Here is a 72,089-nt window from a genome sequence, read left to right as displayed (position 1 = left end):
TTGTTTACATATCTTCATTCATTGTATAGTCAATAATAATGTGTGACTTTATTTCATTTAGTTGCACAATACATCTAGTTGTGAAATCTAATAGAGATAAAAGTGATGCTCCTTGCTTTCTAGATGCTAAGGATTCACTTTATTATTATTCAAAAATAAGAATGCATTTAATATGCTATAAAAAACATTAGTCGAAATCCAAGGTAAATTACTCTTCCAATGACAATCCACATCGATTCAAGCATGCATACTAGTATAGCTGGTTGATGGCTATATCATGCTTCTATGTCATCTCAAACCAGCATTTATAATGAATTGTTCAACTAGGTTGGCAATCACATAGTCCTTTTTAGACATTCTCTCTTTATATTTCCTCCATATTTATTATGTTTTATCTTCTGGCACATATAGAGGTAGTCTATTGCATGAGAGCCAACTCCCCTCAAATTTTCCTTCTCTATCCTCCACGTACCATAAGTGACACACAAAAGGGATATTGATTTCTAATATACGCTTCTATTCTTGTAGGCCTTGTTGGGCCTCTAAGCGTAGAGGATTCTAAGAGAACAACAAATTCCCCCTAGTGGATGCCCTAAGGTTCATCAATTTGTAAGAGATGTAGCACTAGTGTAGAATGAGGCTAAGGAGACACATCTATCACAAACCCTTGAAACAAACTGTGTGTGATGCAGGCATCGCAGATAGTAGAAAAAAAACCGTGCGCCTGCAAACAAAATGTGTGCGATGGCACATCCACTAGGAATGATTTTGAATGCAAATTAGTGTGATAAGGGGCACATAGTACGGTATAACATTGTGATCAACTGTCATAATGCAAACAATTGAGAATTTCTAATCGTGTGCGTTTATTGGCCAACCAATTGAATATATCAGTAGTATGCGATGATTGAAAGCATCACACAAATTGTGTAATATCTGATGGTAACTAATGTGCGGTAACTTGTGCTAGCGCATACGATTGTGCGGTAAGAATTGTGTGCTCTATAGGGCACATAATTGATTTAAAGGAATTGTGTACGATATTGATAATTGTGGCTCACGATTTTGTCATCTAGGTGAGGTGCGATGTGACTTGCTATGTCTAAAGAACAACATCCTCTACTGTTCAGAACAACAACTTATACTTAGAATATCATTGCATAATCAAACTAAACATCCATTACATAAGTAACTAAACATCATAGTGCATATCTTCTTGCATAATTACCTAAACTATAGACATTAAATTATGGATAGTGATGAGCTACCCATCCTCGCCGGAGGAGGAGCAGTAGTTGAGATACACTTAGTCGGAGCTCTCCATCGTCGGTGCTTCCTTGAGCCCGATGGTCTTGATGTTGAAATATTCCCTAGCACCTTGCAAAATCATTTCTTGGAAGGAGGGATCGACATCCTTGTCAGCATAGATCAACTCCTTGATAATCTCATAAGATCGCAATGCCTCCTTGGTGGCATCCACGACAACTTTGACGTGTGCGACAGTGGCCATGTGAAAGTGAAACTAATCCCCGGGTGGTTTTGGTAATTCATAACAACATATATCTCATTGAACTAATGCCCGTTTGAGATAAGTATTTTAGGATGTTCAATGATTGGCATGGCATGAACTAGAGATGTGGACCCCTCAAAATGTTAAGGACAAGGATTTGCAAAATCTCAAGACTCGAAATTTTTGTTTGAGTGATCCAAGATCACATTGAGTCCATGGGAAAGCCAATACTATTAATTAGAAGGGGATGAGGTGTTGCTTAATGATCTTGTTGCTCAAGTGCTTAGTGATATTGCTTCAAACCCTCAACCACTTTCTCTATCCAAATATGTCCAAAACCTAAATTCCAACTCGGCCCACCGATATTTCCTACCCGGAGACACCGAGTTCATCTGGACTTAGCCACTGCCAAAACCCTAACAATTTGCATCCACCGATATGGATCTCGGTCCCACCGAGATGACTTTGCCAGCTCTCTGTTGCTTGTTGCAATTATTTTGGTCTCACCGAAAATTGCAATCGGTCCCACCGAGATGGCTTGACCGATTCTCTGTTGCTTATTGGTTCACTTCGGTCCCACCGAGATGATGCAATCGGCGCCACCGAGTTGAGGTTTGCCCTAAGCCCTTGCACATTGGTCCATCTGAGTTGTTCCAGTCGGTCCCACTGAGATTCCTAACGTTCATATTTTTACATAGATCGGTGCCACCGAGTTTTCTGATCGGTGCCACCGAGATGGGTCAAAAGTGTGTAACGGTTGGATTTTGTGTGGAGGCTATATATACCCCTCCACCCCTTCTTCCTTAAAGGGGAGAGCCATCAGAACGTGCCTACACTTCCACCATTCATTTTTAGAGAGAGAACCACCTACTCATGTGTTGAGATCAAGAGATTCCAATCCTACCATTTGAACCTTGATTTCTAGCCTTTCCCAAGTTGCTTTCCACTCAAATCCTTCTTCCACCATAGCCAAATCTGTGAGAGAGAGTTGAGTGTTGGGAGACTATCACTTGTAGCGCAAGAGCAAGGAGTTCATCATGAACAAACCATCTATTACCTTTTGGAGAGTGGTGTCTCCTAGATTGCTTAGGTGTCGCTTGGGAGCCTCCGACGTGATGTGGAGTTGAACCAAGAAGTTTGTAAGGGAAAGGAGATCTCCTACATCATGAAGATCTACCCAAGTGAGGCAAGTCCTTCGTGGGCGACGGCCATGATGGGATAGACAAGGTTGCTTCTTCATGGACCCTTCGTGGGTGGAGCCCTCCATGGACTTGCGCAGCCGTTACCCTTCGTGGGTTGAAGTCTCCATCAACATGGGTGTACGATAGCACCACCTATCGGAACAACATAGAAAATCTTCGTGTTCCCCATTGTGCTTGCTGTAGGCGTTCTGGGAAGGGGGGTACCCAGACTTGCCTGCCTGCGGCCCACAGAGTGGCTCCATCAACAGCCTGATACAACCCAGCTTTAACGACAACAACTCAAGACCCTTGCGAGGGGCCAAGCCTCGCAAGGCGGACGACACCAAGACCTCCACGAGGAGCGGCCTCCTCAGGCTGGCTCTTGAGGAGCGGAGATTTCTATGCAAGCCTCACCTCGCGAGGTACGGATGACGTGAGCCATGACGACCAAGGCCAGGCGGGCGCCAGCGGGTGCAGTGTACTAGTTTCCTCTTTTGTGCTAAAAAGGCAAGCGCAGGCGAGGAGTCCCGAGGAATCAGCCAAAGGTTTCCATTCCCATGCAACAAGACCAAGACCGCCTGGATGGCATGACAGACATCATCACTGAGCCCACCACAACGTCACGACCAGAGGCTTTTGCAGGCGAAGACTACTTTTGTCAGGATAGCATGTACTAGTTGTCTCCCTTCGAATTTGGCCGTTGTGGGATTCCTTCCCGCCTCCATTTGGGAAGAGGACCAAGGCCACTATAAATAGGACTTAGCCACCACCATAGAGGGGGGATTGTCCATTCCACCCTCACACTCACCAGCTCAGCCGAGCCCAAGAACACCTCTCCTCCTGAGGCTGTTCGCCACTATACTAGTTCATCCTCAGTTTGCCCCTCAAGGCCAATCCACCACAAAGTAGGAGTAGGGTTTTACATCGCAAGGTGGCCCGAACCTGGGTAAACTGATGTGTCCCATTTCCTTACAGTTTGTCGAGCTAGGCCGACAGATTAGCGAGTAGGCAGACCGGGGAGGACGAGTTCTTTGAACGCACCCCAGAGTTCGAACCTCTCAAGGGTTTGTGGAACCTAAAATCCAACATTTGGCGTGCCAGGTAGGGGTGCATCGGAGCCTCTCTTCCGCCGGTCGACCCGCCACCGCTCCACCGCTTACATGGCTGACGCCCATCGAGCTTGTGCTGAGCGCCGGGCCGCTCTCACTGCCCGCGTCGCTCAGACGGCGCTAGCGGGTGACGGCTGTCCTCGCCGTCCCCCGTCTCCAGCGGTGAACGCCGCCACCGGCCCCGCGGGGCATGAGCAGCAAGCTTCATCGCTGCACCCTTCTGTGCGGCGGGACGGGCGCACCGCCACCCCGTCGCTGACTCCGGTTGGTTCATCGTCTCATGCTCGTCGCGGGCCGGCGAACGTGCAGGCTGTGTTGCTCATGGCGCGCGAGCTCCTGCGCTACCGCCCCGTCGACGACCTCTACGAACACTGGCTGGACCGCATCACCGAGCTCGTCAGCGCCGCCGGGGACTCTCCTGCACTGCCCCGCTCGCTGCCTCACCCGCCGTCTGCCGCGGGTGATGTAGCCCACGGAGCACCTCCTCCACCTCCCCGTCAAGACGTCACCCTCGGGCCAAGGCGCGAGGCCCGACGGCATGACCCGCCGCGCAGGGCGCCAGCGCATGAAGAAGAAAGCTGCCAAGTGGTGCAGCGGCCACAAGAAGATGCTCGTGCACTCCCAGCACCGCCACGTCAAGACCGCGCGCCGCCTGCGGCGGTGGCGCGGAGCGCCAAGATCAGGCTCCACCTCCATGACGGGCTCCCGTGACCACAACGGGTTGGCGTGCCTTCACTCCAGAGCTACGCAGCATCGTCTGGCCGGGGAAGTTCAAGCCCGACCTGCCTCCATGCTACGATGGCACCCCTGACCTGCTGAGTTCCTACAGCTCTCCGAGCTGAGCATCGAGGCAGCCAACGGTGATGAAAAGGTCATGGCGAACTGGTTCCCATGGCCCTCAAGGATGGCACGCACTCGTGGCTCCTGAACCTGCCCGCGGGATCAATCTCTTCCTGGGACGAAATGCGAGAGCGTTTCGTCGCCAACTTCTAGGGAACTCGCGACCGCCCACCGGCTGCGGGTGACCTACGGCGCATCATGCAACAGTCGGGAGAGACCTTGTAGAAGTACATCCAGTGCTTCAACAACGTTCGCCTCAAGATCCCCAAGGTGTCGGATGAAGCCACCATCTCGGCGTTCACTGATGGCGTTCGCGATGTCAAGATGAAGGAGGAGCTCGCCATACACGAGGGCCTGTGCACGGCTCTGGAGATGTTCAACATGGCAACCAACTGTGCAGGAGCTGAGGAAGGTCGCCTCTCCCTCCTAGAGCTCCCAGGGGCTGACCCAAAAGACTAGGAAGCCAAGGCCAAGGACGTGAAGCGCAAGGGACCGGCCATGCTCGCGGCCGAACCAGAGATGAAGCGCGATTGCGACCACCCAGAGTCACCCAAGGGCAGCCGCTCGTTCTGCGTCTTCCACAACGTGTGTAGCCACAACACCAATGATTGCCAGGAGCTCAGGGCCATCCGCGACGGGCGCCCCGGTCGTCGCCCTGAGCGCAATGATCGAGGCTTTGGCCGTGGAGGAGGCCGAAGTGGAGGACGATGGGATAGCCGTGACCCTCGCCACGAGTGGCCTGATCAGCCTCGTGAGGACCGCTGGCAGGGCCAGCCTCACGAGGGCCCCTGGAGGGACCAACCTCGTGAGGACCGCCCTCAGGGCAACGCCGGCCTTCCTCCGCTGCCGCCACCACCAAGAAGGAATGACGACCACCACCAGGACGAGGGGTCTGGGGGCTTCCAGGAGCCTCGTGCCATTGCCTGCATCCTGGGTGGCGCTCAGGCCCCTGCCTCTCATCGCATCTTCAAGTAGTTTGCCCGTGAGGTGAACGCGGCCCTCCCCAAGCTTGAGGCTACGCGTCCGCTCAGGTGGTCCAAGTGCACCATCACCTTCATCTCATCCGGCCAGCTCAAGTGCGCGGCAACTGCCGATGCTCTCCCGATGCTCTGCTCACCTACCATCAACAATGTCCTCGTCACCAAGACTCTCATTGATAGCGGTGCGGGACTCCATGTCCTCTCCATCGAGACGTTCGACTGACTCTAGGTGCCCTATGACCAGCTACAGCCTACCAAGCCTTTCTCATGAGTGACCGACGGCTCCACCATCCCGATAGGGCAGATCCGCCTCCCTGTCACCTTCGGCAAGCGCGACAACTACCACACTGAGCTCATCGACTTCGATGTCACCGACATTCGCCTTCCATACAACACCATCCTTGGGTATCCGGCCCTGGCCAAGTTCATGGCAGTGACTCATCATGGTTACAATGTCCTCAAGATGCCAGGGAGCTGCGGCGTCATCATGGTCGCCTGCGAGGAGAAGGACGCAGTGTGCTCTCTCAAGCGCGCCTACCAGGCTACGAAGGTCGAGAACCCAGACGACGAAGGAACCGTCTACCCTCCTGAGGCTGTCCCCAATAAGAAGAAGAAGCTGCTCCGCCAAGAGCGAGGTGTCCAGCGGCACCACCTCAGGACCTGCGCCTGCCGACGGGGCGCCTCCCTCTCTCGCATAGGAAGGCGCACTCAGCGCCCCTCTCAGACTGGGCTCGGGGGCTCTCCTCTGGAGGGCCTCTGACCTGGCCAACGTCATGAGGGAGGCGCTCGGGCACCACGTGGAGGCATGCTTCGGCGCGTGCTTCCGCCAGGAGGGTACAAGGCGCAAGGTGCCAGGTGCTCAGGAGTTCATCACCAAGGCAATTGAGGAGCTTCAGGAGGCAAGAGCTATGCGAGGCGACCATTGCCCACCCCCCAGCGCGGCTCCTTGTCCCGACGAGGACAGTGAGTTGCGCGTCTGCTTCAAGATCCCAGGGCTCAACAGGTCCGCATCTCAGGAGTGCTTCTGGCCGTCACGCGCTGGCAGGTGCGAGGGCCCCCCCTCACAGCTATGTTTGCATGCCTTTTGGCTCGCTGAACAGGGCCGTCGTGCATCAACATCACATGCGGAGCGTCCTGGCGGCTCAGGAGGCCAGGCACCAGGAGATCCCGACGGAAATGGAGACGGTTCCTCGCGAGCCCCCGGGCCCCCAGAGCCTCCCGAGGTTCAGGACCTGGGTGGCTCATTAGGAGCAACTTTTGTGGCACGCGTCTTCGACTACTCCAACATCTCTTCAACAATGGTGCCAAGTGACATTTTTTGGTTTGTTCAGTTGGGGCGCCCCTCGGGCTGCATTATCCCCAAGCCGCGTGGGTCCGTCCCTGCGGCATGTATCGTTTTGCATCTATCAGAACTAGCTCTACCCTATCCATGAGTTGATTTATGATTATCACCTGCCTGTCTGGTGCTTCGTCACCATGAACGTCGTATGCCCTTGCAAGCCCACCCACGACCGCCTCATGATTAAGGACTGTCACGGCGTCTGTGCTCGGGTCCGTCCCTGCAGCGTTGCTAAACCCAAGTGGCTGAGCTCTGGCTCAGGGGCCAGCTCCCGTACACGTCACCTCCCATGTTCCTTGGTGCCTTGTTCTCGCTTGAGCTAATCAGGGGTGGGTAAGTTAGGGCGCATGACCCGGTGCCTCGCCACCGTGGGAGCCGCGCACTGGTTGTCTTTATTCAGGACTTTCGCATGAGAAGACTGGGCACGGCGTCTGTGGTCGGGTCCGTCCCTGCAGCGTTGACAAACCCAACGGCTGAGCTCTGTCTGGTAGGACGGCCCCGTTCACGTCACCTCCTGGGGTCGTTGGTGTTTGGCCTTCTCATGCCATAACCTCAGGAGATTCACTCGGTGCAGGTTGCCTAACCATCTCGCGGGACTATCACAAGTGTTACGAATCAAATTTAGGCGCAACCCTCCTTGAGGTAGGGCCTCGTGAGTCCCGCGTTGGCTCACGAGTGCCCATACACACCTCCTCTAGCCATGTTGTGCAAGCCACATGTCAGGGCGGGGCTGTACATGCCCCGGGGTCTCCCCTCAGAGGGAGCCCCCACCCATGCACCTGTGGAAGCACCATGCTTTGCGCTGGTAGTCGACACGGTCGACGAGCGGCTATGCCCGTGCAAGAGCGAAAGCGCCATGCTCCGTGCCGGTGATAAACAACTGAGGGTGGCCTCATGGCTGCATTAACCTCAGGGAGCCACCAGGCTCGGTGTCCAGTCTCACCGCGCTGCTTTCCCTCGGGAGGGTAGCGCGAGGGGGCTGGGCACGGGGGCTACGCTCAGGTCATGCTTGGCATACGCCACCTTGCCAGGTCCCTCGGACCTGGTCTTCGCACATCCCTCCTGAGCGAGAGCCCGACGAGGACAGGTATGGTTTTTTTTTGTTTCCAAGTCAAGGGGGATCCCTGGGCATCGCGACCCAGGGGCCTAACTGGTCACGTGGCCCGTCACCCCTTGGTCTCGTCCTGGTGATCCAGATGCCCCAATGGTGGCTGAGGTACGCGCGGGACCGGGCCCTGCCGACGCAGAACGCCAAGACCTACTCTCGCGTCTCCTTCCCGAGAGTTGTTCGTACGTCAAGGGGGACTCCTGGGCATCGCGACTTAGGAGCCTAACTGGCCACGTAGCCCCTCACCCCTTGGTCTCGTCCTGGTGATCCGGACGCCCCAATGGCGGCTGAGGTACGTGCGGGACCGGGCCCTACAGACGCAGAAGGCCAAGACCTACTCTCACGTCTCCTTCCCGAGAGCTGTTCGTACGTCAAGGGGGACTCCTGAGCATCGTGACTCAGAAGCCTAACTGGCCACGTAGCCCCTCACCCCTTGGTCTCGTCCTGGCGATCCGGATGACCCAATGGCGGCTGAGGTATGCGCGGGGCGGGGCCGTGCCGACGCAGAACATTAAAGAAAACGGAAAGGAAATCGCAGAAACCTAGCAAAATTATTACAAAACATACTGTCTCTTAAAAGTACCAAGCACAAGTTCTTACGCCTCCACGAGGCACGACACATGTTGCAGGACTTAAAACAGGAGGGGAGCACCGCCATCGAGCTTCTTCTTCAGCCTTGGACGCCGCCATCGCCCACTTGGGGAGCCCTGTCGTCGGCAATGTCACTGTCGTCCTTGCCGCCGGCCGTGGTCACAGGGTCAACGATGAGGAACTTCCGCAGCAGGGCCTTCACCTGATCCTTCACGGCCTCGGCAGCAATGGTGTAGCGCTCAGGATCCACGGGCTCAAGCAAAGCGCCAAGGTCAAAGCTGCGGACCTGAAGACGGAGGTGGCTGAAGACGCGCGTCACAGCCGAGGTGGAGAGCGCGCGGGCTTCTACTTCCACCATGGGCCCTACTCCAATGACGATGCCTCGAGCGCCGTGGTGAGCTTGAGAAGCAGCCCGGCGGGGCCTTCCTCCAGAGTCACCAGCGGCTCCTTGTACCCGCTCCCATAGAGATCCTGCAGTGCCTTGTGGGACCTCTTCTCAAGGGAGTCAAAGGCGGCGTGCCCCGCGGTAGCCGCCTCCTCAGCCTTGGCAAGGAGTTTCTCCCTGGCCTCCAGCCGAGCCTCCTCCCTGGAGACGAACTTGGTGTGGGACGCCTGGGATGCCTCCACTTCTCCCTTCAGCTTGTCCAGGAGACCGCGCTATGTGGCCTGTTCCCGGGCTACCTGCTCTAGCTCAGCGTCACGGTCGGTAATCGCAGCTTCCCGGGCCTTCAGCTCCTCCTCCCGCACCTCGAGCTGGTGGGCCTGGGCGGCCTACTTGTCACAGAGGGTCTTCAGCTCGGCCTCCGCCACACGACAACGCTCTTCGACAGCCTCGACAGCCTTCAACGCCACATCACGGGCGGCTGCAGCCAAGTCGGCCACCTTCCGGACCTCCTCTGCGGCCGCCTCGGCCTGGCCCCAGGCTGCCCTGATGGACGCGTCGGCCCGGAGCCTCCCCGAGATCACCTCCAGGCGCTCCGACGCCCTGCATCAGGGGCCCTGAAGTTTGTCCTAGAGCCGGTCCGGCATGGAGAAGGCCTCCTCCAAAGCATAGGGTGCGGCAGAAGAACCACGGCTCGCCGGCGTAATGGCTAGGGAAGGAAGCGGCACCGGTGTCAAGACTGGCGAGGCAGCAGCAACAGAGAGGACCAGGGGCTCGGGAGCCCTCGGGTCCTCAGCAGGCGGGCTGAGGGCGAGCGCCTCCGGAGTCTGCTCAGCCGCAGGGATTGTCTTCTCATGAGGCAGAGCCCCAGAGCCTCGGGAGGACAGCCCTGCCGCAGGAGCACGGGAGGTAGCCTCGTCCTTTTGAGCCGGAGTCGTTGCGGGCACGGTAGGTCGCTTGACCTCGACGGCTCCAGCATCCTCCTTCTTCCTCTTCGTTGTTGACATCAGCCTGGCATCAAGATGGAGATATTGGGTACTGCGTCAAGATCAAAGAGCAAGGGCAAGGGAATACACTTACTGGTCTGTGGCGACATACTCCCTCGTCCTCTTCAGGAGAGTGATGACCGCAGGCTTCCTGGGCACGGGCCTCGCCGCGCTCTCGGGGCAGACGAGCGCGCGGTGGCTAGATCTGCGGCAGTGTTGGCCAGCAACAAGGCAGAGGCGTCGCCTCAGGGAAGCAGCGCCGACCTGCCCTTCTTCGGGACCCCTAGCTTCAGCTTCTTCGGAGGGGTGCCCCTGGACCTCGTGGTGACCCCGGAGGAGCGTGGTGACTCCCTGACTGGGTGCTCGCCGGCGTTGTCGTCAGAGAAGGTGCGGAGGAGCTCGCTCTGCCGTGGGGGAGAGGTCTCCCCTACCTCCTCCAAGGTCGCCTCCGAGCTCTCGTTCCCCTCCTCCTCGGAGGGATCGCTGGAGGACACCGGCACCGGGGAGCCAACGGATAGGGAAGGCTACAGTGGCACGATCCCCCGCTCGTTGAAGACATGCATGGAGGCGGCTATCTTCTCCCCGTCAGCACGACGGTACAAATGGGACATGGGTGTCCGGGGGGCCACCCTGGTCCTTCTCGAGCAAGGTGCGCACAACCTTGCCCAGCTCCTCGTCAGACAAGTTGTCCGGACACAACCGGAGGTCATCTTGTCCGGGGCGCCAGGCGCTGCGTCAGGAACTCCTTAACAATCATAGCCCCAGTCAGCTTCTCCGCCTTCGGGTCCTCCGCCTTCAGGTCGGCCACCATCCTCTCCAGCAACTGCTCCGCCCGGGGGTCGGTGAGCTTCTCGTGAGCCCATCCATCCTGGGGCATCGGCAGCCCGGTCGGCAGCTCCAGCCGAGCGTAGGAGCGCTTGGCGTCCATGAAGATCCACTTGTTCCGGAGGAGATCGCGTTGCTACCGTTGGCCGCGATGAAGCTGGCGCACCCAGAGCACTGGCCGCTGCTCGTCCGGAGGTAGAAGAAGTGGCGGAACAGCGTAATGGAGGGCATCACCCCCGCGAACGCCTCGCAGTAGAAGGCGAAGATCGATAGGAGGAGGATGGAGTTGGGGTGAAGATGGAGGGCGTGGAGCCCATAATGGTGCAGGATGGCATAGAAGAAGCTGGAGAAGGGGGAACCAGCCCAGCGAAGATGTTGTGCAAAAAGAAGGGGTAAAAGGTGCCGCCCAAGGTTTCCAGCTTGGCGGAGCCCACCCGGAGCGCCGTTTCTCCCCTTGTTGCTGCTGCTCGCCGTCAGCTGGAGCGCGGCGGCGAGGTGCTTCTCCTCGGCGACGGTGGACGCGCTCAGGGTTGGCTCGAACCAAGAGGAAGGCGCGCGGTCGGAGCCGAAGACTTCACCTTATCAGAGGCCATTGGTGGCGAGCTCAGGGAAGATCGGCAGATTAGGAGGGTTTTTGAGCAGAGAGAGAAGGGGATCTGGAGCAACACGAAGGAAACAATGAAGGCTTTGCGGCAGGCGCCAGCCTTTTTGTCAGCCGGGAACGGTTGCCGAGGCCGCGTGGGGAAGTGAATATGCCCACATCCCATAAATCGCCACGCGCCGACCAAGGCCGCAGGGGGTTAGGGCCCACGGCGCTCCACACTTGCCCTTTGGCTTCGCCTTGAAGCCAAGTCCGAGCACGCCTTGGGCCCGGGGGCTACTGTCGGCGTTCTGGGAACGGGGGTACCAAGACTTGGCTGCCTGCGGCCCACAGCGTGGCTCCATCAACGGCCTGGTACGGCCCAGCTTCAACACCAAGAACTCAAGACCCTCGCGAGGGGCCAAGCCTCGCGAGGCGGACGACACCAAGACCTCCACGAGGAGCGGCCTCCTCGGGCCGGCTCCCGAGGAGCAGAGATTTCTATGCAAGCCTCACCTCGCGAGGTCCGGATGATGTGAACCATGACGACCAAGGCCAGGCGGGCGCCAGCGGGCACAGTGTACCAGTTTCCTCTTTGGTGCTAAAGAGGCAAGCGCAGGCGCGGAGTCCTGAGGAATCAGCCAAAGGTGTCCATTCCAGTGCAACAAGACCAACACCGCCAGGACGGCAGGACGGAGGTCATCATCGAGCCCACCACAGCGTCACGACCAGAGGCTTTTGCAGGTGAAGACTACTTTTGTTAGGATAGCATGTACTAGTTGTCTCCCTTCAAATTTGACCGTTTTGGGGTCCCTTCCCGCCTCCATTTGTGAAGAGGACCAAGGCCACTATAATAGGACTTAGCCACCACCATAGAGAGGGGGCGGGTCATCCATTCCACCCTCACACTCACTAGCTCACCCGAGCCCAAGAACACCTCTCCTCTTGAGGCTGTTCGCCACTGTACTAGTTCATCCTCAGCCCCTCGAGGCCAATCCACCACAAAGCAGGAGTAGGGTTTTACACCGCAAGGTGCCCCGAACCCGGGTAAACTACTGTGTCCCATTTCCTTACAGTTCGTCGAGCTAGGCCGTGAGATTAGCGAGTAGGCAGACTAGGGAGGACGAGTTCTTCGCACGCACCCCAGAGTTTGAACCTCTCAAGGGTTTGCGAAACCCGAAATCCGACATTTGCCTTCTCCAAACCCTTCCCTTTACTTACATGTGCTATGTATTACATTCCGCTGCTATACTCTTAGACTTGCATGTGTAGGGTGTTACTTGACTTGTCATAATTTCTTAAATCTTCCAACAACTAAAATTGGGAAAAGGTTAGGTTTTATTTGGTCAAGTAGTCTAATCACCCCCTCTAGACATACTTTCAATCCTACACCATGACCTCTTCTATGTGTGGGGCCATGACAACGACCTCATCCGTGCGTGTGTGGCCGGGATGTGCAACAACCCAATTTTCCCCCTAATTAAATATAGATTTAGTTAATTAAATAATTAACCTAAATATTTTATTTGGCAATTTTGTTAAATGGTGAATAAGCAAACCCCTTGAAAGAACATGTGGTGCCCCCATGTTTGGTTTTGGTAATTGACGACAATCTCTATGGACTAATGGTTGCCTTGAGTTATATTTGAAGGTTTTGTCCATAGGCTTTTCTTGGAGTACATGTGTTGGTTTCAAGGAGAGTTTGTGTTGACCAAGGTGCTATTAAGGAATTATCCATAGGCTTTTCTTGAGTTATATTTGAAGGTTTTGTCCATAGGCTTTTCTTGTTTCAAGGAGAGTTTGTGTTGACCAAGGTGCTATTGAGGAATTATCCAAAGATTGGTCATGTGAGAGTTGAGCTTATTGCAAGCATGTCTTGAAGAAGAAGATTGTGTGATCATTCATGTTTACCTTCAAGACATCATCCAAATGAAGAGAGTTGGAAAGATTCTAGGTTGATCAAGACTAAGTCAAGAGTGAATCAAGTTGATCAACTCACAAAGCGTAGAAGATGTACCGAGAGGGGTCAAGTGATCCCATGGTATGGTAAGCATTGTCCATTGTGCTTTATGTACTAACCCATGGTCTATGTGAGAGTTCTATGTGGGGTTAGGTACGTGTTCATGGGCTTGCGTCAAGAGGAAGATATCACTCAACCCATGGAGAGGATGACATCAAGTGGTGATCGTCATCAACATTGCCGTGTGCAAGTTCAAGTGGATCATCACGAAGAGATCAAGTGCTTGAAGCTTGCCGTCCATTGTGGTGACAATGGACTTGTGAAGATGTGCGGAAGGGTGGCTCACCCATAGTGGAGTATGGGGGAGCAATCAACTAGTCTTCATCGAGCCAACACAATCAAGAAAGGTGGTCCATCTTGAGGGAGTCAAGATCGTCATCATCTAGCTCAAGTGGACCATGTGCAAGGCAAAGGTTTGCTCTTGATAGGTTTTCTATTTTACTGGTCTCATGATGGTAGTTGGGAGACCGGGTTATAGGATCGATTGACGTACTATCAAGGGGGGCTCTCGATGAGTAGCTTGATCGTATCGTTCATAGAGAGCTCAAACCATTGCATCCTTGCATCATCTTTATCGGTTCTTGTTTGGTTCTTCTCTTTGTGAGTTTTGGAGCTTATGGTCATCTTGTTGACAAGCTCGAGTTCATCGAAAACGGAGTTCACTCGCATCTTCTATGATGTTTTTGATGATGGAGGTTATGCCGGTTCTTCTCGGTTGGAGGTTTCACTCCTCTATTTGTTAGGCATACCTCCCCTGCCTCTTCTTACTCCGCTGTTTTGATGCTACTCGTCATCTTGTATCCAACAAGCTTGAGTTTGCTCAATTCGGAGCTCATAAGAAGAAGTTTTGGCAGTTCTGGTTTTCCTTGGAGTATACTTGTTTTCGTGGCAGTGGCTTTAGGATGGCGCTAGCGGTAGTACCGCGGTACCCAGCGGTAGTACCGCTTAGGAGTCACAGGCGGCAGTACCGCTCCGCAGCGGTAGTACCGCCGGTGGGTCCTCAACAGTAGTACCACTGCGGTACCCTGCCCCTGCCGCGTCGACTCGAGGGGTCGTTTTTCGTGTCAGATTGTGCGGTACTTCGCAGCGGCAGTAGAGTGGCAGTGCTGCTCATGAGCGGTAGTACCAAACTACCACCGCGGCAGTACCGCTCGAGTCCTTATCTCTCCTGCCCTCCTAACTCCACGGTAGTACCGCTGCCTTATGTGGTAGTACCGCCCTCTGCGGGGCTGTTTTGGGGGTAATGGTTGGATTGTTCCCCCCACTATAAAAGGGGGTCTTCTTCCCCATTCAACCTGATCCTTTTAGCTCGTGTTCTTCCCCCATTGTTGACCTTCTTCGAGCTTGCTAACTCTCAATCCCTCCATGGATTCTTGCTAGTTTTTGAGGGAAAAGAGAGAGGAGATCTAGATCCACATTTCCACCAATCACTTTCTCCTCTATGTGAGGGGAACCCCTTGGATCTAGATCTTGGAGTTCTTGGTGTTCTCCTTCTTGTTCTTCCTCTCTTTTTCCTCCCTAGCATTAGTTGCTTCGGTGGGATTTGAGAGAGAAGGACTTGGGCACTACGTGTGCCCTTGCCATTGCATTTGGTGCATCGGTTTGAGTTCTCCACGGTGATAAGTGGAAGTTACAAGTTGAGAAGCTTATTACTCTTGGGTGCTTGATACCCTTGAGCTTGTTCCTCTTGGGTGCTTGGGCGCCCTAGACGGTTGGTGGTGTTCGGAGCTCAATCATTGTGGTGTAAAGCTCCGCGCAAGCGTTGGGGTCTCCAATTAGGTTGTGGAGATTGCCCCGAGCAGTTTGACGGGTTCCGGTGACCGCCCCCAAGGGTTGCCATTTGTACGGGTTCGGTGACCGCCCTCAAGGGTCCCTTAGTGGAATCACGGCATCTTGCATTGTGCAAGGGCGTGAGGAGATTAAGGTGGCCCTAGTGGCTTCTTGGGGAGCATTGTGCCTCCACACCGCTCCAAACGGAGATTAGCATCCGCAAGGGTGTGAACTTCGGGATACATCGTCGTCTCTGCGTGCCTCGGTTATCTCTTATCCGAGCTCTTTACTTATGCACTTTAATTTGTGATAGCCATATTGTTTCTTGTCATATATATTGCTATCACCTAGTAGTTTATCTTGCTTAGCATAAGTTGTTGGTGCACATAGGTGAGCCTAGTTGTTGTAGGTTTTGTGCTTGACAAATTAACCGCTAGGTTTATTCCGCATTTGTTCAAGCCTAAACGGTAATTATTTGAAAGCGCCTATTCACCCCCCCTCTAGGCAAAATCCCCGATCTTTCACCCCTTCTCTCTTTGCGTTGTTCTGGATCAAGATTTAACCCTGAACCATCAGACACAATCTCGTTGTGGTATTTAGAAAGTACCCAAATTATTGGCAATGCTTTGCACATGCCTAGCTATCACTGATGCAAGGTTGATCAAGTATTATTAATGAACCGTTTTTGAGTGGCATAAAAGCGTGAACTTTTGTATAGCACTAAGTTACCTCAACTAGCATAATCATGGTTCCAATTATAAGAGTTTGATATTTCTTTTGAGGAACTGGAAGAGGAAATTCAAAGCCTCCAATAGTGATAATCATAACATTTTCAATATAATTGAGACTGTTTACTTTATTTGGATTTCTCGGGAAATAAACCATATGCTCATTTCCATCAACATGGAAAATGATCTTGCTTTTATTACAATCAATAACAACCCCTGCAGTATTCACAAAAGGTCTTCCAAGGATAATCGACATGTTGTTGTCCTCGGGCATATCAAGAATAACAAAGCCCGTTAAAACAATAACATTAGCAACCACAACTGGGATGTCCTCACAAACACCAACAAGTATATGAGTGGATTTGTCAGCCATTTGGAAACAAATTTCAGTGGGAATCAACTTACTATAGTCAAGTATTTTATAAATGGAAAAGGGCATGACACTAAAACCACCCCCTAAATCACACAGAGCAGTTTTAACATAATTGTTTTAGATAGAGCATGGTGTGGTAGGTATCCCTGGATCTCCTTGCTTTTCATGTATTTTTCCTTTGAAAGAATAATTTGCAAGCATAGTGGAAATTTCAGCCTCATGAATTTTTCTTTTATTAGTGACAATATATTTCATATATTTAGCATAAGGAGGCATTTTCATAGCATCTGTCAATGGTACATGCAAAATACAGGTCTAAGGAATTCAACAAAGCGATTAAAAGCATCTTCATCTTTAGATTTTTAAAGCTTTACTAGGAAAAGACATAGGATTTTGAACCCATGGTTCTCTTTCTCTAACATGCTTCCCAGCAAAAAATTCTCGTTTATTATATCTTTTATTTTTATGCGGTGGGCCATCAAGCTCAACTTTAGGTTCTGTTGCTATTTCACTATCAAATCATTATTATCCTTAGGTGGAGCATCAACATGATCATTATTAGCATCATCATTATCATTATCACTAGGTACATGCTCACCACCAGATTGTGTCTCAGCATCAGAAATAGAAACATTATTAGGATTCTCGATAGGTTTTTCTATATCAGGTTCACTAGAAGCATGCAAAGTTTTATTCTTACTATTTTTATTTTTCTTCTTAGCTGAACTAGGTGTCCTATCATTAATTTTGTAAGAATCTTGTTCAATTCTTTTAGGATGACCCTCAAGATACCAAGGTTTCCGAGTCATTCTACCATTCTAGTCATTCTTCTAACAACATGGCCGTTAAGTTTATTATTCATGTCCTTAAGCAAATCATTTTGTGATCTAGAAACTTGTTCTAGCTGAGTGTGAACCATAGAAGAATGCTTACATAAACCATTAACATCATTGGAAATTCTAAATGATACATCACTCAAGAGTTCGATCATAATAGCATCATGTTTCAATTGATCACTTATTTTCCTATTTAAGTTTTCTTGCTTAACGATAAAATTATGAAATTCATCTAAGCAATGACTTGGAGATTTATTATAAGGAATATCACCCTCATCAAACCTATAAAGAAAGTTTACCTCTACTACATGTGTCGGATATCAAGTCCATGTATATCTTCAATAGGTGGTAGATTTCTAACATCTTCAAATTTAATACGTTTCTCTTTCATAGATTTCTTGGCTTCTTGCATATCTTCTAGAATGAGGAATAGCATACCTCTTTCTTCGGAGTTGGCTTCAGAAGTGGTTTGGGAAGTGTCCAGTCATTAGCATTTCTCAGTAAGTTATTCAATAAATCCTAAGCTCTTGTTAGATTGTTCTTTCCTTGAGAACACAACCAACGCAATTCTCTAGATAGTCCATAGAAGCATCGGTTAGTCCATTATAAAACATATCAAGTATTTGATTTTGTCTTAAGAGGATGATCAGGCAAACCATTAATAATTGTAGAAGCCTCCCCAAGCTTGAGGGAGATGCTCTTCCTCAAGTTGTGCAAATCTATATATTTCCTGTAAGGCAACTTGTTTCTTATGAGTAGGAAAATATTTTTTAGTGATGTAATAAATCATATTCTGGGTACTAACCAAGAGCAAGATCACTAAACCATACTTTAGCATCACCCTTTAATGAGGAAGGAAACAACTTAAGAATATAATAATAGCAAATATTTTCCTCTTGACCAAATAGGGTGGCAATTCCATTCAGTTTAGTAAGATGTGCAACAACTGTTTCAGATTCATAACCATGAAAAGGATCGGATTTTACCAATCTAATAAGTTCAGGATCAACAGATAATGCATAATCCTTATTAGTAACAAAAATAGGATAAGTTGCAAACTTAGGATCATATTTCATCATTTGGTTCATATCATTTTCTTTCATTATAGCCATAAAACCTTCTATGACGTTACAAGTATCTGATGGCCCACAAGAAAAGGGGATCAATTTTAGTCCTTTCTGTAAGTAAGAGTGTCGAACCCAACGAGGAGCAGAAGGAAATGACAAGTGGTTTTCAGCAAGGTAATCTCTACAAGCACTGAAATTGTCGGTAACAAGTAGTTTGATAGCAAGATAATTTGTAACGAGCAAGTAATGGTAACGGTAAATAAAGTGCAGCAAGGTAGCCCAATCCTTTTGTGGCAAAGGACAAGCCAAAATGATCTCTTATGATAAGCAAAGTGTTCTTGAGGGCTCATGAGAATTTCATCCAGTCACTGTCATCATATTGGTTTGGTTCGTGTTCGCTACTTTGATAATTTGATATGTGGGTGGACCGGTGCTTAGGCGCTGTTCTTACTTGAATAAACCTCCTACTTATGACTAACCACCTCGCAAGCATCCGCAACTACGAGAAAAGTATTAAGATAAAATCTAACCATAACATTACTTTTGGATCCAAATCAGGCCCTTACGAAGTACGCATAAACTAGGGTTTAAGCTTATGTCACTCTGGCAACCCATCATCTAATAACTACTCCACAATGCATTCCCTTAGGCCCTAATAAGGTGAAGTGCCATGTATTCGACATTCACATGACACCACTAAGGGAATCACAACATACATATCATCAAAATATCGAACACATATCAAGTTCACATGATTACTTGCAACAAGATTTGTCCCGTGACCTCAAGAACAAAAGTAACTACTCACAAATGATAAACATGCTCAAGATCAGAGGGGTTTAAATAACATAATGGATGTGAACATATAATCTTCCACCAAATAAACCATATAGCAATCAACTACAAGATGTAATCAACACTACTAATCACCCACAAGTACTAATCTAAGGTTCCGGTACAAAGATTGAACACAAGGGATGAACTAGGGTTTGAGAGGTGATGGTGCTGTTGAAGACGTTGATGGAGATTGCCCTCCCCAAGATGGGAGAGTTGTTGGTGATGATGATGACGATGGTTTCCCCCTTCGGGAGGGAAGTTCCCTCGGCGGAATCACTCCGCCGGAGGGCAAAAGTGCTCCTGCCCAAGTTCCGCCTCGAGACAGTGGCGCTTCGTCCCGGAAGTCCCCTCCTGATTTTTTCTATGTCAAAATGGCCTATATATATATATGAGAAGATGGCACTGGAGGTGTGCCGAGGAGGGCACAACCCACCAGGGCGCGCCTGGGCTCCCTGACGCGCCCAGGTGGGTTGTGCCCACCTGGCGGGCCCCCTCTGGTAGTTATTTCCTCCAATAATTCTTAAATATTCCATAAAAAATCTCTGTGAAGTTTCAGCTTATTTGGAGATGTGAAGAATAGGTAGCTCCGACGTGCCTTTTTTAGGTCCAGAATTCCAGCCGCCGGTATTCTCCCTCTTTGTATAAACCTTGCATATTATGAGATAAAAGGCATTAGAAATACTCCAAAAAGCATTATTATGCATAAAAACATTATAAATAACAGTAGGAAAACATGATGCAAAATGGACGTATCAACTCTCTGAAGCTTAGACCTCGCTTGTCCTCAAGCAAAAACCAAAATCGAAAAACATGTCCACATGCTTAGAGAGAGAGAGGTGTCGACAAAAACAAAATACAGACATAGAAGCATCATGCATAATATTATAACAGCAACAAACTTTATCATAAAACTTTATCACATAACTTTTGTCATATAACTTCTCATGAGCAAGTAACAATTCATCACAACATTGAAGTATAAAGCATAAAATCTATTGGAAACCAACAAACTATGTTCTCAGTCAACTTTGCAACTACAATTCATCATCTTTTCAGGAAGGGTCACGTATCGGAGCCTTTTGGCAATTCCACATACTCAACCATCATATAGTCTTCTATGATTGCTAACACTCACCGCATACACATGAGCATATGGTTTCAACCGGACACATAGAAAGATAGGGGCTTATAGTTTTGCCTCCCAACGTATTCACCTCAAGGGTGATGTCAACAATAATAACTCATGCCCACCCATATCCAACTGGATATATGTGCCTAGATCTTTCCTCACCACATGGTGCTTGCAAAAGAGAAAATAAAAAAGGAATAGGGAAGAATACTTTGACTCTTGCATAAAAGTAAATACATAAAAGTAAAAGATAGGCCCTTCGCAGAGGGAAGCAGAGGTTGCCATGCGCTTTTCGGTTGTATGCTCAATCTCTTAGTGAAAAAGAACATCACATTATATTGCCCCTTGTGATCGCAACCTTTATTATGCAGTCTGTTGCTTTTATTATTTTGCCATCACAAGTTCGTACAACGCTCAATTTTCTCTTACACTAAATGATCTAACACATTTAGAAGCAATTTTTTATTGCCTTTTTGCACTGATGACAACTAAGTTAAAGGATCTTACTCAACCCATTGGTAGGTATGGTGGACTCTCAAAACAAGATTTGGGTTTAAGGGGTTTGGATGCACAAGTAGTATCTCTTCTTAATGCGGAATTTTTGGCTAGAAAAGATATTGAGCAAGCACCGGATGTTAAAGGATCTATGACAATATAAATTCTACGTGAATATGAACAAGCATAAATCATTATGTCGTCTTCCTTGTCCAACATCAACAATTTTGGCATATAATATTTTGATGGGGGCTCACAATCATAAAATATTTCCAAGATAGTGTATTTGCATGTGAATCTGCTCTTCCCTTATTAATTCTTTCATGAATTGCATCATTGACCAATGCTATGTTTGTCAATCTTCAATAAATTTTACCACTTACTCTTTTCCTTATGTGATGTCATACTCACCATAAGATTAGCATATGATCTTTTCATTTATTTCCTTTTCTTTTTATTGAAACATTAAAGTAAAGAAAGCAAAACATAAACTAAACTTTATTATATATCTCAAACTTGATTACATAGATAGATCACTAAGCAAGCACTCGAAAAGAAAGGATCTAACTAAACTTTTATTCAACTAAATCAAAAGATAACTAAAGATCCAACTAAAATAGATAAAGGCAAAGATAGTGGTGGTGATACGATACCGGGACACCTCCCCAAGCTTGGAACAAGCCAAGGGGAGTGTCCATACCATGAACTCAAGTCTCCATTGGTGATGAAGAAGGTGGTGGTGGTGAGATAGTAGCGATCTTATCTTCTGGTTTCCATGGCAATGGCTCACAATCATAAGAGGAGGAACGAGTCTCGCGAGTCCTGCAACTGGCAGCCAAACTCATACCTTTAAACCTTGCCTCATATTCAAAGACTTAGTTTTGGAGATCATAGATTTGGCTTTGTAGAAAATTGATTTGCTTGTTGAAGATGAAGACGATGTCCTTCATGGATTTTCCATCCACCTTGAAATCATGGGTGTAATCCGCGATCATGAGGTGATTGGCATTGAGTCCACGTTCCACCATCCCCTTGCACTTGTGGACCTCCTCTTCCATAGCTTCAAGCCTGGCATCCACGGTCCCCATCCCCTTGGGGCCCTGGATGTCCCGGATGTGGAGCACCCCCTCATGCATCTCAATGGCTTGAGGGTGCTGCATCACCTCCCGCAAAATACTGGTTGATAACGTTCTCGAAGAACTTGTCCTTGGAGGATCTTGAAGCGGCCATGGCGATCTAGGTCTGTCAGAAAACAACAAGAAAGAAGAACATAAGATTTCTCCGCGATACGGTGTTCAATACATTCAGGGGGTATATAAAGATATTTTTATCTTGGGAAACAAGCAAACGGGAGAAAAATGGAGTACGAAAGGTTCCCGAGGTGGGCACAACCCACCTGGGCGTGCCAGGAGGCCCAGACGCACCCTGTGTCTTGTGCCCCCCTCGGGTGCCTTCCTGGTTGTTTCTTATTTTCCTAATTTTTAAAAATTCCAAAACTGACAAAAAATATTTTTGCGGATTTTCTGAGTCCGTTTACTTACTGTATCACGTACCTCCTCTTTTTTAAATATTCTGGAATGTTCCGGAAGGTCTCTTTTATGTGTTCCTCTGGTGTCATTTTTGGATAATTTTGCTTTCAACATTAATAGGCGTACGTGAGATATAGTGTTTAATTCTGTGCCCATTGACCACCTTCGTGTTTGTACCTTCGGCATTATTGATTTTGATAGCTCCAGAGCGATAAACCTCCTCGATAACGTACGGTCCTTCCCATTTGGAGAGAAGTTTTCCTGCAAAGAATCTGAAACGAGAGTTGTACAAAAGCACATATTCCCCAACTTTGAATTCCCGCTTTTGGATTCTTTTGTCATGCCATCTTTTAACCTTTTCTTTAAATAGTTTGGCATTTTCATTGGCTTGGCTTCTCCATTCATCTAGTGAGTTAATATCAAATAACCTCTTCTCACCGGCAAGTTTGAAATCGTAGTTGAGTTCTTTAATTGCCCAATATGCTTTGTGTTCTAACTCTAGAGGCAAATGACAAGCTTTTCCATAAACCATTTTATAAGGAGACATACCCATAGGACTTTTATATGTTGTTCTATAGGCCCAAAGCGCATCAATTTCTTAGACCAAATCTTTCATGACTAATTAACAATTTTTTGTAACATTAATTTTATTTCTCTATTGCTAAGTTAAACTTGGCCACTAGATTGAGGATGATAGGGTGATGCAATTCTATGGTTTTACATCATATTTAGCAAGCAGTTTTCGGAAAGCACCATGAATAAAGTGTGTAACCACCATCAGTCATTAAATATCTAGGGACTCCAAACCTCGGGAAAATAACTTCTTTAAGCATTCTAATGGAAGTGTTATGATCAACACTACTAGTTGGAATAGCTTCTACCCACTTAGTAACGTAATCAACAGCAACCAAAATATGTGTATACCCATTAGAGGAAGGAAAAGGTCCCATATAATCAAAACCCCAAACATCAAATGGTTCAACAACAAGTGAATAATTCATAGGCATTTCTTTACACTTACCAATATTACCAATTCGCTGACATTCGTCACAAGATAAAACAAACTTACGGGCATCCTTGAAGAGAGTAGGCCAATAAAAACCAGATTGTAATACCTTGTGAGCAGTTCTATCTCCCGCATTATGCCCTCCATAAGCTTCGGAGTGACATTTCTGTAGGATTTGTTCCTCTTCATGCTCAGTTACACAATGTCTAATAATACCATCTACTCCTTTTTTATAAAGATGTGGTTCATCCCAAAAGTAATGTCTTAAGTCATAGAAGATTTTTTTTCTTTCGATGGTATGTATTTAGCAACAATGTAATTAGCATAGTCAGCATACCAAGGAGTGTTATGAGAAACATTTATCGCAGCTAATTGTTCATTGGGAAAGCTATCATTAATAGGTTGTGGGTCATCCTGAATATTCTCCAACCTAGAGAAGTTATCAGCTACGGGATTCTCAGCTCCTTTCCTATTAATAAAATGTAAATCAAATTCTTATAGCAAGAGTACCCACCTAATGAGTCTAGGTTTAGCATCTTTCTCTTCCATAAGGTATTTAATAGCAGCATGATCAATGTGAACAGTAACTTTAGAATCAACAATGTAAGACCTAAATTTATCACAAGCAAACACAACTGCTAAAAATTATGTTTCAGTAGTAGCATAACTTCTTTGGGCACTATCTAGGGTTTTGCTAGCATAATGGATAACATTTAATTTCTTCTCAACTCTCTGTCCTAGGACAACACACTATTGCAGGATGCTGCTAACACGACACTATGATCAGAGACCCTTTGACGAAACTGTGTGTGATGCATTAATTGCAAAGGGTGATGTAAAATAACCATGAAAAAAGATGCAAAACATTTGCGATGAAGGTCACATCAAGCACGGTTCAGATTTTAGTTGCGTGTGTGATGAGGGGCATACGGTTCAGTTCAATGAACTATTTGCGGTGAGGCAGAACAAAAGAAATGGGGCAGCTAGATGAAGGCGTTTGCGATATACGACATACAGTTCACTCGGATAAACTGTTTGTGATGAGGCGGAACAACAGATACGGGCAGCCAGATGAAGGTGTGTGCGATATACAACATACAGTTCACTCGGATGAACCGTTTGCGTTGAGCGAAGAGAACATAAACGATTCAACTTAACAAGATGTGTGTGATACGCGGTGAACGGGTCTGTAATCATAAATGTGTGGGAAGACCGGTAACAAACACAGACAATTCCTATTAACAAACCGTGTGTGTTGTGAGCAAACTATTGCTGGTATACAATTGTGAGTGATTGATGAAAACATCAGCGACAGGTTCCATTGTTTAGTCCGTGTGCGATGCGACTTGCTCTGTCCACACAACATCTACACTCTATCTACAGAGCATCAACATATATACTTAAAAAGACAGCACTGCATAACCAAATTAAGCATACATTTACACAAGTGACTACACACATAACATTTCCACACACCAAAGTAAGCAATTACATGCATACTAAACTAGGAGAAACGAGGATCTAATCATCTACTTACTGTTGCGACGACGCTTGCCATTGTTCTGATTCCGGCTGGATCCCTAGCCGTTCTGGGGAAGGAGACACTTCCTCATGTCAACCATCCGCCTGTACATGTCGTAGCTCGTGTATGCCTCCTTGGCCGTGTACACGACGTGAGCTTTGTCAAGTTTCTCCATCCAGGCCGAGTGCCAGGCACGCTTGTCCTTGTTGTAGGGATCCTTCATGTCTCTGCAGTAGGGGTCGGTGATGGCCTCGGTGAGGCGAACCAGTGAGTCCTTCTCATGCTCCTTGCTGCCCCAAACCTTGTATTGACCCTGGATGTCGACAAGATTCTGGCAGGCGATGCTCGAATTCTTGAGCACCTTTACATCGTTGGTGATGTCCACCGTAGCGAACATGTAGTGGGGGCTGTTGACAAACCTGGCGAAACGCTCGCAAGGCCTTGTGGCCAACCTGTAGTGGTAGACGAGGACGTGGTTGCGCACACACATCTGGGCGACGGCGACCTTGGGACGAGACCCGACACGAGCGCGGGTTTACTCGAGGTAGAACCCGACCACCTTGTACTTCTCCTCGACAAGCAACAGCTCCATGATGTGGATGGAGTGCTCCACCCAAACTGGGTTGTTGGTGTACATCACCGAGAGCTCTGTGAACCTTTTGTGGGTGTCCACCACGACATGCATGGTGAACGGCTGCTCATCGTCGACAACCGCTCGGAGCGCCATTGGAGCCGCGCAGGATACCCTCTAAGAATTTGTTGTGGTGGGTGTGTTTCTTGCAATGGTGGGGCGCGATCGAAAGGTTGAAGAGACACAAGGTTAAATGGCCGCTGTAATAAATGGGGGCCGGCTGGCCTGTAATCGTCACGTCTTGTCACGGTGTTCATAGCGGAGGATTCCAGTGCACGCTTGACAACATCGCACTGCACGCATTTCGTTTGACCATGCGTGGGCTCGAAGAGGCGCCAAATGTATCATCGGTGAGCCTGTTCGCGCGCTACCGCGCAGTTTACTGCGCAAGCTTCCCGCCCGGCTAGTTTGGCCACGTGTCGGCTAGAGGAGGGACAAATCGTGGGCGTTTATTGGCAAAAAGCTTTGTAAAAATGAAGTGTGTGGAATCACTTCGGTCGTAAGTTTACCCGTGGGTGATGAGGTCAAAGTTAAACAGAAGGGTGATGATGGACACTTGAGTGTGATAATTAATTCTGCTCTCTACAGGGCACACTGTTGAAGAAACCAACTGTGTGCAATAATGTCGAAGATGGCAGTCGAGTTGGCTATACAGATCGTGTGCTATGAGATCGAAAAGGTAAACGGATTCGAGAATGGTAATAAAATCTAAGGCCATGGAATATTAAGGTCAAAATAGTGCTACCAATATACGAGTCTCATACGATGCCATTTCAACGATTGTACCACAAAGGCTCGAAATATTACAAGGTTCAAATTCCAGAGTTATATGGCTCAAATTCGAATATTACAAGGTTCAAACTAATATTAGAAATGAAATTCAGCTCATCAGCTGCAAACGCTCACGCTGATCCTCTGAACATGGATATCAGAGAGGTTCAAACTAATATTACCACTTCTAAGTCTGGTTTTGAAACCTCATAATTTTTGCAAAGGGGTCAACCACTGTGAAGTCATGTATGGGATTGACACGATGAGTTCCGATTACTGTCGTCTGAAGTTCCAAAATGAAATTCAGCATTTTCGGAGCCTATTCCATTCTGCCGCAGCCGCCTGAGCTGTTCAACAAACCATTCATTTTTGCGAAATAAATGTAGGGAAAACCTCATTAACTTCAACACCCTTGCTCTGACAACAAAGAACCTGGCGAATATAATCTCTGGTAAGGTCCCTCGGTAGGAGTTCAAAGTAATTTCTGAGAGATGCAGATCTAGGCATTCGACGTGATTGTTATATTGTATCACATTACCCACCACCGGGCCTAATCTTATCTGCAAAAGAAGAAAACGTGTTAGTGCCTACATGCAGTTTTGAACACTGCTACAGGACTATTTGGTTTGCAGGATTTGTAAAATGCACAAACATGCCATCTTTGGTCCGACATGATTAACATGGGCATTTGATTACAATCTAGAAAAATGTAGCCTTCTTCACAAGTGGTTGGAGTGGATGAAAAGTTCCCTAAGAAAACTAGTACGGATGAATCCAAAGGATAAATGCTTATGGATTGTAACCATATGGATCAAGCAACCAATATTGGGGGGGCATGTATGTACTGAAACCCTCCAAAAAATCCTTCAGAAACCGTAGTACATTGTCATTGTAAAATTGGAAAAAGGTGTCACAAATTGAACTCCCTTATGGTTAACATTTAACAGGAAAGGAACATCACCTCGATATGTAGCTTCTCCAGGCACGGAAAGAATCTTAGGAAACTGACAACTTGCTCCAGGTTGGGGCCAATAGATTCTAGTGACAAGACCTTCATTGTGCGCAGTTTCGGGGTCATGCTTATCGGAATCATTTTTTGGATGACAGACGAACATACATCTTCAAAATTAGAAATAATGTTAATTTCTAGAAGGAGAGGTAGAAGGCGGCTGTTGTACCTGAATGGGTGTGGATCCAATAACAAGTTCGTACTATTTGTCAGACGAGTAGCCCACCACTGTAAATTTTGGCGCAGAAATGACATTGGTTCTTGTTGGACCTTCTTGATCAACTACAAGTAATCTCTAAAGTGCAGGTGTGTCCTTAATGACCATACCGTGGTACACATCTTGTGATGTCTTCTTGCCGCACCAGCAACACACATAAATAGTCCGGAGAGTCATGGAGGTGATGTGGAAGCTACTCAACCCATTGATAAGATGAAAGTAGTCGAGTGCAGTACAGCCACGAAGCAGGCGCTCCATGTCACCATTTGGGAGGCAGACGGCGACGAGCTCGAGGTGCTTCAGTCGTGGTAGAATAAGAGCGGGCGCGTCATTAAGGGGAGGGGGAATGGAAGTTCCTGAACTTGGCGATGCATAGCGTGGGCGCGAGGCGGAGCGTGGACGTTGGCAGCGAGCGCATATGCCCATAATCAAAAGTGAGCTCCTCGAGCTGATCTAGGGTGGGGGATCAGAACCAGTCCTCAAGCTTGGCTTGGTCCTTGCTGTTGGAATGGAACTTGCCCATTCTAAGGCCTCTGGTTGGGCCAGGGTGACCGCCGATGATCTTGGAGAACACATCCAAGCTTTTGCGATAGCCATGGCAGAGCTCGTGGGTATCGATGAGGTCGAGAGGGGTGGAGTTCCATAGGGGGTGCCACCGCCGGGACAGGACGGTTGTCCGTGCCCCATATTTGATTGAGAGGAGGGAGATGATGACTGTCAACATATCATCGAGGAGGCTCCTGATGAAGTCTAGGCCTGCTGGAGTCGCTTGCAGTTCTTGCTCGCCCCGCCTCCGCTTGTTGGCAGCCCCGTTCTCCACCTCTGGAGTCTCCTTGTCAGTGGCGCTTTCTGATAGAAGTGGGAGTATAGGGAATATTTAGTTAAAACAGGGGAATATAAAAGTGTATTGGTAACTAGAAGTTATTAGGTAGGAATATAGTAAGAAAGTGGAATAACAATTGGTTGCTTAAATGCTGCACAATTCATTTGATATTGTTGGGTAAGTCAACATGCAGATACTTGAAAATAAAACTTACTTCGAACAAAGTCTGGACGGATGATATCTTCGGGGAAGTTAGCATATATGTCATGACCAGGATCTTTTATGTGCAGTGCAATTTTAGTGCCATCTTTCAGTACATAAAACATAGAAATTTCTCTCCAAAGACCAGTGCCAAAATAGGAGTCACCACGTTCATCAAGTCTTACAGTAGCAACGATTGTAAATCCATGGTTTGTGTTCAGTATGACATCCCTGTAGTCTTGATTTATGTAAAGGGAAAGATTGTGCACTACAGATTATGTTGCACAGCAAGCGACGCGCTGGAGAAAATGGTAGGATTGTTAACGAAAATATGGTAACATGCAAATATGAGCCCAAATTGAAAGAAATGTACAACAGTTGAAATCGAAGGACAAAATCTATAATTAAACAAATAGGGTAAACATGATGCACTACAAAAAAAGACACATCCGTGACATTTTGGGCCGAACGAATTTTTTTTTGTCATACATATGACACTTCTATGACGATAATTGTGACAAAACCCGGTATCATCATAGATGTGGTGGGCTCCTACTTCTATGACAAAAAATCATGAAAGAAAATGGGCTTTTCGTCCTGGGCGGGCCGGAGACGCAGCTGCATGACATTCTTTGGGCCGTCCATGACAGAAAAAACCGTGGTAGAAGCGAGGGCGAGGAAAATTTCGGGGAGTTCCCGGTTACGGTGGGAGGTCGGGGGCCGAGTGATGCGCGTTTCTCTCGTACACGTACGCGCGTGTGTGCGAGGCGTTGGCTCTAACTGAACCCGAGCGAGGCGTTGGGCTCTAACTGAACCCGAGTGATTGCACTGCAGGTACGCGTTACTGAACCCGAGCGATCGATCGATGGCTGTTAACTGAACCCGATCGAGCGATTCCTTTGCTACTGCTGCTAACTGAAGCCGATCGATGCTGCCTCTGGATGAACAGTGAGTGTTGCTGGGGGGGTTTGGATCAACAGTTCCCGGTGGGGGTGGATGAACAGGACCCCGTGGTGTTGCCTCTAGATAAACAGGACCCCGATCGATCGAGCCGGCTGGGGCTGGATGAACAGGACCCCGTGGAGGGCAGGATGAACAGGACCACCCCGTGGAGGGCAGAATGAACAGTAGACGGTGGAGGGCTGGATGAACAGTAGCCCGTGGAGGGGTGGTTGAACAGGAGCCCGTGGAGAGGGCTGGTTGAACAATAGCCGGTGGAGTAGCGCGTGGTGGAGGCTGGATGAACAGGAGCCCGTGGATGAACAGTCGCACGTGGAGGCTGGAGGAGGTCGACGGTGGATGAACAGTAGCCCATGGAGGCTGGAGGGGGTTGACCGTGGAGATGAACAGTATCCCGTGGAGTCCCGTTTTGCGGTACGCCACACCCCTCCCGATGAACAGGACCCCCGTTTCGACCGTAGCGCTCCAACACAAGTCCGTTTCCTCCGTTTTGCGGTATGCCACACCCCTCCCGATCAACAGGACCCCCGTTTCGACCGTAGGAGGTCCGTTTCCTCCGTTTGGCGGTACGGCAGACCCCTCCCGATGAACAGGATCCCGTTTCAAACATGGCCGGTCGAACACAAGGCCGTTTCCTCCGTTCTGCGGTATGCCAGGCCTCGTTTCCATCGGTTGTTCCGTCCAAGCCCTCCCGATGAACACGGCGACGCATTTCGTTCCGACCCAGCCGGTTGGCTCCCCATGAACAGGACGACGACGCTGTTTCTCCGTTCCGACCCAGCCATGTACACGAACCCTGGCCGTACGTATGCGCGAGTAGGCGTTCGAGACCTTGCCCGTATGTACGTACGTGGCCGTATTTTCTTTCTTGCACACTGGCCGCTGTACGTACGTGTACATGCTACGTGCGCGCCTCTACTACGACATGTGCGCGCCTCTACATCGACCAGTATGTGCGTACACGTTCGCGACCAGAATGACAATGCTACGTACGCTTCGACCAGGTGGGTCCCGACTGTCAGGCACTTCCTTACTTGCGAAGATGTAGCTGGTGGGTCCCAGCGGTCAGGGGGCGAATTTTTTTTGCCCGAACGCACTTCCTTGCGTGCGAAGATGTAGTTGGTGGGTCCCAACAGTCAGGGGGAAACATTTTTTTCGCGAAATACAGTGGCCCGTCCGGTGGGTCCCAGCTGTCAGGTGGAGGAATCATTATTTTCCACGTAATAAGGAGGCACTTCCTTGCTGCGGTCGTGGACCCAGCTGTCAGCCTCTCCACGTACAGTCCACGTCCGATGCAAGTCGTTCCTTGACCACGTTGATCATGCCGCGCCGAGAGCACTAGGGCGGTGGACGACGGCGAGGCCTAGGAAGGGGACGACGGGGAGCCGGGGAAGACATGGCAGTGGAAGCCCGCGCGGAGAGGAGTACGACGGTTCACTGGTTCGGCTGCGGTGTGAGGCTGCCGTCACCGCAGGGCCTGGCCAGCTGTGGGAATAGTAGGGGGCGGTGAGGCCTCCGCGGCAGCACAGCCGGCCACGGGAGGTAGGAGCATGCGGCACGATCGGCACTGCTTTAGGCGGCTGGAGCAAGAAGACCAGAGGTTGAAGAAGCACTACGGCCGTTGGATGGACATCGTACGGTCACTGGAGCTAGAATCATTCATATTGACTAAAGTTGACAAAGGCCCCCGTCCCAGTCAACTTAGTAGGCCCACAAGTCAGCCTCCCACCATGGTGGGTCCCAGCTAGCAGGGGAGTATTCATTTTTTTTGTGCGTAATAAGGAGGCACTTCCTTGCGTGCGAAGATATAGCTGGTGGGTCCGAGCTGTCAGCGGCGGTAACGTTTTCTCGCGAAATACAGAGCCCTTTCGGTGGGTCCCTGATGTTAGGTGGAGGAATCATTATTTTGCGCGTAATAAGGAGGCATTTCCTTGCGTGCGGCCGTGGACCCAGCTGTCGGCCTCTCCACGTACAGTCCACTTCAGATGCATGTCGGTCGTTGACCACATTGACCAGGCCGCGCTGAGAGCACCAGGGCGGTGGACGACGGCGAGGCCTAGGAAGGGAACGACACGGAGCAGGGAAGACTCGGCAGTTGTTTCCCACGCAGAGGGGAGTCCGACTGTACGAGGGTTTACTGGTTCGTCTGCCGTCGCCAGAGAATAATAGCAGGTGTGGGTGAGTACAGGGATGGCTAGGCCAGCGATGGGAGTACGGTGGGACGGTGAGGCCTGCGCGGTAGCAGAGCCGGCCGCGGGGTGGAGGGAGCAGGCAGTCCCGCCGGCGCTTGTTTGAGCGGCTGGAGTAGGAAGAGCAGAGATTGAAGAAGCACGACGGCCGTTGGATGGCCATCCAACAGTCACTGCTTGTGCGTCAACCTTTTTTTTAGGAAAGCCTCAAATATGTGGAAAACAGCATACAGCCCATCTGCCATTATTTCTAATAATTTACAGCCCATTTGCTAGTTATTAAGGTTTTTTTTGGAGCCCATATTCTTTTTGTTAGCATTACACCCCATATTGTGGCCACGGTTAAAAAATTATACGAAATTTTGCATATTTCGGTGCGGTCCGAACTGTTTTTAATCCCGAAATTTCGTCTCACATTCAAACTGATTTTAAAAATAAATGTATATCAATATAAAATCCAACAAATTCTCCACGCATAAAAATTAATGTAATTTAAAATCTCGAAATGAAAAAAAGGATATTTGAAACTAATTGCCGGTTTGATGTGTTTTAAAAATGTACATCCCATTTCTCATTACTGATGGGCCATTTTCTCGGCCAACCGAATGAAAGCTCTCCTCGTCTTGAAAGATTTGCAGCCCAACAGGCCTGACAAAGCGACTTACTTGGCAAATCACAAAAAAACTGGGTTGTGGCCGTGGACCCAGCTGTCAGCCTCTCCATGTACAGTACTCTTCCGATGGAAGTCGTTCCTTGACCACGTTGACCACGCCGCGCGGAGAGCACCATGGCGGTGGACGACGGCGAGGCCTAGGAAGGGGACGACGCGGAGCCGGGGAAGACGCGGCAGTGGAAGCCCGCGCGGAGAGGAGTACGAGGGTTCACTGGTTCGGCTGCGGTGTGAGGCTGTCGTCGCCGCAGGGCCTGGTCAGCGGTGGGAATAGTAGGGGGCGGTGAGGCCTCCGCGGCAGCACAGCTGGCCACGGGAGGCAGGAGCATGCGGCACGACCGGCGCTGCTTTGGGAGGCTGGAGCAAGAAGACCAGAGGTTGAAGAAGCACTACGGCCGTTGGATGGACATCGTACGGTCACTGGAGCTAGAATCGTTCATATTGACTAAAGTTGACAAAGGCCCCCGTCCTAGTCAACTTAGTAGGCCCACAAGTCAGCCTCCCCATGGTGGGTCCCAGCAAGCAGGGGGAGTATTCGTTTTTTTGTGCGTAATAAGGAGGCACTTCCTTGCGTGCGAAGATATAGCTGGTGGGTCCGAGCTGTCAGCAGCGGTAACGTTTTTTTCGTGAAATACAGAGGCCCTTTCGATGGGTCCCTGATGTCAGCTGTAGGAATCATTATTTTGCGCGTAATAAGGAGGCATTTCCTTGCGTGCGGCCATGGACCCAGCTGTCGGCCTCTCCACGTACAGTCCACTTCAGATGCATGTCGGTCGTTGACCACGTTGACCAGGCCGCGCAGAGAGCACCAGGGCGGTGGACGACGGCGAGGCCTAGGAAGGGAACGACACGGAGGCAGGGAAGACTCGGTAGTTGTTTCCCACGCGGAGTACGACTATACGAGGGTTTACTGGTTCGTCTGCCATCGCCGGAGAAGAACAGCAGGTGTGGGTGAGTAGAGGGATGGCTAGGCCAGCGATGGGTGTACGGTGGGGCGGTGAGGCCTGCGCGGCAGCAGAGCCGGCCGCGGGGAGGAGGGAGCAGGCAGTCCCGCCGGCGCTTGTTTGAGCGGCTGGAGCAGGAAGAGCAGAGATTGAAGGAGCACGACGGCCGTTGGATGGCCATCCAACAGTCACTGCTTGTGCGTCAACCTTTTTTTAGGAAAGCCTCAAATCTGTGGAAAACAGCATACAACCCATGTGCCATTCTTTCTAATAATTTACAGCCCATTTGCTAATTATTAAGGTTTTTGTGGAGCCCATATTCTTTTTGTTAGTATTACAGCCCATATTGTGGCCACAGTTAAAAAAGTATACGAAATTTTGCATATTTCGGTGCGGTCGGAAGTGTTTTTAATCCCGAAATTTTGACTCACATTCAAACTGATTTTAAAAATAAATGTATATCAATGTAAAATCCAACAAATTCTCCACGCATAAAAATTAATGTAATTTAAAATCTCGAAATGAAAAAAAGATATTTGAAACTAATTGCCGGTTTGATTTGTTTTAAAAATGTACAACCCATTTCTCATTACTGATGGGCAATTTTCTCGGCCAGCCGAATGAAAGCTCTCCTCGTCTTGAAAGATTTGCAGCCCAACAGGCCTGACAAAGCGACTTACTTGGCAAATCACAAAAAAACTTGGCTGTGGCCGTGGACCCAACTGTCAGCCTCTCCACGTATAGTACTCTTCCGATGGAAGTCATTCCTTGACCACGTTGACCACGCCGCGCGGAGAGTACCACGGCGGTGGACGACAGCGAGGCCTAGGAAGGGGACGACGCGGAGCCGGGGAAGACGCGGCAGTGGAAGCCTGCGCGGAGAGGAGTACGAGGGTTCACGGGTTCGGCTATGGTGTGAGGCTGCCGTCGCCGCAGGGCCTGGCCAGTGGTGGGAATAGTAGGGGGCGGTGAGGCCTCCGCGGCAGCACAATCGGCCACGGGAGGCAGGAGCATGCGGGACGACCGGCGCTGCTTTGGGCGGCTGGAGCAAGAAGACCAGAGGTTGAAGAAGCACTACGGCCGTTGGATGGACATCGTACGGTCACTGGAGCTAGAATCGTTCATATTGACTAAAGTTGACAAAGGCCCCCGTCCCAGTCAACTTAGTAGGCCCACAAGTCAGCCTCCCCATGGTGGGTCCCAGCTAGCAGGGGGAGTATTCGTTTTTTGTGCGTAATAAGGAGGCACTTCCTTGCGTGCGAAGATATAGCGGGTGGGTCCGAGCTGTCAGCGGCGGTAACGTTTTTTCGCGAAATACAGAGGCCCTTTCGGTGGGTCCCTGATGTCAGGTGGAGTTATCATTATTTTGCGCGTAATAAGGAGGCATTTCCTTGCGTGCGGCCGTGGACCCAGCTGTCAGCCTCTCCACGTACAGTCCACTTCAGATGCATGTCGGTCGTTGACCATGTTGACCAGGCCGCGCCGAGAGCACCAGGGCGGTGGACGACGGCGAGGCCTAGGAAGGGAACGACACGGAGGCAGGGAAGACTCGGCAGTTGTTTCCCACGCGGAGGGGAGTACGACTGTACGAGGGTTTACTGGTTCGTCTGCCGTCGCCAGAGAATAACAGCAGGTGTGGGTGAGTAGAGGGATGGCTAGGCCAGCGATGGGAGTACGGTGGGGCGGTGAGGCCTGCGCGGCAGCAAAGCCGGCCGTGGGGAGGAGGGAGCAGGCAGTCCCGCCGGCGCTTGTTTGAGCGGCTGGAGCAGGAAGAGCAGAGATTGAAGAAGCACGACGGCCGTTGTATGGCCATCCAACAGTCACTGCTTGAGCGTCAACCTTTTTTTAGGAAAGCCTCAAATCTGTGGAAAACAGCATACAGCCCATGTGCCATTATTTCTAATAATTTACAGCCCATTTGCTAATTATTAAGGTTTTTTTGGAGCCCATATTCTTTTTGTTAGCATTACAGCCCATATTGTGGCCACGGTTAAAAAATTATACGAAATTTTGCATATTTCGGTGCGGTCCTAACTGTTTTTAATCCCGAAATTTCGACTCACATTCAAACTGATTTTAAAAATAAATGTATATCAATATAAAATCCAACAAATTCTCCACGCATAAAAATTAATGTAATTTAAAATCTCGAAATGAAAAAAAGATATTTGAAACTAATTGCCGGTTTGATGTGTTTTAAAAATGTACAGCCCATTACTCATTACTGATGGGCCATTTTCTCGGCCAGCCGAATGAAAGCTCTCCTCGTCTTGAAAGATTTGCAGCCCAACAGGCCTGACAAAGCGACTTACTTGGCAAATCACAAAAAAACTGGGCTGTGACCGTGGACCCAGCTGTCAGCCTCTCCACGTACAGTACTCTTTCGATGGAAGTCGTTCCTTGACCACGTTGACCACGCCGCGCGGAGAGCACCGCGGCGGTGGACGACGGCGAGGCCTAGGAAGGGGACGACGCGGAGCCGGGGAAGACGCGGCAGTGGAAGCCAGTGCGGAGAGGAGTACGAGGGTTCACTGGTTCGGCTGCGGTGTGAGGCTGCCGTCGCCGCAGGGCCTGGCCAGCGGTGGGAATAGTAGTGGGCGGTGAGGCCTCTGCGGCAGCACAGCCAGCCACGGGAGGCAGGAGCATGCGGCACGACCGGCGCTGCTTTGGGCGGCTGGAGCAAGAAGACCAGAGGTTGAAGAAGCACTACGGCCGTTGGATGGACATCGTACGGTCACTGGAGCTAGAATCGTTCATATTGACTAAGTTGACAAAGCTCTTCGTCCCCGTCAACTTAGTAGGCCCACAAGTCAGCCTCCCACCAAGGTGGGTCCCAGCTAGCCGGGGGAGTATTCATTTTTTTGTGCGTAATAAGGAGGCACTTCCGGTGGGTCCGAGCTGACAGCGAGGGGAACGTTTTTTTCGCGAAATATGGTGGCCCGTCAGGTGGGTCCCAGCAGTCAGGGGGCAAACGTTTTTACGCAAAATATGGTGGCCCGTCCAGTGGGTCCCTGCGGTCAGTTGGAGGAATCATTATTTTCCGCGTAATAAGGAGGCACTTACTTGCTGCGGCCGTGGACCCAGCTGAGACTCTCCACGTACAGTATACTTCCGATGGAAGTCGTTCCTTGACCACGTTGACCTCGCCGCGTTCCGTTGCATGCATGCGTCCATGGGCATGGTGCGTCCCCACTGTCAGCCTCTCACGTACAGTCATCTTCCGATGACTCTGGGTTGTTGACCACGTTGACCACACAGTGCCGAGCGCACCCAGACTGGAACGACCCGGAGATGGGGAAGACGGGGCAGTGGAGTCGCAGATGGAGAGGAGTGGGAAACTTCACTGGTTCGGGTGCGCGGCAGCACAGCCGCGGTGCCGCCCATGGGAGACAGGAGCAAGAACAGAGGTTGAAGAAGGAGCACGGCTGTTGGATTAACATCCAACGATCCAGCTGCTAGAATTATTTGTTGATTTAGTTGACAAAGCCGTGCGTACACGTCCGCTTAGTAGGCCCACAAGTCATTCACCAAATCTGACGGGTCCCAGCTGTCAACGGGGTGAATAATTTTTTTCGCAAAACAAGGAGGCACTTCCTTCCGTGCGAAGATACAGCCGGTGGGTCCCAACTGCCAGGTGGAGGAAACATTTTTTTCAGCTTAATAAGGAGGAACTTTCCTTGCGTGCGACCATGGACCTCATGGATCCCAGCCTTCAGGCTCTCCACGTACAGTCCTCTTCCGATGACTCTCATTTGTTGACCACGCCGCACCGAACGCAGCGAGGCGGTGGACGACGGCGAGGCCCCGGGCGGGAACGACTCGGAGATGGGAAAACGCGGCAGTGGAGTCGCAGATTGAGAGGAGGATAAGGGTTATAACCGGTTCTGTTGCGGCGTGGGGCTGTAGTCTGTGGAGAATAACAGGAGGTGTCGAGGGGTGGAGGGATAGCCTGGCCGGCGGTGGGGTAGCGCTTCGCGGCGATGCGTGCTAAGCAGAGCCGCTAGCCGCCGGAGGCCGGACCAGGCGGTCCCGGCGACGCTGGAGGAAGAAGACGAGAGATTGAAGGTGCATGCCGGCCGTTGGATATAAATCCAATGGCTGTGGATGACACAATCATTTGTTGACCAAGTTGACAACGCCCTGCGTAGGCTTCGACCTATTGGCCCACATGTCAGCCTGCAAAAATGTGGCATATACTTAACCCATGTTTTCTAGAATGTATAGTCCATTTGCTGGGCTGGGTGAACAAATAATTTCGCGTCAATCAGGCCCATTTATATTTCCTAAGAAAACCCAGCCCATTTGCACTTCCTTGAAATACACGTATTAGGTGGGCTCGTTATATATATAATGTTATGTTAGAAGGAGCAATTAATATCAAAGAATAAACCGGAGAGGCACATTATATATATATAATTAAGAAATTAGCGAGTTATTGCTCAAAATAAAATGAGCGCATTATTATTAAATTGGTCCTTAAAATGTTCGCAAGCTTTTGTATGCAATCACCAGGATTTTCCTTGCCTGTGAGTCAAAAACAACCAGGATTTTCCTTGCCAACTTCCGTTAAACATTAACTTTTATAAGTTAATAACACGTGGGATGTTTTTATAATGTATATATAAGTCTCTATAAAATATATGATAATAGTAATAATATAAATATATATAATGTGGTTAGAAGGGAAAACATAAATTGGACACAACATTACTTTTATAAGAGACCTGCGTTTTATACCCCACAGTAGGCATACTAACAAGTTCACACACAAATACAACAGAAAAGGTAAACATTCATATCAAACTCAGGTTCACATGACACGTTCATATTCATAGCCAACATTCACTATCAACAACTCAAAAGATTCATATATACACAAGCTCAACATATCTATGCATCCAAATGATTGATAGATCACACGACAATATTCATACATAATTCACAAAAAGATTCAGATATACACATGTTCACTATGTTTATGCATCCAAATGATTGAGATCACAGCCAATATGATCCATGGACGAACTTTAATTACCTAGGGTACAGACTGGTAAATGGTGTTCAATCGGAGGTACTTCTTGCTAAAATTAGTTCTTGTACGAGTAAACTTTCGAGTACATAAGAGGCAGCACAGACAATCTGAACTTTGCTTGTAGGTTTATCCTCAAATAGTGGCCTCATGCCGAGGGAGGTTTGAGCAACTTGGCCACTACTTTCATCCAACTAGTTTACTGGCTCATCTTGGTCCCGTATCTCGCCAATTCTACATTGCAGATGAGAAAGGAGGCGGTTGAGAAAATGAACCACCCAATTTTTTTGTGCAGTTCAACTGAAATGGAGCATCCTTGGCATGCAGACTGATTAAGTGCCTGATGAATATACACGTCAACCAACTTGTCTGGAATCTTTAGACTCCATGCCATATAGTTCACTACCATATGTGCCGATAACCAAAAGGCACAAGTTCGGACCAAAGACTGGACTGCGTTTTTCTGGGCTATGCACCAAGCAATATTTTTGGTGTTCACTCTCCTAATACTTGGAGTTTGATAATTGGTTGACGCTGGTTGATACTCGAATGAATATAGGCACTTCTTGTCAACATCGATGCTTGTCTGAGTGAACTTTGGAGTACATAGCAGCAGCATAAGTACCTGTCCATCTGATCATTTTGTGCAGTTCTACTGAAATCACCCGATGTAATGATTTACCTGCGAGTTCAGGCTCCAAATTACTCCTTTATGAAATCGGCAAACAGTAGCACAATACCAAATTACCAATACATATGACAGGCACAATAATCAGGATAAAGACCAGTACCAACCTGTGTGAGGTAGCATATCAATTACTATTTACTTTGACTAGAAGCCGAGATAAGCCAAGCGACTGACAGCAAAGGAAGAAAGCAAGCGGAGATTAGCGACTGATAGGAAAGGACGGAAGCTGTCGAGGCAATGAAGCACCCAAAGTTTTTGTGCAGTTCCACCAAAATCGAGCATCCTTGTTGGCACATATATCGAGAGAGTGAGATTACTGTAATAGTGGGACTAGTTGATGAAACATACACTAACAAATAGAAGCACCCTCATTATCTTAATGGGTAAAGTTAGCAACATAGTAGTCTTGCTTAAAGAGAGGTATTAGTTTATTTAATCAGTGCCAATTAGCTCAACTCAACACTCAAAGCATTGCCATTTATCATAGGTTGCAAAACTTTAACGTGCAAAGATAAAGGAGTTTCTCATGACAATAGCACGATACAAATAGAGATGACAGCAAACTAATATGGATGAAGGCCTTAGGCCCGTACCAACCTGAGAAAAAAAGCTTATTCATGTAGTCCCATAAGAGATGATAAAGCACTCAATGGAATCACACAATAGTATATATTTTTGTGCACTTCAAATGTATGGTTGAAATCACTCTTGTTTACCAGTGCTGAGATTATATCGAAAGATTATCAAGAACTTCCAGCAGAGTTAAAGCACTGGCTGGGATACAGTTCATTGTATTGTCTTGTGTAGTTCCACTAAAATGTATGATTGGCACAACATGATCCCTGTTTGCACAAGTAGGAACAAGGTGAAACCTTCATTAGCTTAGTGAGAAAGGATAGGAAGACATTAGCATATTACTCAAACAGTAGCATCAAATTCATGATGGACAATACGCAAAACATTGCCTCATTGAACCAATGACAATAAATTGACATGCAAAACAATAGCACTATTATGTCATGACACTAATAATATTCCCTCCCTGCTCCACCACATGATTCACCTCCATAGACAAACATACACACGTACATGATTCAGCATAGGGTCCTACTAAAGATTTGTTTAACCCCAACAGGAAAATTAGGCAGTAATAAATTAGTGGTACTTAAGTACTCCTAATTAATTAAGTGAGACAGCAGAAGTGGAAAGGCTCCCTGGAGGATCGTCTCACATGTAAGGTAGTCGTTGCCGGAGCCCTTGAATGGCCTCGACTGAGGCCTCTGGCTTCAGCAAGATCGCCTTGGCACTGTTTATTCTTCTTCTTCTTCTTCCTCTTCATGCTCTGTTTCTCTTTCTCCTCACCAGTTGGTGAAACCAAGTACATGATTGGCCTTCTAATTCAGAATTGGTTTTGTCAGTGAGGGAGTACAAGTGTACTAGTAAAAACCAGCATTATGTTCTCATGGCAGTCGGAAAATAGAGATGAACACATGCATTAAATATCATTCTTACCTAAAGGAAGGTTATGGCGCCAATATGGATGATGAGGATTGGAACACAGATCTCCCTTTGTGAAGTTCCACCAAAATGAACCAACTATTCCATTGTGACATTCCAGTTAAACAGCAGAAAAGTCACTTCTTTTAAGAAGAGTTTTGTGCAGTGCACCAAAAGGTCACAACAGCAACCAGGTGAATTGGAAATCCCTGTTTGCACAAAAAGGCACAGAGGAAACAGTCAGAGTCTCAAACAATTACAGGCAAAAACATTTGGCTAAACTTGTCATGGCTTATAACAGTGGCATGGCTTCATTTTTACCAGGAACATTAGATTAAGAACAGCTAAGGCTGCGTTTGGTTCACAGGTTTGGTGCAGGATTTTCGTAGGAACACAATGCCTATGGTATTCTTTCCCTTCCAACCGTTCGGAACACGTGAAAGGTGAATAGTGTTTCATAGGAAAGCTGGTCTGGTAGTACTGATTCCATAGGATTAGAAACATCCACGCGCTGCTCATTTTTTGGGCGGAAGCCCGAGGCAGGCGCTCGCTGCCATGCGTTAGACAGGTTGTTGTGCTGTGTTGCCGGAATAAAAAAATCAACCTATGTGTGGTACGTGAGGTGAGGACAAGAGTTGTCACTGTGCAGCTGAATAAACAAATAGCATCTCATACTTCCAAGCATGCTACTCTAAAAAAACAAATCTGTACATTTCGTAGTCCATCCGAACACATTCTCTTGAGAGTTTCCTCCGGTTCGCTGTTCCATAGTTTTATACCTACATCCCTTTCCTATTCCTCTATTTTCATCAAGACCAATGTTTTCTGCCCCTTTATTCCGAACGGAGCCTAAATATTTGGTATAAGGGCATGGGATAGTGGGTGCACCAGCAGTCCAGCACCATGTACGTAAACAGGGGCATAAAGTGGTGATTCATAGTTTGTTGCCCCGAGAAACAAACATCCACGAAACATATCTGGGTTGGTCCCATTTTTGTTCACTCTAGCCACCTACTCCTATGTGTGGATAGCAAATCTAGTCCTGGTCATACCACTGTGTACAGCGTTACCCCTATATTTCCCTTTTCGACCAAGAGACCGGTTGGATGACCAGTCTGTACTACTTTCACTCCCTTTCCTTCCTGTTTGTACCAAGTCCGATATACATACTAAATTCCCCCACCCCCACTTTATTTCTTGTTTGAACCAATTACTCCCTCCGTCCGGAATTACGTGTCATCAAAATAGATGTGTCTAGAACTAAAATACATCTAGATACATCCATTTCAATGACAAGTATTTTCGGAGGGAGGGAGTACAAGATTCGACTCCATGAAGTAGCTTTACCTCTAACAATAGAAGAAAAAAATGTGACGTTGGACCATCCGATTGAGAGGGGCTGAGAGGTAGAAAATGATGCACATGCAGCAACGTAGTGAGCTGGGGAAGTAGAGCTAAGGCGGTTTCGAACGAAGATATACCTGAAGGTCGTCGGGATGTGGATAGGTGGGCGGCGGGAGGCCGGATCTGCCCACAGGCAACGACGAAGGGATCGGAGGACCTCCCGCGCCGGCGCTCGGCCAGAGATAACGGTGCAGCCGGCAGTGGGTCTCCTCCCTCGCTGTCGGCGACGGCCTAAATGCTGCCCCTCCCCCCCTTCACCAGCGGAGGGGGATACGTCCGGATCTGTAACCAGCGGTGAGGATAGAAAGCCAGTGTTTTTTGAAGGGAGAAAGACAGTTTTACTACCCCTATCTTGTTTAGATCTGGAGAGGATGAGAGTGTGTGAATAGGGCAACCCTAGCAAGCAAGCGCGGAGGCTCCGGCCTATATATACTTAGTGGGGTAGTTTTCCTTTTTCACTCCATCAAAACAATCGTTTAAAACTGTGTACTACTACATGCCAGGTCGCGGTTTTTTTAGTTGTTGATTGTTTTTTGAGATAGCTACCCGCTTGTTCCAAGTGGTGTTACGGTGTGCCAGGTCGCACTTTGTATCATTCAAGTCTGGTACTACAAGTCCCTCCATTAAATGAACAACCAACCCCTCGTAAAAATTGTGAACAAGCCCACGGCTAAAATTAGCGGAAACGTGGGTTGCCCCAACATGCATTATTATTTATATTTTCTACTCCCTTCGTTCCTAAATATAAGTCTTTTTTATAAGCCACACCTAAGACAAGAATTTTTTTATTAGCAGTGAACCCCACATGTCATAGACACAAAAATTGTGGCAAGATTCCCTTAGGCAAGCCAAAGTGTGTCTAACAATTTGAGCAACTCAGGTTAGGCAAGTGTGGCAAGTGTGGGAAAAATAATGTGGCAACATAAAACAAACATAGTCACAATCCAAACAGCCCCGTAATTTTTTGTGACATGCATGAAAATTTGGTTAGTTAAATTTATAGTCAAAATTTGTCAAGGTGCATCAAATCAACACATGCAAGTATCAAAAGGAAAGTCACGGCATGCATGCATGCGTTGTACTCCCTCTGTTTCCAAATATAAGTCTTTTTAGAGATTGCAACAAGTGACTACATACGAAGCAGAATATGTCTACTCCTACATACGAAATAGCCCATTTTAAATGTGTAAAAAGACTTATATCGAGTGCAGTGCTTTGATGTGTCGCGTCAACTCGTAGAAGACCGAGAAATTTGATTACTACAACGCCCTCTCCCTCGCGGAATGAGCTCCGGTGCCTTAACTCCACCTGCCTTTGGCTTCATGACAGGAGGGCCAACCACCTGTTGGGCCCACCTTTCATAGACGCAAAGGCAGGAGCAGTAAGTAGAAGCTTTCGCTACACGCTATCCCTCCCGCACGAGGTGGACGGACATGCAGCAGTGGATTCGATACTGTAGAAGTAGGAGTAACATCATTGTTCGTCTTCTCGAAGAGGCGAAGAGCCAAGCGCAACCCGAACGTGGCAGTTGCGAACGCTTGCGTGGTGCGGTTCCTTGGAGTACTAGCCAGGCTCTTGCATGAGACAAAATTGCTATTGTTTAACAATTAAACTCCATTATCCATTGGTTGATACTCATTCTGCATAGGTCCACGCGCTTAGAACCGTTTCCTCCTGGGGTCACCAATGTTTATTTGCTAATTAATAGCATTGCATGCAATGAACTAGCCATTGCAAGTCATTAAAAGCATGCACACCTCTCATCTCTTATTGGTTGATATGTCAAGAAACAAGAACCAAGGTAGAAGTTAATGCACCGCGCCTAAGTGTTTTGGGACTATTTGGTTTTCGTAAGATGACTTACACACCTAGATGGAGGGAGTAGTATAGCCCTGTAAACCGGAAAGGAGTATTTGCCTTTCTAGAGATTTCAACAAGTGACTAGACTACACCGTGTGCAGTACTCCCTCCATTTCGGTTTATAGGGCTCAAATCTCAAATCTCATGAACCAAGGCATTTTGCAATTGGAGGAATATATCTCGTACTTTACAAAACTACCCTAATTAAACTCATGCATTAATTACGTAGTTCTCTCGTTTTCCTCTCCGCCTTGGTCGCGGTGCACAATATTGAGCACTTCTATATGACTAGCCGCTCTATCTACATGCGGGACATTTCAAAGCATCCGGGCCCGCGTGCCATCCACCAAATCACAACGAGGTGCTACAGTCGAGACTCACCTGTCACCCCGGTGTGGCCGTCATGACCCGTCATATCACAAAACCCACACCTTTACCAGCAGTGGTAAGGTGGCCTCCAAGTTGGACTGGACGAAGCAACCATCATTTCACTGGAACACTCGTTCAAGCCCTTTCTTCCCTTTCTTGAAGAAAACCTCACTCCAGGCTACTCACTTCTGCCATTTTTCTTCTGTACCGACGAAGGAAAGGTGGGCGAATCAGTTATGCTGCTATATTTTCATTCCAAGAATCTTCTTTTTGCGAAGCACCGACCGATTCTCACATCCTATTCTTTTCCCGTTTTCATTGTGATTGTGGTTTCCTTTCGATTGCTTTTTGTTTGTCATTTCATTGATGGATCCTGGAGCACTAGGCAAAGAGTTGCCGGCGGACAACCCGCTGGAGACAGCGATCTCCAGGAAGCGAGCACCGACCAACGAGTTGACCATGTTGGCGGGCCAACCCATGGAGACGAAGAACTCCAAGAAACAAGCACTGGCCAAAGAGTTGAGGATGTTGGCGGACGAACTCATCAAAGAAAGTTGGAAGAACAGCAAGGGCCCCACCGTGCCTACCCCAGGAACTCTGATTGCCACCTATGTGAGGCTCAAGACTGAGTTTGAGGAGATAGTCGCCGTTGAGAAGCAGTATTCCCCTGGCAAGGTGATGGCCCCCATCGAGGACGAGGAGATGGCCCCCGGAGGGATGAGATCCCCCGGTGAGCTGCACAAGGTAAAAAATAATGGCTTATTACCATAGTTGTGGTTTTTGATTATTTGCAATGTGCTTGCTAATATGTTAGGGTTGTGCAGGTGCCGGTGGACGTCCTTGATGATTCCGATGTCGTGGCCCGTCCTGTTGGCATCGCCCCGGAGTTCGATTCCGATGCCGCTGTCCATCCTGTGGACATCGCCCCAGAGATCAATTCCGATGTCGCGGTCAGTCCTGTGGACATCGCCCCAGAAATCGATTCCCATGCCGCTGTCCGTGCTGTGGTCATTGCCCGAGAGATCGATGACAATAAATAGTTGGTCGCGCTAATCCTTCAGGGTAGTTTGCATTGCCCTGTGTTTAATTACCAGAACGATGCGTGTTATCAAACCATCTTAGGGCTAGTGCACTGTCTTGTGTGGGCGGATCTTGCTACTTTTGTTTGATAGTGAATCATGCGATGAATCATGCGAACCCTCACCAGCTTTTGATGTAATATATGGCATGCTTAGATGTAAGTTTGAACTGTTTATCATATCAGCAGGGCTTTTTTGATGATTCTTGGTGTTAGTAGGCTAGCTACTGTGCGAGCTATAGTACTTGCAAAACACTCACCGAAGAGAAACGTTGGGGCTGATGAGCATGTGGTACGCTTATACTTATCCCTCGTCGATCGACCAATAGCCCTAGCTCCTAAAATTGTAGGCTTAGCGATCGATCAGACAATAGTCGACATACATTCAGGCCTCATTTGGTTCATAGGGTAGGAAAATCGTAGCAAAAGTACAGAGAACGTGCAACAAAAAATCATAGCAGTGCAGAGACGTACTCCCTCCATTCCAAAATAGATGACCTAGGCGGGCTAGTTTGGCCTAGTGGGTTTCAGTGATATGACGTGGTACGGTGCTGTCCAGTCTTCGCGTGTGGTAGCAGTATTGCGGGTACAGTAAGTTTTCTTGAAGAAGCGGAATTCAACGAAGTCATGATGGTTCCTTCGTCCGAACAACTTACAATGGGAAAGGTTGGGCCTGCGATACGACCGGGGTAGACCAGGATAATTTTGTGCATGGCAGGTGGACCAGGATGGTCGACGTCCCACATGTCGGCGAATGAAAGTATTCTTTCCGATATAGAGGACGAGCAATGAGTATTCATTGTTTATTTTTGATGAAAGCTATTGTCTCCACTGTTACGACGGAGGAGTGTGAAACACGGCAGCCCAGTGAACTTGGCATGTGCACCACTCCCTCCTTCCTCATGTAATGCCCAGGTTACAGCTTTTCTCACTTTATCTCTATCTATTTCCTCACAAATGTTTTTTACCTTTCTTTTTTTAAGACACAATTCTTTTTATGCCTTTTTTTAGAATTATTTTTTTATACCTAGGAGCACGTGTAGAGACGAGCTCTTGCAGAGCCCACTCCTTGACTTTGTCAATGCCTCTCTCTCCTCCACATAAGGAGTACTACTTGCTATGCATGCATGCGGCGGGCAGCTGGCATCTTGAGGGGCTAGGGCGGTGAGAGCGGGCTCCGGAAGCGGTCCGGACTCCAGCATGGCCCACCTCACATTATCACCATATATTTCTTGGAGTCCGTGCGCGGCGGGTGGGCGATCTCTTCTCCCTCCCCTGTTTCTCTCTTCTCAGTCGACGCCCGCCGAGCGATTAGATTTCGGCTATCGACGGTTTATTCAATTATGGTCCCACATGTCAGTGAAATTGCAAGACAACGTGTGTCCCCTCTGGTGAGCGGCGTGCGAGCCGGACTGTCGGGGTTGCGACGCGTACGAGTCGTAAGTGTGCCGCCTTTTCCTTTAGAACTTGCAAAGCGTAACATTTTCACGCGATCGATCGATAGAAATCCAGAACAAAATGACGAGGGCGGTGCTTTCCCGCTCGTTAGGCGGGCTAGTTTGAGTGATATGACGTGCTACAGTGCCGTCCACTTGCTCCATTTTTATGTAAGCAAGAGTTTACACTCTTACGCGGGAGGAGTGCGAAACACCGCAGATCTGATTTTGATCGAGGGATAACTGTTCCCTGCCAAATAATGGAGGATTGTTAGCGATTATAGCATGATAGTTAGGGCATCTCCAGCACTGGCCCACAAATTTACACCGACATCTGCCCGAGGACACTGATGGATGCCATCCGATGCTGCCCGCATACCTTTCGACAACTATATGAACTAACCGGACGAAATTCATGCAAACAAAGCAAATTTCAAATTAACCGGATGAAATTCATTACATTTCAAAAACTTTTCCTACAAACTGGACGAAATTCATTACATATTTCATACTAAAACCTACTGTAAACCTAATCTAAACGATCGTCGGCGCCCGAGCACCATGTCCGGCCATGAACCCGAGAAAGCCGGCCATTGCCTTTGCTTCCTCCTCATCCGCCTCGATAACCTCCTCCTCCAGAGCGGCGGCGACCTACCGTGTACTACTCTTCCTCGCTGCCGGCTGCGGCCGCGCACACGCGCCGGCTTCATGGTGGTGGCGGCGGAGGGCGTCCGGGGGGGTGCCGGCGATCTCCTTGGTTTTCTCTTGCGACAGTACGTCGAAGAGAGCTTTGGAGCGCGCTCGGAGCGGAGCCGCCGATGTCCCTCGTCTGCTCCTGCGACAGTACGTCCAAGAGAGCTTCGGAGCGCCAGGAGGCCATGGTTGAAGTGGTGCCGACAGAAGGAAGGGACCGGAGGAGAATAAGTGTGGGTCTATGGCTATGGCTGGGAGCTGGGGCTCAAGTTAATATAGCAGGCGAATGGCAATGAGCCGCGGCAGACGGATGGACAACTGGCGCCGGAGTAGGTTCGTCGGGCGTGAATGCGGACGCTGCTTCAGTGACTTAACTGCAGATGCATTTGGGTTTCTGACATGTGGGCCCAACGGGCATTTGGCCCGCATGTCAGTGACACACCAATTGCACCTGCAGTTAAGTCCGATGAATGCGGCATTGCCATTCTGGAGAGACGGTGACCGTTTCAGGCGGGAAGCGCGCGCTAGCGATGGAAGGGGTTTCGGTGTGCAGTGGCACTAAGATCGGTCGCTCACGATAGTACATACTCCGTACCATACTACCATAGTACCCTCTCTAGCTTAGGCTGTTTTATAGATTGTTGTTGTGATGGACGATATACATGAGCAAGGCGGTCCGAGTATGACCGTTGGTGTTGAGCCAGGTGAATACATGCTCGGCGTTCGCGTAGGCCTCCATCAAACGTCTAAACAGTAATGTCAGGCACCGCCGGGGCGCGCATGTGATGGGCTCGCCATTTACGTTGCGCCATGAGCAGGACTTTGATTTAGAGGGCGACGTGCATGCATTAGCATGCTTTGACAGCGTGAGCGTGAGTGTCTGACGCAAAGTATTTCATTTTCATTTGGCTGACAAGGGTGCGTTGCAGCGACGAGTCCGTGGTTTGATTCCCCACATACGCATAATTTTGGTTTTTACATTATTTCTTTCTCCATTGATAGGTAGGCCCGCGTAGATAGATAAAGAACACGAGCTGAGAGGCGCATGCGAACTGTTTGACTGGTCAACCCGACAAATACGGAGCTATATGCTAAGCCAGTGACCGTATAATCACCATATCTCGTATACAATGATCAAAGTGAGCTATCAAGACAAGTTCGATGACCACCAATGCATTTTACTCGGTAATAAATGACCAGGATTGAAGGGGAATCCAAATTTGCTTCGTCTTCTGTCCTTGAGCTCTTGACAAACCAATGCACTATACGGTTGTCTGGCCACTCCACCCCAGAGCTCTCACCAAGCGTCGTTCATGCCACCGCGTCGCACACTAACCGGTAAGGCAGCGATGGCATCCCGCCGCGCCGAGTTCCTCGCCGCCCACGACCGCACACAAAATGGTACGGAAGCGATGGCATCCCGCCGTGCCGAGTTCATCGCCGCTCGCGACCTCACATCTATGTGGGAGGAATTTGAAGATGCCAAGGCCGAATGGGCGGTAGAGCAAGAGGCGGCCAAAGCCGCACAGAGGGAGCGGAAAAGTCAGAAAGCACTCAAGAAAAGAGAGGCCCGCCGCCGCAAGAAAGAAAAGGACGCACGCGCTGCTGCGGAGAGGTCGGCGGAGATCCAAGCACGGTGGGGTGTCAGCGACAAAGCCGGAAAGGAGAACGACGGCGTCTGGCCAGCATGTGAGAAGTAGTAGTACTAGTAGTTAGTGTGTGTGTCTGTGTCCGAGTACGAGCATGTACCAATACTACTAGTTACTACTGTAGTTTTTAGAGCAAATTACCAGTACATTAGCCTAGACTAAATGGAAAAATTCCTATCCTAAGCATCAAATGGCATCTCTTTCTCTATAGGAATTGAGATGCATGTCATCTCACTTCCTATGATTTTCATATTCCTATCCTATGAACGAAAGGAGGCCTCTCTTGGAGTAACTACTGTAGCTAGCAGTACTGCTGGTATAGTAGTTTTCTTCAAGAAGCGGAATTCAACGAAGTCATGATGGTTCCTTCGTCCGAGCAACTTCAAAGTGGGAAGTGGGCCTGTGATTTGACGGCTCATTAGTCATTGTTACTACGGCGCGACGTCCCACATGTTGGCGAACGGAAGTATTCTTTCCGATATCGAGGAGCAAGGAAACCGCGTGGAGTTCTGCGTGCATGGCAAGTGGACCAGGATGGTCGACGTCCCACATGTTGGCGAACGGAAGTATTCTTTCCGATATCGAGGAGCAAGGAAACCGCGTGGTATAGTATCACTGCTGATTGGTTCGCAAAAAAAAATAGTGTCACTGCCGATTTATAATTATTTTTTATTTCTGATGAATGCTAGCGTTTCAACTCTTACAACGAAGGGTGCCAAACACGGCACGTGCTGGATGTCCCACATGTCAGCGAAAGGAGTGGGACATGAACAGCGTGGTAGAGCCCAGCGTAAAAAAACAGCGTGGTAGAGCGTCTCCACTTCTTCCACTTCTGGGTCGAAGACCACACGTAGTAGTACTTAGTGGTATGAACGATACAAAGTGCGACCTGGAGAGAAATAAACATCTAGTTGGAAGGTCTCGGGGCATACACGTAAACAAATATAAAAGTTAATATGTGCCTCCAACTAATATAGTAGTAGTAGAGTACTTAGGCACGTACTCCATAACATCACCGTGCATTGCACGTACAACATTTAGTGGTAGTACGTAGTAAGAGACAAATGCCGCCCAAGAGTTCCCTTCTCGACCTACTTTTGGGTGTTTGGTAGAGTGTATGGAGGGTGCATGAGTCCACACTAATTTAGCACAGATACACTAGAAGCATGCATGAAGAGAGCATGCATGAAGAGGGGTGTTGAGTTGAGCATGCATGAAGAGGGAACAACTATGCTGAGACGAGAATGCAACCAAACACACCCTATATGCGACGCATGTTCATACCATTTGTGCCTTTCTACTTCACTTACTGCGCTACATTACTCAGGTTCGTACGTCCACTCCTGGGTACATGTCCGTCTCGTAGTTCCAGTCCCACGTGTTCTTCATATAGATGGAACGATCCTTGCATAACACGTGCACCTTGATGCTAGATGTCTCGCGTGTTGGCAAAAGGATGAACAAAGCTCACGTAAAAAAATAGAGTGCAAGAACATAGATTCCGGACGACTGAGAAGGAGCAAGGAACCTCGTGGTGGAGCGTCTGCACTCATAATATTTAATATTATTCAGCGATATAAAATTAACCAATCATCTCCACAGTGGACTGGAAGAGTACGAAACACGGCAGCCCAGTGTAGTTACATCATACTAGTACATGGCTAACCCACGCTATCACCATATTTCTTGGCTTCCGTGCGACACCTATCTCTAGTAATCCAGCAGCCTGTATCGCTTCTCCCTCCTCGTCTCTATCAAAGTGCGACGGGCTGGCATTTCTGCCGTCTATTGAGGTCGGTTAACTATCACATGTTAGCGACATGCCAAGAGCATTCTAAAAAAACCCTTTCACGTTCCGTTTTCAAAAAGAAAAAAATCCTTTCACGTACGAATTTGCCTGTATGCTTTGAGCAACTTGCATGTCCTATACTGCTCCTGTTTGATACTCTAACTTAGCTAGAGGTTAGACTAACTCATGACTAACCCTGAACTAACTGTAGCCAAAGAGGTGTTTGGGTGACAGGGTTAGATTGACAATAAATGCACTTCATGGAGAGAGAAAAGTGATTTTTCAGTGGTCCCAATGAGAACTATCTCCAGTTAGCACCTCTTGGGTGGGATAGTTTTTTTTGGTGGGTTCGGTGCAACTTGCTCCAATTTAAACCCTCATGCTTGGATACTTTAGGGCTATTTCAGCCCCAACTAGCTCAAACTAACTCTAACCCATGGATCCAAACAGGGCCTATGGCCAGTCTCGACGCGGAGCAGTCGCGTGCACCGGGAAGCGGCGCTCTCTCGGCCGTCGCGCCACTTCAAAGCCGGCGCCAGTGAGAGGTCGCCTCCGCTCTGGCCGGGCATTAATGCGGCACTGACGCTCCAGGGCGACGCTGACCGTTTCACGCGGGAAGCGCGCGCTGGCAAGGGAGTATAGGTTTTGAACCGTTTCAGGTGTAGTACTGGTAGTTTGCAAAACTACTCAATTATTGCACTCAGTTTCCTAAGAAATTGTGGTAAAAAACGTTACTCCATAGCCCGCTTCCCTTCTCCTTCCTCTTCCACCGCCCGCGCACATCCGCGGGAAGCGACCGGTCAACCCTTATATAGGAGTGCTAGCACAAAAAGATGCATGCATGACCACTAAAATTTCCATATTAAAGCGCCGCTCCGGCGGGAGTATGGCATATGTTGTTACCTTCGGCTGGCCCATGGCTACCGGGCGACGGCGACCAGAGAAGAGGCGGCGGGAGGGGAATGAATGCAGCTACTATTTGGGTTCGCCTTCCGGCTTAAATAAATGCGCAGCATCACGTGTACCCGCGGGTGCACAAATTGTAACACACGTGTCTGCTTAAGTGGGCGTCACGTAACTGGTGTGTGTGTGTGTGAGAGAGATTCTGAGAGACAGAGTGTGTGTGTGCGACTCTACTCTTCGGACATGTACTCAACCTTTTGCATCGGGATATAAGTATAATGGTATTTACTTTAGCTAGTGATTTACATGGCCATGTCAACGTGGTTGTGTCAAAAAATGTCACTTCCTGCTCGTGATTTGCGTTATATAATTACAAGCAAGATTCTCGTGCATTGCACGGAACATCAATATGCATTTTTTTACAAAACACCTGTTGTGATTGACCCATGCAGGAGTAATCCCATGTGTAAAAACTAATGATATCTCGAGAATTTTATCGGAAAACTGGTATCTCGAGAATGTCATGGAAAAAATGAAAGATGAGAGATAAGGCGAGGAGGAGTGGAGCGTGGTGGTGACTGGTGGTCGGAATGGGCGGAGGCATGGGGATGGACGGCGCCGGCAGGCGGCAGCGGCCACCATGCATGCTAGATTGTTCCAGAGACTTATTCCTTTTTAATTGCTGAGCAATGAGGTTGTGGGAGATAATGATGTGGTGAGAGGTGCGGGTATCTTTGGTAAAATTATCATAGTTTGCTTTCTATCCGTAAGATATAGATCATACAGTGTGTGCTACAAGATGGCAGGCACACCATCATCGCTAACTCGTTTTTTTATAAGGGTACAGCTGATAAGTTTGCTGACTACTAAAGTAAAGTGGAATTTGTCCATGTTATGCAAGTAAATAAAGGTGATTGTTTATCATACGGGGTAAGGTTGGATGAAGGGTGGTAGGAACAAATGCTCCGCCTAGAGCATGTGTGTGTGAGATGGAGTCTTAGTGTGTGTGGTGGGTGTGTGTGTGTGTGTGTGAGAGAGAGAGAGAGAGATGGAGTCTTAGTTTGTGTGTGTGTGTGTGAGAGAGAGAGAGAGATGGAGTCTTAGTTTGTGTGTGTGTGTGTGAGAGAGAGAGAGAGAGAGAGATGGAGTCTTAGTGTGTGTGGGGGGGGGGTGCGTGCGTGCGTGCGTGTGTGTGTGTGTCTGTATGTGTGTGAGAGAGAGATGGAGTCTTAGTGTGTGTGTGTGGTGTGTGTGTGTGTGTGTCGCGGGGTCCTCTGTGGCGGATGTAATTTAAGTGTGCATGGCTTCATCATAGAGAGGTGATGTGTATGGCAGAGGCCACCAACGATGGGGTGCGAGAGAGAAAATGCCCGTACAGAGGGAAGAGAAGGTGTGTGCGCGTGAGAGGAGTCGACATCGAGAGAACGTGTTTGTTCGAGAGACACCGAGGAAGACTACTATATATCGATGGTGCATGTAGGCGGGAATTAAACAAAGGGATGGTCTTATTGGTTTCGGGGATATAGGGGAAGAGTGAGAGGCGGGGGGGGTAGCTAGAAGGAGATTGTTAAGTGTGAGTGTGTGTTTTACCCATCCAGGCGGAAGTTATGTGCACAAAAGAGGAGAACGATTCGATGTGGCGTTAGGATTGAGGGTAATTAACTACGTATGGAGACATAGAGACCTTGAACGTGCATGTGTGAGAGGTATACATGTATACGTGGGATGTGTGTGTGTGCGCGCGCGCATGATCGAGATAAAAGAAAGAAGACATAAGTCATAAGATCAACGACATGGGAGAGACGGATCGGTATGACAATATGCATGCATGTGAGAATGCAGGGAAGAAGGCCCGACAATTGAGCATGTGTTTTTGTCTTTAAGAGATAGTGGCGTGGGCTGGAGCATGCATCTATGGCGAGCAGAGGGAGTGAGGCACAACGATTGTGCAAAAGAGATCAACCTATAAATGCATATGTATGGAGAGACATATATAGTGTGGGTGATAGGAAGCAAGACTCCGTGCGAGAAAGAAATGTTGACGGAGAAACTACAGATAGATACAGAGATGGAGATGCTAGCTAGAGGGACATCCGCTAGTTTGGGTGTTGGAGATGACCGTCGGGTGGTTCAAAGGGTGAAGTTATATATGTGTGTGAGAGGGCACTTGACTGCATGTAGAGAGAAACATATGTAGTGTGCGTGATAGGAATCAAGAGTGAGGGCGAGAAAGAAGGTTGATGGAGAAACAGATAAATAGAAAGATAAAGATGCTAGCTAGTGTGCGTTAGAGATAGGAGTCGAGTGGATCAGAAGGCTGGTTATGTGTGTGGGTGTGAGAGAGATAGAGAGAGGGTGCATGTGAGTCACATACAAACAGATATCAGAGAGAAATGAGATCCCGAGAGACGGAGTTTTGTGTCTGCGAGAGAGAAAGATATTTCACAACGAGAGTGATAGCTAGAGAGACATATGAGGGAACGCAAGATATCTCTAGGGAGAGAGGGTGTGTGTGAGCGACATACAAGAGAACAATGGAGAAATATGAGACCCTGGGAGACAGAGTTTGTGTTTGTGTGTGAGAAAGAGATATTGAAGAGGAAGAGTCGTAGGTTCTCATATCTAAGGAGCGAAAGACATCTCTGTATGAGGGGTGTGCGAGTGGCACACATGGGAATAGTAGAGAGAAATGAGACCCCGGGAGACAAAGTTTTGTGTTTGTGTGAGAGAAAGAGATTCCACATGGAGAATCATAGTTAGAGACACATAGCAGGGAGCGAGATATACTTAGAGAGAGATAGAGTGATGAAGGTCGAGGGAGAGAGTACCGTCAGTGTGTTACGAAGATAAAAGATCATTGTCGACATACAGGTAGCACGAGAGATACCTGAGAGACGATGAACGCGTATAGGTCCAGAGAGATAGTCCTATATAAGCATGAGTGATAGCTATATGAGACGAATATCTGGATTAAAGGGGATTCAAATATTTAAACTGGAGATCACGACATCGATAATATCATAACGCAAATTGGTGTATCAAACATGCATATTCATTTGAATTTGGGCACACGTGTAATGTTATATAGTTTATCAATATTGGTGATCCATAGATTCTTTAATTACAAACAATGCATGGTTTATATGCAATTAATGTCTAAACGGGATTACACTATATGTTGCGTGTGTGAAACACATTATACATGTTTGAGAAGTAAAAAAACCCGCATGAAACACACATTAATTGGAGACAGTTAGCGAGGAATGCATACATTGGATTTCAACATAAAGTGGTTTCAAATATTTGAAAATCCAAATTGATGGATACAACCTTATGAATCTGAGATCATGCCATTTGTAAACCATATTTATGTATAAATGGTGTTGTGCTTTTGAAAGTATATATAAAAAATGATGTATATAGAATGTAATTCCAATTGAAAATGGATCCCGCCCGAAAAAAATAGAATACAAACGGGATTCGAATTGAGTTGGCACGGTAAACGTGCACTCTGCAAAATTTGAACGAAGCGGGGAAAGTCGCAGTAACCGCCCGAAACCAAAATCTGCGAGATGGAAATCACTACTGCCTATCCCTGCCACGCAAAGCCTATCTGCTGGATTTCTATAGGTTTCGATAGGGGTAGGTTTGTAATTTCACCCAAACGTGACGTAACCGCCTCTCACCCGGATTCATACACGGTGGGCGCCAAAACACAGTGTGTCCTCGGCCGAAATCGACTCCCTCCCCGATTCATATTCATACACGGTGGGCGCCAAAAACAAACTCTCGTCGGCAAATATTCGGTGTATGCGAGATTACCGTCCTATCCCCAACCGACTAATGTTGCTGTGATGTAGTAGAAATTTGAAACGGGGGCTAAGTTTGTAAATTTCCTCGCATTTGAGACAAGCGCGCCCTGAATACATGGTTCCCCCCTTCCTCTCTACCTCCCTTTTCCCCATTCGTACTCCGTGGGCGCCAAAACACCCTCTCCACCCCACCCTCCTCCGTCCGCCGCCGTCCGCCACCCCATCCACCGCCGTCCTCCTCCACCATGCCGGAGCTGATACCCCGACGCCGCCGTCCATTACAAGAGATCGACCTCTCTCATCCACGGCTTCGGACCGGGATCCTTGCATCCCGTCCTCTCGCTTCATCCCCGCCGTCGTCCACCTTGCCGGCGCCGCTCCTACGACCGTCTCGTCCACCGCGCCCCGCCGCCACCGTCTACCCTCCTAGATCTGCTTCCACGCCGCCGACAGCCATCGCTACCGCAGCACCGTCAAATTCTCAGCAGATGCGTACACGGCGCCGCACCAGAGGCGGTACTCTTTCGTATCTGCTCAACTTATTTATCGCAGCAAGAAAATAGATCGCCACTGCTTTACTCTGATTTCTTGTCTTGGTTGCGAAGTTGCCTTTGTCCGGTTTGCACCTTCAGATCCGCCATGGCACGCTCAACACTATACTCCCAATGCTTATGGTTTTCCCCTTTTATATTCCACACTAGTTAAATCACAGTAGACTAAAATTTTTTCAGAGCTCGCCGGAGTTCGCCGGTGCGAACGAAGGGGCTCGGGTGGTTGTGGGGCCTCGCCGAATGAAGAAACTCGACGCGGGTGGGGGTTGGGGCGGGGTGGGGGTGGGGTGGCGGAGGAACACAGGCGGCGGGGCCGGTGGTCCGGCCGGCGGCCCGTGCGGTGTTCTGTATGGGAAGAATCAGAGACGAGGAAGAAGATGGGTTAGGAGACGTAGGATCTTCATCCAACCGCCTGAAATGGTCGAGAGACAGCTGGGAGTTGCATTCTTAATGCGCTCTGGTTCATCATGTGTGGGCACTGCGCAACCAACATTTTATTATCCAAAATCTGCTTGCTCTTCTTTACCATGTTCCTCTTCCGTTCTTCTTTAATATGTACTCTCTCCGTTCCTAAATACAAGTCTTTGTATAGATTCCACCATGGACTACATATGGAGCAAAATGAGTGAATCTACACTCTAAAATGTATCTGGATACATCTGTATGTGATCCATAGTGGAAATCTCTACCAAGACTTATATTTTGGAACGGAGGGAGTATGATAGTAGTACAGTATGTTCCTTGTACTGAAGATGAGCAGGGACATTTGCAGTGTAGAGGTCTATACGGTCGGTTGTGATGGACACTTTGAGCCTCTTTGATTCGTAGGATCTTGTAAACATAGGAATAGGATTTGTAGTGGCCTGCCCACTTGAATCCTATAAGAATAGCAAGGAAATGCGGGGAGCTGTGTCGCCTTTGAGAGTAACTGATATTAACAGTACCGCACCTTCACTTGAAGAGAGCTGGTATCCGAAGCCTTTCTAGCCGTACCGGCAATACTAGCACATATATTCCAGCAAGTTCCACTTTGCTGATTTTACTCTGATGCTTACGGTTTTCCCCGTTATATCTACACTATGATCTGTGTAGCTGCTTTGTGTCGCACTAGCAGCAGTCCACTCTTGAAGCTAAACACTGCAATGACTTACAAAATTGGCACCAAGGCATTGAGTGCCATTCTGGATGCAATGAAACTCATACGCTCCCCACCTGTTGATTCTTGTTCAGAATATGATCCTAATGACTCTTGTTCAAAATTGCCACATATAGAGAGACAGCATGGAATTGCATTTCTTTGGGCGCTGTGATTCATCATGAGTGGGCAACCAACATTGTATGCAATGAAGCGGAACCTCAAGAATATGCTTCCTCTTCTGTTCTTTAACATGTTCCTCTTTGTTTATTCTGTATTTAGTACGTACAGTATGTTCCTTGTCAGGAAGGGGCGCAGGGACATCTGCAGTCAACAGCTGATAGAGCTGGCCTTGTACGTGATCGATAGGCTTTCAATTACTAGCGGCAATACAACACCGTATTTTCAAGCCAGTTCCACTTTCCCGATTTATATATCGTGGTTATGGTGTACCCCTGTTATGTACACTATGATCTGCCTAGTTGTTGTGTGCTCTTGTTATCATGGTTTGGCAATAAACTCTCTATATAGTATATTATGAACCTATCATCTGCCAGCTATCCTTACTTCTGGAGCCTATTTTTTGTGTACTTGTGCCAGATTATATAAATGCACGCACCATATTACAGCACACATGAGCTCTCTCATCAGAATCCAGTGATAGCACACAAGTGTTTACAGGGGCGCCCCTATATTAGAATATCATCTGCATTACAAAGATAATCTCACAACTATTTATGTTTTCATGGTTCTCAGATATTATACGCAATTACAGTGAATATCAGAATCCGCGCATCAGAAGAATATTGTGGAACACTGCAATGACTTACAAAATTAGCACCAAGGCATTGAGTGCCATTCTGGAAGCAATGAAACTCATACGCTCCCCACCTGTTGATTCTTGTTCAGAATATCATCCTAATGACTATTCTAACCTCGAGGAGTCAAAGGCAGATGGCCTGTCCTGTTCACCCATCAAGGTGCCTGTTCTAATTTGGCAAGGTTTTATTGATTGCGCGTATCTTGCATATGTTGTCTTGCATTTCTTCTACTTTGTTGCACCGCCATCTGCTTAGTTTACTCATCATATAACTCGAGATGCCATGCCCATCCATTATCAATACATATTCCATCTGTCATCATACCATGTTTTTCCACTCAAATGTTGTTCTTGTGCATCAGACATCAAAAAGGAAGAGGGTGATTGCCGAACCTGAAGGAGCACCAGCAAAGTCCTTGAAAAACGTGGTGGTGCCGGAGAAATCAGACAGCGCCCCACTTATATTGGCTGTACAACCAGTGACACTAAACGTAGGACCGACTCCAGCAGACTGTACCCATACTTCACTGGCCACACCACTAGCCCCACCACACAGGACCTGCACTCCAGCAAAAGGTATACCGATTTCATTTGCCATAGCACCAGCTGTACCACAGAAAAATCCCACTCCAGCAAAAAGTACAGCAAGTCCACCGGCCGAAGACCTATCCCAACTGCAGAGACGGCCAATTCCTGCAGATTGGAACCCCATTCCATTTATTCCCAGTTTAAAAGACAATGCTTTCAATGTTGTTAGGGACTACGTGCATATATTCCCATCATGGGAAGATTATAGTGAAGACAAACACCATTTTCACATCTTCCTGTCCAACTTACGTGTAAGTGCTATTATTCATGGTTATTATTTTCCTGTTTTCTGCTGATCGAACACATCAATGATTTACATTACATTGTTGTAACTAGGCGAGGGTCAATCTGGATAGTCATGACGAGCAAAGCTTGCTTGTGCTTTTCAAGGAAGCATTGCAGCAGTATCGGTGTTACCTGAGGAAATCACACTTTGATGGCAAGTCTATAAACGAATTTCCGGTGAAGTCTCCTGTGCTAAATTTAGAAGACATTGAATGGAAAAACCTTGTTATGCACTGGTCTCGTTCCCAGGATGAGGTACTGTCTATGAAATCACATGACAATTTGAACTTCTACTTTTCCGCATGTGCCTTACGGATCTTTTTTGCAGGAAATCTGCTCGAAGAAGAATTCCGGTTTGAAAAGAACGACAGGATATCGCAAATATGCTGCCCGCTGCTTTGCTCTTGTTAGTACCTGTTGTCCTGTATCACTGTACTTGCATACATACCTTGTTCATTATGTGACAGCAGTATGCATGATAGCTTGCTTATCAATTGTTCGCTCCAAATTATCTGATCTGTATGAATGGTTACATTAGTGTAGAATATATCCAATGCCAATGATTTTTTAGCTCTGCATTGTTCTTGTAAGTACATGCTGTCCTTTATCAGTGTACTTATATTGACAGGTAGTTGTTCATGTACCATCACTCTGCAGCTTATTTTCCTTTGCCCTCCATTTTCTACACATCAGATCTATATTTACTCTTACCATAAGGTTGGTACTGAAGAAGTTTAGCTGTGCATTGCTCTTGGCTGTGCCTTTTGCCTGTATCGCTGCACATACATTTATAGCTACTTGGTTATGTAGCATCACTCTTCATCTTATCTTAAATATTCTCCATTTTTTCGTATATTATCACATCTATATTTACTCTTAACAAAATGTAGAATAAAGGCAATGCTTATGAAGAAGATTCTGTGGTAAACTTCTTGAATTGCCCCCCCCCCATCAGCATGGACAAGGGCTTTATAGAGCCTGTCTTCACCAGTAATGTAAGTTTGTCCTTCTCAAGCCTTCAAACTTTGTTGTGTATATTTGGTTAGGCATGACTGCAACAGCTGTTTATTTTTGGTGTTTGCATCAAATTGCATGTTTAAAGTTTATTATGTAGTTCATAAACAAAAGTTTGTCCTTCTCAATTTAAGTTTTCAGTTGTACAACCAAGTTCCTTCTTCATACCATGTAAATTAAACTATACAGAGCAAGTGATCTTCTTTTGCACTGCATGTATGCTTCTGTTCTTCATCCGTAATCCAGTGGTGTGGTGAACCTACCCACTACAACACAATGTCATATTCTGCAATGTCTTAACTATGAACAATGTCATATCATTCTACTATTATTTAAACCGTCTCTTTATTTGCCAATCTGAAATGGGATAAATTGACAGCACACTAACCATTGATACTTATGAGTTCTTGATCTGTAATCCAGTGGTGTCGTGAAGCTGCCAACTCCTTCACAATGTCATTTCCTGCCATGTCTTGACCTGAACAATACCATATTGTGTTAATGCAATTTTAAACTGTGTCACTTTATTCGTCAGTAAGAAATGTGATGAATTGTCAGCACTGATACTTTTATGTGCAAAACCTGTCATCTGTCTGCTTGTTTATCTTTCAGAGTGAGGAAGATATAAGTGTTGAAAAGCGCAGTCTCATCATCTTGCTCAGGTGGTTGCGCTGCAGCTCGCCAGCAGGGCTAACCTTTCTTGAACTCTATTGAAGTGTTGTCGGTTTTGTATATTATTTTGTCGGCGTGTTTATTTGCACTGGTGGCGATCTTTGATGCCCAGTGTATGTAATCTGCTGTCTGCTTGTGCTTTATTATCATAGTGGCGAACTTTGATGCCCAGTGGATGTAATATGCCGTAATTTCTTTATTGTATAGTCTAGGTTTTTTCTTATTCACGATGCTGCAGTTATTTTACTGTATATATATCCTGTCTTCGCAGTAAACCGGCCAAACCGTAAAATTACGGTACATAATCGGGCCGTCATGCAATCACGATGTATGATCCGCATCATGGGCCTCGTCAAACTGGCCCACTAGTAGATTCGGGCCTTTAATAGGCCGAGTAACCCCCGGCCCTCTTTTCGCAAGAAAACTCAATGGGCTTTTAGGAGGCTGAGAAGTAGGTTGGGCCTGAAACGTGCCGAACAGCTCACGGGCCGGCAGCAGCCCGAAATGGACCCCGGCCCATGATTGTGCGAATCAAATCACGGGCTTTTAACAGGCCAAAATTGTCTCGGTCCTTGTTTGGCCCAATCAGATATCGGCTGCGAGCAGGCCGGATGCAAACCGGGCCGTAGTTAGGCCCAACTATATGACGGGCTTTTAACAGGCCGAAATTAATATAGGGCCGAAATGTTAAACGGGCCCTTAACAGGCCGAAACTAATATCAGGCCGAATTACTAAATGGGCCTTTAGCAAGTGGGCCCAAAAGCATAGCGTCCAGTTAACGGGCCCAATCTGATATGGGCCATAATTGAGGCCAAAGCCTCTTAAAGGGCCGGACCTGATCTGGGCCGTGATTTGGCCCAGAACGTGGGAGGCTTTTAACGGGCCGGATCTCATATGGGCCATTATTAGGCCCGGAACGTGGCAGGCCATTAATGGACCGGATCAAATATGGGCCGACATTTGGCCCAAAACATGGCAGCCAGTTAATGGGCCGGCCTACTAGGGTCCTCAAAATCTTGTGGGCCTACAGCTAGGCCGGCCCATTAGTGTCGGCGAAATCTCGTGGGCCTTTAGCTGGGCTGGCCCATTATGATCCGCAAGAATTTTGTGGGCCTTTACCTGGACCGGCCCATTATGGCACACAAAAATCTTGTGGGCCTTTACCTGGGCCGGCCCATTATGGCCCGCGAAATCTTGTGGGCCTTTAGCTGGGCCAGCCCATTATGGTCCACAAAATCTCGTGGGCCTTTAGCTGGGCCGACCCATTATGGTCCGCAAAATCTTGTGGGCCTTTAGTTGGGCCGGCCCATTTAAACTTGATGGGCCGTGCCACGTGTCGATGTATCATAGGCGCCTTCTGTCCAATGAGTGGATGACATCTGTCCCAACGATGAGCCGACACGTGTTTCCTCCAGCCAATGATGATTTTACACATGGAAAATCCCCATTGGTCGCGGCTGTTAACGGGTTATCGGATCCAAAACCCGACCCGATAGCTTAACGACGTTCCGTTACGGTGGATGCCATGTGTCGGTCACCCTTGACGAAAGCACTTCTGTGACGCGCGATTTATTGTCATGGAAGTGGACACTTCCGTGATGATAATTTTGGTAATGTCACGGAACACTTCTACGACTGCACAGGTATGACTATCTTGATTCTGTAATAAATTTGTCATGGATGTACATGCATGACAAAAAACGCGACCTACTGTGACAAACACGTATCATCACGGAAGTGTATTTTTTTTGTAGTGATGTCATGGAAATATGAGAGTAATCGAAAGAACAATACATCATTAATTTGCCTAATATAGAAAGAAGAGAGAAAAAAAATCCCCTTTGACGTATATGGTGCATGTGGCACCTTTTATCCAAATGTAGCAATATTTAGTATATGTTCAGGAAAGTAGGCCATGCCAACCAATTTAGGGTGAGATTGAACATATCGTGCGCATCCTCAAGTCATCTGGTATGATGAGATGGAACTCCATGGATGTCCGGCGGAGGCCGCAAAGTCCTGATGTGTCCGCGCACTATACACTCTATGAATGAAAGAAAACCCTCAAATCAACTCGAATAAAAATGAATTCACAGTGATTTTGGTCGGGTGATGAAGGAGGCAGATGAACTGGGATAAGAGATGAGATAATATCTCATTAAATTAGTTACCTTGTTGTCCATGAGAAAAAACCCTCAGTACGGCAGATTCCCCAACCGGGCGGAGCTGGGTCGACCGCAAGGAGCGTCGAGAAAGTCGATGGCGATAGGCGGCGGCAAGCGGAAATGGTGAAATGCGGTGGGCTTTGCCGGCAGCTTGGAGACAGCGGCAGGCGTCGAGCTAAGTGGTTGCTGCCGCGATAGGCGGTGTCATGCATAGACGCGGAGGAGCTTGTGCAGGTGTAAATGGGGACTGGAGGGGGTGGCGGGCGGGGGTGAGGGTTTTTGTAACATGGGGTTGGTGTGGGTTTTCTTTTTTCTTTTTTGAATTGAGTGGTGAGGGTTTTCTGTCCCACAAAGAATTTCGGAGGCAACGATTTGCTAGAGCCAACCGTGTGTGATTGACGCAACAGGCAAAATGAAAGTCATTGCACACGGTTCCAATTTCGGGAACCGTGTGTGATTGACGTACTACTTTCGTCCTGGTTTATTGGTCCCCTTTGTAATTTGTGCCAAATTTTGACTCACACTAACTGTGTGCCACGCCGGTGCCCTTGTCACACACATCCGCACAGTACATTGGCCTCCACAAGGCTTGCCCTCTCAAAAATATCTACCCGTCTGCAGCTTTTTTCTGTTTGATAACACACGGTTATTATGTTTCGACCGTGTGTGATGTTTCTTGTTCCTAATCCCGCCTGCATCCCTCGAAAACATATGCCCGCCTCGACGGTTTTTCTGTTTCATAACCTACGGTTGTTATCTCCGGACCATGTGCAATGCGCCATCATCCTAATTTTCAATAGCCCCGGCATTTAGATCCCGCGTTTGACTCCCACGTAGTAAAATTTTTAGTATCCGCGTCATTTCCTCAAACACACCACTGCCCCCTCCACACACACACACACACACACACACACACACCAAAACCTCCTCAGGCGCGCGCGCGTACACACACACCCTTCCTCGCTCAAAACCCTAGCAAGGTCACAGTCTCCGCCGCAAGGCCTCCATTGTCAACATCTGCCGGTTTGCCCGTGTAGCTTACCCACCGATCTCCATACTCAGGCCGCACTGAGTTTCTTAGCCGACGCCTGCCAAACGCCCCTTTCCTGCAGATCCCCATCCCCCACTCTAGAGCATCGCAGCCTAAGCCCGGCTACGCTTCCCGTGGAGCTCGAGGAGCGACTGGCCCAAAAGTGGTGTATCACGATCTCTTCGCCCGACGTCGCCAAGGAAGATGACGACCATTACTGGCCACAGGCACTCAATCAGCGGGCTAGAGTATGTGGGTATGTCGCAGACGCCGGCCACGACATCGAGGTCGTCGACAGCAACGACCTGAGGCGGGCTATGTCACAGGTTAAGTGGCCCACCCCCAACCCCTCGGGTTCAACCGCCGTCGATATCATCCATGGCCCCGCCGCTGATCTCCTCTCGCTCACTGTCAAGAATATGCCATCCTACATCGCCATCGAGCCCCTTTTGTCATTTCTGAAGGACATGTTCTGTGACACTGGCTTGGGATCCACAGCTTCCAAGTCAGACCTCATCAACGGTGACAACGAGGAGGGCACCCTCTCCGGCTCTTCCAAGGGGAAAGAGCCCATCTGTTCTTCCAAGGGGAAAGAGCCCATCTGGGACATCAGGGAGGGTACCCTACAGCCGTGCCAATCCAAGGGGAAGGAGCCCGTCTGCGACAACATGGAGCGCGTCCAGGGTCCATGCTCTTCCTACGGGAACGAGCCCATCTGTGGAAAGTGAGGAAAACCATGATTTGTTTTGCCGTGCCTCTTCACGGGGGGGAACCCATGATTTGTTTTGTCGAGTCCCTTTTGTAGTGTAGTGAGAATATGTCCGGTTTTAATTGCTATATTTGGTTGTTTGTAGTATGTCTTGTTTATTTCAGTTGTTCACAATGTGATATGTGCAATTATTTACTATACAGTACATTTCATCAATCCAGTTTTAAACATACCGATAGGAATGCATATATTTGCTTGCTGTTAAGCCTGTTATAGCTAGCATATGCATCTTTTAAAGTTTTTATATTGTTCGGTTGTTTGTAGTTAGCATATGTCCAGTTTCAAATGCTATCTTTGGTTGTTCGTAGTATGCCTTGTTTATTCTAGTTATTCACAACGTGATGTTCTATATGTGCAAGTATGAACTGTGCAGTTCAATTTCATCAATACCTATTTAAACAATACCACTACAAATGACTACATTTGGTTGCTGCATCTTGTAGTTAACACGCCTTTCCATTTTTATTTAACAATAACCAGTGTACTTAGACCGGCACAATACAAGTTTGAATGACTATGTTTGCTTGTTGTTAAATGTTAGGCCTGTCGCAGTTAACACACCTTTCCACTTGTTTTGCTTTACTAGCGTGCTTAAACCTGCACACGGAAGCTATCTTTTGGAGATTATTTTGTCTGCCATGGATATATTTGGTTGATGTTTAGCCTGTTGTGCTTAACATGCCTCTCGATGTACCTACACATGACAATTTTGGGAACGACTGCTGTTCTCCATCGAGGTTAGGTTCATCCCATGGCTTATATATACTCACGTATCAGGATATCGGTAGCTGGTACCATATAGGCCGGGGGCTGATAAGGGACTAATCAGTGAATTGGACTTTTAACTGAATATATCTGTAACCCATTTATTGTTAGGTTAACTAGGGCCATATGTAATATATCTGAGGTTACATAGCAACATGCACCGTACTTAATGTCTAAATATGCAATCCTAGGCTACATAGCAACAAGGAAGAGTGTTACCTTAATGTTCTGATGATGTCTAGATATACGTAGAAATGCAGCAGCAACAACAACAACAACACAACCCTGTTTGGATACTCAACTTAGCTAGAGGTTAGAGTTAGTTTCTAGCTCATGAATAACCCCGAACTAAATCCATCCAAAGAGGTGTTTTGATGACAGGATTAGATTGACAATAAATGCACTAGGAGAACTAGCTCCAATTAGCACCTCTTGGGTTGGATAGTTTTTTTGGGTGGGTTAGATGCAACTAGCTCAAACTAGCCCTCGTGTTTGGATATACTTTAGGGCTATTTGAGCCCGAACTAGCTCAAACTAACTCTAACCCATGGATACAACAGCAGTTAATCAGCCGATAATTTGTAAGAATGCAATAAACTCCTTCCGGCCCATAATATAAGATGTTAATTCATCTAATATGTGAGTATATTGGATGTTATAAGATATTATAAAAGAGTGTTGTACTACATCATTGTGCAATTGCTGTTTAGCTTCTAATATTAACTTGGTGCTTTTAGGTACATATGTCATTGGTAAAGATCCGCGCTTTGACCCTTTCTGCGTATGGGACAATGAGATGTCGATGAGCCAGCATTAGATAATATCTTATTAAATTAGTTACCTTGTTGTCCATGAGAAAAAACCCTCGGCACGGCAGATTCCCCAACCGGGCGGAGCTCGGTCGACCGCAAGGAGCGTCGAGAAAGTCGATGGCGACAGGCGGCGGCAAGCGGAAATGGTGAAATGCGATGGGCTTTGCCGGCAGCTTGGCGACAGCGGCAGGCGTCGAGCTAAGTGGTTGCTGCCGCGATAGGCGGTGTCATGCATAGAAGCGGAGGAGCTTGTGCATGTGTAAATGGGTACTGGAGGGGGTGGCGGGCTGGGGTGAGGGTTTTTGTAACATGGGGTTGGTGTGGGTTTTCTTTTTTCTTTTTTGAATTGAGTGGTGAGGGTTTTCTGTCCCACAAAGAATTTCGGAGGCAACAATTTGCTAGAGCCAACCGTGTGTGATTGACGCAACAGGCAAAATGAAAGTCATTGCACACGGTTCTGATTTCGGGAACCGTGTGTGATTGACGTACTACTTTCGTCCTGGTTTATTGGTCCCCTTTGTAATTTGTGCCAAATTTTGACTCACACTAACTGTGTGCCACGCCGGTGCCCTTGTCACGCACATCCGCACAGTACATTGGCCTCCACAATGCTTGCCCTCTCAAAAATATCTACCCGTCTGCAGCTTTTTTCTGTTTGATAACACACGGTTATTATGTTTCGACCGTGTGTGATGTTTCTTGTTCCTAATCCCGCCTGCATCCCTCGAAAACATATGCCCGCCTCGACGGTTTTTCTATTTCATAACCCACGGTTGTTATCTCCGGACCATGTGCAATGCGCCATCATCCTAATTTTCAATAGCCCCGGCATTTAGATCCCGCGTTTGACTCCCACGTAGTAAAATTTTTAGTATCCGCGTCATTTCCTCAAACACACCACTGCCCCCCTCCACACACACACACACACACACACACCAAAACCTCCTCAAGCGCGCGCGTACACCCCCCCTCCCTTGCTCGAAACCCTAGCAAGGTCACAGTCTCTGCCGCAAGGCCTCCATTGTCAACATCTGCCGGTTTGCCCGTGTAGCTTACCCACCGATCTCCATACCCAGGCCGCACTGAGTTTCTTAGACGACGCCTGCCAAACGCCCCTTTCCTGCAGATCCCCATCCCCCACTCTAGAGCGTCGCAGCCTAAGCCCGGCTACGCTTCCCGTGGAGCTCGAGGAGCGACTGGCCCAAAAGAGGTGTATCACGGTCTCTTCGCCCGACGTCGCCAAGGAAGCTGACGACCATTACTGGCCACAGGCACTCAATCAGCGGGCTAGAGTATGTGGGTATGTCGCAGACGCCGGCCACGACATCGAGGTCGTCGACAGCAATGACCTGAGGCGGGCTATGTCACAGGTTAAGTGGCCCACCCCCAACCCCTCAGGTTCAACCGCCGTCGATATCATCCATGGCCCCGCCGCTGATCTCCTCTCGCTCACTGTCAAGAATATGCCATCCTACATCGCCATCGAGCCCCTTTTGTCATTTCTGAAGGACATGTTCTGTGACACTGGCTTGGGATCCACAGCTTCCAAGTCAGACCTCATCAACGGTGACAACGAGGAGGGCACCCTCTCCGGCTCTTCCAAGGGGAAAGAGCCCATCTGTTCTTCCAAGGGGAAAGAGCCCATCTGGGACATCAGGGAGGGCACCCTACAGCCGTGCCAATCCAAGGGGAAGGAGCCCGTCTGCGACAACATGGAGCGCGTCCAGGGTCCATGCTCTTCCTACGGGAACGAGCCCATCTGTGGAAAGTGAGGAAAACCATGATTTGTTTTGCCGTGCCTCTTCACGGGGGGGAACCCATGATTTGTTTTGTCGAGTCCCTTTTGTAGTGTAGTGAGAATATGTCCGGTTTTAATTGCTATATTTGGTTGTTTGTAGTATGTCTTGTTTATTTCAGTTGTTCACAATGTGATATGTGCAATTATTTACTATACAGTACATTTCATCAATCCAGTTTTAAACATACCGATAGGAATGCATATATTTGCTTGCTGTTAAGCCTGTTATAGCTAGCATATGCATCTTTTAAAGTTTTTATATTGTTCGGTTGTTTGTAGTTAGCATATGTCCAGTTTCAAATGCTATCTTTGGTTGTTCGTAGTATGCCTTGTTTATTCTAGTTATTCACAACGTGATGTTCTATATGTGCAAGTATGAACTGTGCAGTTCAATTTCATCAATACCTGTTTAAACAATACCACTACAAATGACTACATTTGGTTGCTGCATCTTGTAGTTAACACGCCTTTCCATTTTTATTTAACAATAACCAGTGTACTTAGACCGGCACAATACAAGTTTGAATGACTATGTTTGCTTGTTGTTAAATGTTAGGCCTGTCGCAGTTAACACACCTTTCCACTTGTTTTGCTTTACTAGCGTGCTTAAACCTGCACACGGAAGCTATCTTTTGGAGATTATTTTGTCTGCCATGGATATATTTGGTTGATGTTTAGCCTGTTGTGCTTAACATGCCTCTCGATGTACCTACACATGACAATTTTGGGAACGACTGCTGTTCTCCAACGAGGTTAGGTTCATCCCATGGCTTATATATACTCACGTATCAGGATATCGGTAGCTGGTACCATATAGGCCGGGGGCTGATAAGGGACTAATCAGTGAATTGGACTTTTAACTGAATATATCTGTAACCCATTTATTGTTAGGTTAACTAGGGCCATATGTAATATATCTGAGGTTACATAGCAACATGCACCGTACTTAATGTCTAAATATGCAATCCTAGGCTACATAGCAACAAGGAAGAGTGTTACCTTAATGTTCTGATGATGTCTAGATATACGTAGAAATGCAGCAGCAACAACAACAACAACACAACCCTGTTTGGATACTCAACTTAGCTAGAGGTTAGAGTTAGTTTCTAGCTCATGAATAACCCCGAACTAAATCCATCCAAAGAGGTGTTTTGATGACAGGATTAGATTGACAATAAATGCACTAGGAGAACTAGCTCCAATTAGCACCTCTTGGGTTGGATAGTTTTTTTGGGTGGGTTAGATGCAACTAGCTCAAACTAGCCCTCGTGTTTGGATATACTTTAGGGCTATTTGAGCCCGAACTAGCTCAAACTAACTCTAACCCATGGATACAACAGCAGTTAATCAGCCGATAATTTGTAAGAATGCAATAAACTCCTTCCGGCCCATAATATAAGATGTTAATTCATCTAATATGTGAGTATATTGGATGTTATAAGATATTATAAAAGAGTGTTGTACTACATCATTGTGCAATTGCTGTTTAGCTTCTAATATTAACTTGGTGCTTTTAGGTACATATGTCATTGGTAAAGATCCGCGCTTTGACCCTTTCTGCGTATGGGACAATGAGATATCGATGAGCCAGCATTAGATAATATCTTATTAAATTAGTTACCTTGTTGTCCATGAGAAAAAACCCTCGGCACGGCAGATTCCCCAACCGGGCGGAGCTCGGTCGACCGCAAGGAGCGTCGAGAAAGTCGATGGCGACAGGCGGCGGCAAGCGGAAATGGTGAAATGCGGTGGGCTTTGCCGGCAGCTTGGCGACAGCGGCAGGCGTCGAGCTAAGTGGTTGCTGCCGCGATAGGCGGTGTCATGCATAGAAGCGGAAGAGCTTGTGCAGGTGTAAATGGGTACTGGAGGGGGTGGCGGGCTGGGGTGAGGGTTTTTGTAACATGGGGTTGGTGTGGGTTTTCTTTTTTCTTTTTTGAATTGAGTGGTGAGGGTTTTCTGTCCCACAAAGAATTTCGGAGGCAACAATTTGCTAGAGCCAACCGTGTGTGATTGACGCAACACGCAAAATGAAAGTCATTGCACACGGTTCCGATTTCGGGAACCGTGTGTGATTGACGTACTACTTTCGTCCTGGTTTATTGGTCCCCTTTGTAATTTGTGCCAAATTTTGACTCACACTAACTGTGTGCCACGCCGGTGCCCTTGTCACGCACATCCGCACAGTACATTGGCCTCCACAATGCTTGCCCTCTCAAAAATATCTACCCGTCTGCAGCTTTTTTCTGTTTGATAACACACGGTTATTATGTTTCGACCGTGTGTGATGTTTCTTGTTCCTAATCCCGCCTGCATCCCTCGAAAACATATGCCCGCCTCGACGGTTTTTCTATTTCATAACCCAAGGTTGTTATCTCCGGACCATGTGCAATGCGCCATCATCCTAATTTTCAATAGCCCCGGCATTTAGATCCCGCGTTTGACTCCCACGTAGTAAAATTTTTAGTATCCGCGTCATTTCCTCAAACACACCACTGCCCCCCTCCACACACACACACACACACACACACACCAAAACCTCCTCAAGCGCGCGCGTACACCCCCCCTCCCTTGCTCGAAACCCTAGCAAGGTCACAGTCTCTGCCGCAAGGCCTCCATTGTCAACATCTGCCGGTTTGCCCGTGTAGCTTACCCACCGATCTCCATACCCAGGCCGCACTGAGTTTCTTAGACGACGCCTGCCAAACGCCCCTTTCCTGCAGATCCCCATCCCCCACTCTAGAGCGTCGCAGCCTAAGCCCGGCTACGCTTCCCGTGGAGCTCGAGGAGCGACTGGCCCAAAAGAGGTGTATCACGGTCTCTTCGCCCGACGTCGCCAAGGAAGCTGACGACCATTACTGGCCACAGGCACACAATCAGCGGGCTAGAGTATGTGGGTATGTCGTAGACGCCGGCCACGACATCGAGGTCGTCGACAGCAACGACCTGAGGTGGGCTATGTCACAGGTTAAGTGGCCCACCCCCAACCCCTCAGGTTCAACCGCCGTCGATATCATCCATGGCCCCGCCGCTGATCTCCTCTCGCTCACTGTCAAGAATATGCCATCCTACATCGCCATCGAGCCCCTTTTGTCATTTCTGAAGGACATGTTCTGTGACGCTGGCTTGGGATCCACAGCTTCCAAGTCAGACCTCATCGACGGTGACCACGAGGAGGGCACCCTCTCCGGCTCTTCCAAGGGGAAAGAGCCCATCTGTTCTTCCAAGGGGAAAGAGCCCATCTGCGACATCATGGAGGGCACCCTACAACTGTGCCATTCCAAGGGGAAGGAGCCCGTCTGCGACAACATGGAGCGCGTCCAGGGTCCATGCTCTTCCTACGGGAACGAGCCCATCTATGGAAAGTGAGGAAAACCATGATTTGTTTTGCCGTGCCTCTTCACAGGGGGAACCCATGATTTGTTTTGTCGAGTCCCTTTTGTAATGTAGTGAGAATATGTCTAGTTTTAATTGCTATATTTGGTTGTTTGTAGTATGTCTTGTTTATTTCAGTTGTTCACAATGTGATATGTGCAATTATTTACTATACAGTACATTTCATCAATCCAGTTTTAAGCATACCGATAGGAATGCATATATTTGCTTGCTGTTAAGCCTGTTATAGCTAGCATATGCCTCTTTTGAAGTTTTTATATTGTTCGGTTGTTTGTAGTTAGCATATGTCCAGTTTCAAATGCTATCTTTGGTTGTTCGTAGTATGCCTTGTTTATTCTAGTTATTCACAACGTGATGTTCTATATGTGCAAGTATGAACTGTGCAGTTCAATTTCATCAATACCTGTTTAAACAATACCACTACAAATGACTACATTTGGTTGCTGCATCTTGTAGTTAACACGCCTTTCCATTTTTATTTAACAATAACCAGTGTACTTAGACTGGCACAATACAAGTTTGAATGACTATGTTTGCTTGTTGTTAAATGTTAGGCCTGTCGCAGTTAACACACCTTTCCACTTGTTTTGCTTTACTAGTGTGCTTAAACCTGCACACGGAAGCTATCTTTTGGAGATTATTTTGTCTGCCATGGATATATTTGGTTGATGTTTAGCCTGTTGTGCTTAACATGCCTCTCGATGTACCTACACATGACAATTTTGGGAACGACTGCTTTTCTCCATCGAGGTTAGTTGCATCCCATGGCTTATATATACTCACGTATCAGGATATCGGTAGCTGGTACCATATAGGCCGGGGGCTGATAAGGGACTAATCAGTGAATTGGACTTTTAACTGAATATATCTGTAACCCATTTATTGTTAGGTTAACTAGGGCCATATGTAATATATCTGAGGTTACA

This window comes from Triticum aestivum, chromosome 1D, assembly GCF_018294505.1.
Source record: "Triticum aestivum cultivar Chinese Spring chromosome 1D, IWGSC CS RefSeq v2.1, whole genome shotgun sequence".
Lineage (NCBI taxonomy): Eukaryota > Viridiplantae > Streptophyta > Magnoliopsida > Poales > Poaceae > Triticum > Triticum aestivum.
The sequence above is the reverse complement of the archived record's forward strand: the minus strand, read 5'-3'. Positions refer to the sequence as shown.